Source organism: Acomys minous (assembly GCF_964271855.1).
Source record: "Acomys minous genome assembly, chromosome: 10".
Classification (NCBI taxonomy): Eukaryota; Metazoa; Chordata; class Mammalia; order Rodentia; family Muridae; genus Acomys; species Acomys minous.
In genome coordinates this window covers 49,257,839-49,325,787 of record NC_140491.1, presented here as the reverse complement: position 1 = coordinate 49,325,787, position 67,949 = coordinate 49,257,839, and the positions used below count along the sequence as shown (strand labels likewise).

Here is a 67,949-nt window from a genome sequence, read left to right as displayed (position 1 = left end):
AACAAAACAAAAAACAAAGAACCATCATCAATTGGTTTCTAATACCATCCACTCGTACCCATGTTCCTGAAATTTGACATGGAGGCATACAGGATACAGTCTTCTGTGTCCTCCCATCCCCCTTAGCTAAGTGCCTCACCCCTGCTAGGGCCGGTGTCTCAGGTTCTGTCAGGTAGACTTTCATGATATGAGTGATCCACAGTTTACTTAGCCCTTCCTGTCTCAGTCATTGTATTTAGACAGTCTTGGAGTGTAGGCTGGCCTCCAACTCTGAATTCTCTTGCCTCTGGGATTATTGGCATTTATCACTAGGCTGTGACTTAGGAGCAGGGATAGACTAGAAGGTAAGGGACTGAGGGCGTCCACAAGGAGGAGGGAATCAGAGTGTACCGGCAGGATCTGCTTAGTTACCTGGGAATGGGGACAGAGAGCGAGGCGAGCCCACAACAGGTAGTCTGCTAGGAGCTGGGGATGAGACTGGGGAGTTGGATTTGGAGGGGAGGAGGGAGAGTGAGGCTGAAGCTTAGCTACCTGCCTCGATGGCCCTACTTGCTTCTCTGACAGGCTTGGCTGGTGGCTTCCCAGGGAACTGTAGAGGAATGTTAATTCAGAACCATGGCTGTTCTGGCAAGAGATCACATCCAAAGATCTTCTAGGTCCATGTGATCTGGCTGGAATACAAACACGCCTTTAATCCAAGAGACAGAGGCAAACAGATCTGAGTTCAAGGCCAGCCTAGTCTAGAGCAAGTATCAGGTAAAGCAAAGCTTGGGTCCAGGCATGGTGATACATGCCTTTAATCCCAAACAAAGGTAAAGTTAGTTTGTAGAAGGAAGCACCCATGTTTGAAAGTGATGTCTGATTAAGTGGCAGAAACAGTGACAAGTCAGAGAAAGACTTGGCAGAATAAGATAGGCATAACTCTCAAGAAAAGAGAGGAAAGGGAAGCTACTTAAGAGGCAGTTTTACAGAGTGATGAGGCAGTTTTACTGGGACAGTAATAAAGAGATGAGGGGGGAACACTCAGATAAAGATGGAATGAGCCCCCCCAAAAAAAGAGAGAAGTAGCCAGAAAATTCTAGCAGATGCCTTAGTTTGAGGCAAAACAGAGCAATTCTGGGCTGAGAGAGAACCCAGACTGAATAAGTCAGCTGGGAGACTTGTTTAAGCCAGAACAGCTGAGTTGAACCAGCCAGCCCAGGGCTCAGAAAGGCCAAGTTAGTGTGAGCTTTTTAAGCAGTAAGTCTCGGAGACTGAACACATTCCAGGCCCAGGTTGGATTGTATGGAGGCTAGAAGCTTCCAGGACTAGGCCTAGGTTAGCAGATGCAGACAGTGAGCCTCCCAGACAACAACTGAGCCAGGAGAATAAAAGTTCCTTTTACAGGGAATGGAGTTGAGGCCTGAGACAGAGTTGAGTGGAAAGGAAGGCTGAGGGGAGATCTGTGTGGGGCACTCGAGGTGGGGGCCGAGAGGGATGGGCGGCTGCAGCAGATGGTGGGCTACAGAGCTGGAGGTCAGGCTGGTGGAGTGGATTTGGAGGAAAGGTGAAGACCTGCAGTTAGCCTACCTGCTTCCCTAGAGCTGTCTCCTTACAGAATGGCCTGTCCCTCGCTGGCTGTCCCAGGGGTATAGTGTGTGTGTGTGTGTGTGTGTGTGTGTGTGTGTGTGTGTGTGTGTGTGTTTCTCTCTCCCTTTCCCTTCCCCCAGTCTCTCTTTCTTCTCCCCCTCTCTCTTCCTCTCTCTCCCTCTTCCTTCTTCTCTTTCCCTCTTCCTTTCCGTGTGTGTGTGTCTGTCTGTCTGTCTGTCTGTCTGTCTGTCTGTCTGTCTGTGTACATGTACTCAGCATACTCCTGTTTATGTCCCATCGGCATGCCAGCATACACCTCTCTGCAAAGGAACTGGAAGGTCCTGCCTTTTCTGGAAGAAGGGGTTTCGGGAAGCAACAGCCACCACCACAAGCTTTCTTCCTACTGCAGAGTCACTATCTGCAGGAGACAGCCAGGCTGTGGCTCCTGATGAGACTGGGAGGTTGTGGGAAGCAGCTGAGTGATCTGAAGAGAAAGAGGCCAGGAGGGAAAATAGAGGCAGCTAAAGATTGAGGGCAGTTGTATGAAATGACAAGTCATTTCATAGTGAAGGGTGAAAATCAAATCTCAAGTCCAGGGTCAAGAACTCAAGAGCAGTGGGCGGTGGTGGCACACGCCTTTGATCCCAGCACTCGGGAGGCAGAGGCAGGGGGATCACTGTGAGTTCGAGGCCAGCCTGGTCTACAAAAGTGAGTCCAGGACAGCCAGGGATACACAGAGAAACTCTGTCTCAAAAAACCAACCAACCAACCAAAAAAACAAACTCAAGAACTTTATGTGGAGCACATAGGCTGGAGGACAAGGCTCAGGTAGCCTGTGCTTTCCCAGCAATTGGTGCTAAATACAAGTGCCTGTCAGGGACTTAGAGACTTAGTATCCATTCCTTAGAAGCTGTCACTTTTTTTTCTCTTTCATTTTCTTATATTTATGGTTGTGAGCCTAGCCATCGCTCCAACCCTCTCTTTCATTTTCTATTTCTACTGGGGGGAGCCATGCTAGAAGAAATCCAGTGCCTAGGCTTCAAGCTGTGACCTTTGAGTTGTTGATCTTTGGGTCATTTACCTTTGAAAGGAACAAAGAACTCTTTTCAGCCTACCTGGAGGGCTAGAAGGAAGTGAGTTTGTCCAAGAGTTTGTGGTGTTTTGCTATATAAGCCATGCTTGCTTAAAGAAAGTAGAGCCTTGATCAGGACTTGGCTCCATTCTTTGTGTCTCTGTTCCCTCAATCCCCACTCCCTCTTTCAGAGAACCTGTTCAACTTGCCCTGCTGGATGGGACATATGGCACCCGAACAGAGGGACCTGGAAACAGTAAGTGGCTCAGTCGGTAGAGCATGAGACTCTTAATCTTAGGGTCGTGAGTTCGTGCCCCACGTTGGGCGCCACTTAAATTGTTTTAAAATTCTATCTGTATTATCAGTATTATCTGTAAGCCCGGCTAGCAATCAATTAAGACACAGACACTTTTTATATTTTAAAATAGCCTTAGTTAACCTGGGGCAGGGCAGATATCAATCCTCTATAGTATGGACCCACTGCTCCATTTACCACAGCAATGGTTGATGCACTCATGGATATTAATCTCACTCCTGCTCATTGGAAAACCTTAAGTAAAGCATGCTTAAGTGGAGGAGATTATTTGTTGTGAAAAGCAGATTTTATTGATGCTATAAAAAAGGATTGCAGAACTTAATGCTCAAACAGGGAATCCTCAGTGGAATTTTAACATGTTAGCAGGAGACAGGCCATTCGAGGGTAACGGTAATCAAATTAATTATCCTCCTGGAGTGTGTGCACGAGTCTCTGTGGTTGCTTGAAGAGCATGGAACAAGCTACCTGGTGAAGTGGATCTGAGCACGACCTTATCCAGTATTAAGCAGGACCCTGATGAGCCATCTCAGGAGTTTGTGGATAGGCTGCTTAAAGCAGCAGTGAGACTTTTTTGCGATCCTCGAAATGGAATTCCTTTTGTGAAACAATTAGCCTTTAAAAATGCCAATGCTCCTTGTCATGCTGTGATTGGGCCCTAAAGAAACAAAACTGATTTGATAGGATATATTAAATTGTGTGCTGATATTGGCCCATCCTACAATCAAGGATTGGCTGTAGCTGCAGCTTTACAAGGAATGACAGCACAACCTGTGCTCACTCAGCAAGTAAAAGAAAGCCAAGGATGCTTTGGGTGTGGTCAGCAAGGCCATCAAGTAAAAAGTTGTCCATAGAAGTTTAGAGACAACAGCCTAATTTCTTCATTCCCTAGAAGAAGGTGAGTCTCTTTCTGTTCCCAGTGCAGCTATGGCTCGTGGTCCCAAGAAATATCTGAAGCATGTAGCGGCTCCAAAACATTGCATGCTGGATAAATTGACTGACGTGTTTGCTCTTCGTCCATCCACTGGTCCTCACAAGCTGAGGGAATGTCTGCCTCTGATCATTTCCCTAAGGAACAGACTTAAGTACGCCCTGACTGGAGATGAAGTAAAAAAAAGATTTGCATGCAGCGTTTCATTAAGATGGACGGCAAAGTCAGGGCCGATATCACCTACCCTGCTGGGTTTATGGATGTCATCAGCGTTGACAAGACTGGAGAGAACTTCTGGCTGATCTATGACACCAAGGGGAGCTTTGCTGTTCATCGTATTACACCTGAGGAAGCCAAGTACAAGTTGTGCAAAGTGAGCAAGATCTTTGTGGGCACAAAGGGAATCCCACATCTGGTGACCCATGATGCTCGCCATTCGCTACCCTGATCCCCTCATCAAGGTGAATGACACCATTCAGATTGATTTGGGGATGGGCAAAATAACCGCCTTCATCAAGTTTGACCCTGGGAATATGTGTATGGTGACTGGAGGTGCTAACTGGGGAAGAATTGGTTTGATCACCAACAGAGAGAGACATCCCGGTTTGTAGGCTCAATTTTCTTAACAATTTAGTGACCGAGCATATGTCACTTATAACCTGACTAACCAAAACAATAGGAAATGAGGATTAATAGACACAATAACAAAACCTTAAGGATATCAGTTCTGAGGAATGATTCTCCGGGCGTGAGCTGCAGGATTTCTTCTGCTGGAACCTGGGGTAACCAGAACCCAGAACCTCAGCAGGAGCTGGAGCCCCGAAGCCTTCTCTCTAGCGGTTCTCTCTAGGAGCGTCTTGAAGTGCAGCGATGAACAGCCAAATCTACCCTAAGTCTCCAAAGGCCCCGCCTCCAGTTCTGGGCTCATTTACATATCTCCTCCCAGAGTCTGCTCACGGGATCTTTTCAGCTGGCAACAATTAAGCTCCTGCACGAGGCGGTTGCTCTTCTAGTGAATTAACCTCACCTGTTCTCTCATGAGACCGTTTTGATCCTGCACTTGGAATCCTAAAAAACAGGTTTATCTCTCCTTCATCGGTTCTTTTGATGTGGTTCATGTGAAAGATGCCAATGGCAACAGCTTTGCCACTCTGCTTTCCAACATTTTTGTTATTGGCAAGGGCAACAAATCATGGATTTCTCTTCCCCGAGGAAAAGGAATCTGCCTCACCATTGCTGAAGAGAGAGACAAGAGGCTAGCTGCCAAACAGAGCAATGGGTGAAGTGGTCTCTAGGAGACATGCTGGGGAAATGCTTTCAAGCCTCTCATGGCAACATGCTAGATTAAACAGCATGACGGAAAAAACATATAAGTTTAGAGACAACAATAAAGGGGGTATAAAGCTACCCCTAGAATTTGCCCTTGCTGCAAGTGTGGTAAGCACTGGGTTAATAAGTGTAAATCTTGAACGGATGCTCAAGGGCAGCCTTTGCTTAAGCAGCAGGGAAAGGGAAATCGGGGCCACCCTCAGGCCCCCGAGAACCCCGAAACAAGTTTATGGGGCCATTTGGTTTGTTCCTCAGAGCCCCACAAATCCATTTAACAGCTCATCAGAGCAACCCCAGGAAACACAGGATTGAACCTCAGTCCCTCTACCTACACAGTTTTAACCCCTGAGATGGGAATGCAAGCCTTACCTGCTGGAGTTTATGGACCTTTACCTCTGGGCATGATGGGACTAATTGTGGGAAGCAGCAGAAGCGGTATGAAAGGGTTACATGGAGCACCAGGAGTTGTTGACTCTGATTATACTGGAGAAATAAAAATTATGGCTAGCTCGCCTACAGGCATTTCTGTAATTCAACCTGAACAGCGTATAGCTCAGCTAATGTTAAGTGCCACACCTCAGCTACCTACCTAACAAAGCTGCTAAGAGGCACAGAGGAAATCAGAGACTCGGGTCTTCAGATGTTTATTGGGTGCAACCAATAAGTAAAGAACGCTCACAGTTAAAGCTTTTTCTAAATGGAAAGGCATTTTGGTGCCGTATGGACACAAAAGCGGGTGCCACTATTATTTCTGGACAGCACTGGCCTGCCCATTGGCCTAAAAAAAAACCTACCATTACCAGTCTAAGAGGAATCGGTCAATCTCAAAACCCTGAGCAGAGCGCTGATCTGCTCACGTGGAGAGATTTAGAAGGGAATCAAGGCACTTGCATGCCGTACATGGTGGAAGGATTGCTAGTAAATTTATGGGGAAGGGACATCCTGGAACAAATGGAGATTACGATGTGTAGTCTAAATGAAGTAGTCAGCAACAAATGCTGTGACAGGGACATCTGCCAGGAAAGGGGTTAGGAAAGCATGAAACAGGTATCACTCACCCTGTCCAAGCTAGGGGAAATTTAGGGACTGCAGCATTAGGAAGTTTTTCCTAGGGTCTGTTGAACACACTGCACACCATGTTAATGGTATAATCTGGAAATCACATGAACCCATGTGGGTTGATCAATGGCCCCTTATTACTGAAAAGAATTCAGGTAGCACAGATGTTAGTGCAGGAACAACTGACTGCAGGGCACACATCTCTCCTTGGAATACTCCTATATTTGTAATTAAGAAAAGATCAGGGAAATGGGGGTTATTACAATATTTAAGAAAAGTTCATGAAACTGCAACTTATGGGAGCACTACAGACAGGGTTACCCTCTCCTGTAGCTATTCCCAAGAATACTTTCAAAATTTTTGTAAACCTTAAGGATTGTTTTTTCACTATCCCCTTACATTCAAAGGATTGCCCTCGCCTTTTAGTGTACCTTCTGTGAATTTTAAGGAACCAATGAAAAGATATCATTGACGGGTTCTGTCTCAAGGAATGGCTAACAGTCCTACCCTATATCAAAAAATTTTAGCTGCAGCTCTATAAAACGTTAGAGAGAAATATACTAATTTGTATACCATTCATTATATGAATGATACACTTATTGCTGGGAAAGATGGCAAACAAGTGCTTTTATGTTATGCTTTTTTGTTTTGTTTTGTTTTTCGAGACAGGGTTTCTCTGTGTAGCCCTGGCTCTCCTAGACTCACTTTGTAGACCAGGTTGGCCTCAAACTCACAGCAATCCACCTGCCTCTGTCTCCCAAGTGCTAGGATTAAAGGTGTGCGCCATTATTTTATGCTTTTATGGAGACTCAGTTATCTCAGTCTGGTCTACAGATAGCTCCTTTAAAAGTTCAAAAAGTGCACCCATATTCGTATTTGGGTTTTCAGCTCTTTCCCTCTCAAATCAAGCACCAAAAGTTAAAGATTTTAAATGATTTTCAAAAATTACTTGGTGATATAAATTGGGTAAGACCTTATTTAAAGTCAACAACTGGAGATTTGCGATCTTTATTTGAAATTTTACAAGGAGACTCCTATCCAGATTCACCCCAGGAGCTTACAGCTGAAGGTAGAAAAGCCTTGGCACTGATAGAAGAGGCTATTTCCCATCAAGTCATAACCCATATAGATTATGACAAGCCTTTGGGATATATTATTTTGGCCACTCATATAGTACCTACTGCAGTATTTTGGCAAGAAGCTCCTATTATGTGGGAATCATATTATTTGGCTATTGCAAAATTGATCCATACAGGTCGATTGCAAGGAAAAAATATTTTGGCAAGGAACCTGATTTTATTAATCAGCCATATTCTAAGGAACAGTAGGATTGGCTGCTTGTTAATACTGATGATTGGCCATTGGCCTGTGCCCACTTCTGTCGGAATATTGATAATCATTATCCCTCTAACAAGCGTCTCCATTTTTTGAAAAGACATCTTGTTATTTTTCCAAAAATAACTCAATTTCAGCCTATGACAGATGGTTTATTGATTTTTACTGGTGGATCTTCTAATGGAAAAGCTAGTTATGTAGTCAACGGACAGGCATATGTTATTCCTACTTCTGCTGAGTCTGCTCAATTGCAGAACTACAAACGGTAGATGTTGTTTTTCAGCGTTATTACCTATTGTGCTATTAATTTATATTCAGATAATGCCTATGTAACAGAGGCTGTTCCTCGATTAGAAACTGCAGGACAAATCCAACCCCAACCATGGACTAGTGGATTATTTTCAAAAATCCAAACAGTTATTCAAAAAAGAAAACATCCTTTTTTTATAGGACATTTAATAGCACATACTGATTTACCTGGGCCTTTGGCTACAGGTAATAATTCATTGGCAGATGCAGCTACTAGAAATTTGGTATGCCTTACAAATGTAGAAAAGGCTCAAAAAGCCCATGATTTACATCCTATTAATAAATAGCCAAAGTCTAAGACTTTAATATGGGATTATTAAGAAACAAGTTCAAGCCATAGTGAAGACATGCCCCACCTGTCCTCAGTTTTTATCTGTACCACATTTGGAAGTTAATCCCAAAGGGCTGGTGCCTAATCAACTTTGAGAAATGGATGTTACACATATACCTAAATTTGGAAAGTTAAAATATGTTCATGTTTCCATAGATACCTATTCAGCATATACACTTGCTTCTCTCCAGTCTGGAGAAGCTACAAAAAAATGGTATTGCCTGTTGTTTGTCTGCCTTGTCCCACATTGGTGTGCCTAAGGCTATTAAGGGCATGTTAGCAAAGCTTTTCAAAAATTTTGTGATTCTTTTTCCATAAAACATATTACATGTATTCCTTATAATCCTCAAGGACAAGGAATGGTGGAGGAAGCTCATTCTACCATAAAAAATTATTTACAAAAAGTAAAACAAAACAAAACAAAACAAAAAAACCAAAAAACCAAAAACCAAACCAAAACAAAACAAAACGAAAAAACGGGGAGCTGTATCCTCAATCACCTACAAATGCTTTGAGTTATGTTCTCTTTATTTTGAATTTTTGATTGCTTGATGCCAAGGGGAATTCTGCACCCGATTGGTTCTGGCATGCTAATACTCAGTCATCCTTCGACAGAGTGACATGGGGGATCCTTTAACCAGACAGTGGAATGGCCCCGATCCAGTGTTAACATGGGGTCAAGGCTCTGTCTGTGTTTTCTCACAGGAACATGATGCTGCACGACTGGCTACCCGAGAGGCTTGTGCGTCAAGTGGATGTTGGCATGGATGAGTTTGCTGATGACCAGGAAGTCGGAGGTGAATGCTTACTGGACACATAGCTCTGATCCTCCTTTTCTTCAGCCTGCTTCCTGGGATAACGTAGAGGTCTTGGGAGATGTCAGCAACACTCGACTGCTTGACTTCCCTGTATATGAAGGGGAAGGAGAATTAAAGTGTTCCAGTGCCTATGAGGCATCCTCCTTATGGACCTCTAGGATGTACTCACCTGACTGTACCTTGGAAAAGGGTGCTTTGCAGAAACTCCTCTGGAATATTTCCCTTCTGGAAGCTTCATATAGGAGTGCTGCAAGCACCAGAGACTGTTCCAGTGCAAGTCCTTTCCCACCCTCATTGTTAGGGTCAGCTTTATCTGCAGGACTATGGAGAACTGAAAAGGGACCTGTGATGGCTTCTGTTCATGCTCCTTTATGTGCAGAGTGTTAAAAAATCTCTGTTATTATTTCTTATATTGTTTCTGCTATTGCTTTAACTCAAACTGTAGGCTGCTAATTATGTTAATGACTTAACTAAAAGTGTCTCGAGTACTTTAGGAAGAGGTTAGTGGTTTGAGACAATTGAGCAGGTTACAATGTCATGCCGGATTTCCATGGATTTGTATTACTCCTTGTGAGTGTACTGCGACTAGGTTTAATTGGATCCTCATTCAACATCATCTTTGTGGAATTAGCAGTATTCTGCGATATGAATTATCCTTGGCGGGGATGGCAGGGCTTAAAGTTACAGCCTGTGTCTTCCTTCCTTGCCTGACACAGTTCATGCCTCAGTGACCGCAGCTGAATCAAGTACATGGTACAGAGCTGAAGCACTCCCTTAACCCTGTGTGACACGAAGGCAGCCAAAGACGGGTAAGAGTGACTCTAAATCCGTATGAACCTAAGACAGAGGCCCGTGAGATTTGTATCCGGGACCTTGATGATGGGTAAGAAGGGTTTTTAGTTCACCAACCTAAGACAGGCGCTTCATAAAAATTAAAGAAGGGTGAGGTGTGGGGGAGCCATGCTGGAAGAAATCCTGTGCTTAGGCTTCAAGCTGTGACCTTTGAGTTGTTGATCTTTGGGTCATTTACCTTTAAAAGGAACAAGGAAGCTTTAGCAAGGAACTACTCAGAGGAGTATACTCTTTTCAGCCTGCCTGGAGGGCTAGAATGAAATGAGTTTGTCCAAGAGCTTGTGGTGTTTTTGCTATATATAAGCCGTGCTTACGTAAATAAAGTAGAGCCTTGATCAGGACTTGTCTTGGCTCCATTCTTCGTGTCTCTGTCCCGCTTAGTCCCCACTCCCTCTTTCAGAGAACCTGTTTGTGGAGAGCTGCGAGGTGCCGCGCCTTAACATGGCGCAGGCTTCCGCCTTCTGCCATCCCGACGGCGAGCGCTCTCTAAGATAAACAAGTCCTTATATGGCAAAAGGCTGTGCAAGGGTAACTGGTGATCTGATGACGCGCAGTCCTGCTCTGACGTGGACCTATGAGGAGGTGACACCTGGCATGAGCTGATTGGCCCTTGAGTTGTACTTAAGCTTGGCGCTTCCCTTCTTCGGGGCCATTCCCACTGAGCTTAATCCTGAGTAAAGATCTCGAGAAGAAGTCTGGTTGTTGGTGTCTTATTTCCGCTGGACGGTGCGGCTCCGACACCTGTTTGACTTGCCCCCTGGGACAGGATAGTCTGCCTTCTGCCCCAACCCTGACTGATGACATGTCCTCCAAGACTGGAACCTCAAACCCTCTCTCTGTACCCCTGTTGGTAGTGTACAAACATTGGAGCCTCCCCCCCCCCTTTTTTTTTTATTCCCACAAGGACACATAGCTGCATACCTTCCCCTACAGCCATTTCTCCTTTCCCTTTTCTGATCCCAAACTAGCTTGTCTGGGTCACATATATAATGCTGAGATGTCACCAGAAATTTTTCTGGTGACTTAATGTCTAGTGGTTTGGGACAATAGCCAAAGACAGACACAAAATGGATAAGTGTGATAGATCAGTCTGCCTGGCTTTGTGTCACCAGGAGATTCCTGTGGATGGACCTGTCTTCTGCTTCCATGAATGCTCCACACGCTGGACCGTATACACGTATGAATGTATCAGGAGAGCTGATTCCTCACATAGTAATTGCTGTGTTTTCGCCAGGCACCTGGCAGTGTCCCAGTGCACACACCGATTGACCTCAGAAGAAAGACACAAAACATCACTTGACGTAACATTATAGCACGGCTGACTCTCAGGCATCACAGTGTCTCCTGGTGTCTGTGAGAGTTCCTGGGCTAGTGAGCTCTATCTGATAACCGGAATATGGCTGGAGTGTGATCATCCTCCACTTGCAGCCTAGCATATTCTGATAAGTGTGTTGCTCTGTTTCGTACCTTTCTATCAAAGCAAATAGCACCCTGTTTATCAAATTATGTATCTGGGACTGGGGTTATAGTTTCTTTGTGGAGCATTTGCCTAGTATACGTGATGTCTTAGAGCAATAGGAACATACAAACATGTTTCATAATACCATCATAATCTGATGGTACAGAGCGAGGAGTTTGCAGTGCCACCTTTGTGTAGCAAGGAATACTCATTAAGCCTTGGCTGCCTTGGACTCACTTTGTAGACCAGGCTGGCCTTGAACTCACAGCGATCTGCCTGCTTCTCCCTCCCGGGTGCTGGGATTAAAGGTGTGTGCCACCACTGCCTGCCTGGCCCCTTGTGGGTTTGTTTTTTTTTTTTTCCTCTTGTGGTTTTTTAAAGTTACTTTCATCTCTCTCCTCTCTTTTTCTTTCTCTTTCTTCATGGAGGATAGAGGTCAACTGTGGAAATTGGTTCTACCATGTGGGCCCAGGCATGGAACTCTGGTCATCAGGCAAATTACCCACTGAGCCATTCCACTGACCCCTAGCTCTTTCCCCCGGCAAAGAGAATGGCCTCTGGACACTACTTTCATGTATCATCTGTTATGGGTTGAATTGTGTCTCCCTTATTTTTTTTTAAAGACACATTCAGGGCTCAGAGGTGAGGAGCACGTCTGCTCTTCCAAAGGTTCCTGAGTTCAATTCCCAGCACCCACATGGTGGCTCACGACCATCTGTAATGAGATCCAGTGCCTTCCTGTGGTGGGCAGGCGCACATGCAGCAGAATACTATATAAATAATAAATAAATCTTTTTTTAAAAAGACACATTGGATCCTAACCCTAGTACCTCAAATATGGCTATATTAGAATCTCACAATATGACCTTATTTTGAAGTAAGACCACTACAGATATACTTTAAATGGGTCATATTGAGTAAGGGAGTCCTTAATCTAAAGCAATAGATGTCTTTATTTCAAAAAACAAAAACAAAACAAGATCAGAGGAGAGAGAGACAGAGGGGAAGAGCAACATGTAATAACAGAGACAGACTGAAATGCTACCTCTACAAGCTGAAGACACCCAAGCATGGTGGGTAGGAGCACCTGATCCTGGAAGAGGCAAGGAAGTGCACATGCACTTAGACACTTGTGCCTGGGCTGTGGCAAAACAGCACATTATGCATGGATGCTCTGTAGCGCAAAGCGGATCATTGCATGGAGCCAGAAGTCAGATGGGGAAGGAAGCTAGGCACAAGTATATCCCTCAAAGACGGTTCCGAATGATCTACCTACCTACCGCCTCAACTAGGACCCACCTCTTAAAGGCTCCCCCACCTCCCAGTAGCCCATTGAGCTATGAACTCATGCAGGGATTACATCACCTGATGACATCAGTTTTCACAATCTAGTCACCTCCCAGCGCTGTTGCTTTGAGGACTGAGTCTTCAATACATGAGCTCTTGGAGAGACATTTCGGATCACACCATCTCCCTGTGTGTTTTAGAGAGCTCTCAGCCCTATTGATACCGTGGCTTTGGATGTCTAGCCTCTGAGACCCTGAGGCCATCAACTCTTGCAGTTGTAAGCCACCCAGTTTGAGGTTCTTTGTTATGACAGCCCTTGCAAACCAGTGTCACCCAGACCACCCTTCTCATTAGGAAGAACAAGGTTGAAGTTGAGAAAATGACTAAAAAGTAGAGAATGAGCTAGCTTATGTTGTAAGAAAGGGGAGGTTAAAGTCGGGCGTGGTGGTGCACTGTCGGGAGCCGCTCCGCCATTACAAGATGACGCTGGTTTCCTGTTTCCTGGTTCTTCACGGAAGCCCTTGCGGCCAGTGCGCATGTGCAATTACGTCATCCTTACATAACCTGCTTACGCAGACGATATGCTAATTGGGTATTCTCTAGAGCACCAATGATAAGAGGACACGTCTCCATACGCCCCTGATTTCCCTATATAAGCCTCGGGTTTTTTGGGGGAAGAGGTCCTTCTCCATCCGTCTACAAAGAGCTGTACAATAAAATCGCTGTCGGAAGAATCCTGAGTTGCCGCGTCTCCTTTATCGGCGAAGGCTGCGCGCGACAAGTGGTGCCGAAACCCGGGAACTGCCGACCCCTGGGTGAAGGAACAACTTGAAGGACCCCTGACTGCTCGTCGGAAGAAGATTCAGAACTGACGGCGTGAGAAGCCTAGGCACTTTTCTGCAAGGTATGATTTCTGTTGTTTGGTACGGTCCGCTGTTGCTGGTTGCTTTCGTTATCATTTTGCTGTGTCGCCTCTGTCTCAGTTGTGGGAAACGGGACAAGACTTGCACGTCCCCTTTCTGTGCTACAGATTAATTTGCTGTCAGTCTCAGGTAGATAACTGAGCAAGCGCTCCCGCTCCTGTAGATAAAGGAAGCATGGGAAATCAACAAGTTAAGCCGATTCTGGAGGCAATGCGGGTGTTGCTTAGACAGAGAGGTTTAAAAATCCCAGCGCGAGTGCTGATTAATTTTTTAAAAAGAGGTGGATCGAGTGGCTCCTTGGTTTACTTCCACAGGATCCTTATCCAAGGGGTCATGGAGTAAGTTAGGGACAGACTTGATTACTGAAAAGGAGCAAGGAACATTGAGAGCAGGCACATGGCCAGTTTATAAGATGATTAAATCATGTATAGAAGATGAGAGATGTAGGGAGACGGTTAACGAAGGACAGAGGGTTTTGGCCGACCATCAAGATAGTCTATCAGAAGCAGAAAAGGGAAGAGGTTTAGGGAGAAAGAAGAAACCTCAAACAAAAAGATTTGAGTTTAAGGAGGGAAAAGAGAAACAAAAGGAGGGAGAAAAAGAGGAAGCCAGGAGGCTTTATCCCGTCTTAGACGGACTCAAAAATCTCAGGGTGGAATCCTCTGCCTCTGAGGAGACGTCCTCAGAGGAGGAGGACCTTAAGCATGATTCGTCTAGTTCAGAAGAAGAAGAGGGACTAGACCCTGAGGAGCAAGCAGAGTTGGAGGAGGAAGCAGCTCGTTATGAAGCAGGGAGATACGGGCCAGACCCGCCTTATGCGCCTGGCTTTGCCCCTTCTGCACCCCCGCTAGAGGAAGCAGTAAGAAAGAAAAGGAGAACCAAGTTAACAGAAAAACAGGAAATCAAGAGGCAGGGAGTTGCAACAGCTAGTTCGTTAATATCAGAAAAAGAAAGAAGATTAGAGCGGCCTTTCCAGTCTGGGAAGACGCCAATCAAGTCAGACAACACACGCCTTTGGATTTAAAAGGTTTGAAGGCACTAGGTGAAGCAGTCCAGACTTATGGGATCAATGCCTCTTATACACAAGCCTTAGTAGACAGACTCACAATTTCTGCTATGACGCCAGAAGACTGGTATAACACGGTCAGGGCATGCCTGACCATGGGTCAATATTTGGATTGGAAATCTATTTTAATTATTAGTCGGCTCCTTTGTGGGGTCAATGGCAGCTGACACCAATGGCCATGATTAATGGAGGAGCATTTGGTAATACTGCTTTCAGCTGGAATACATCTGACCTTTTTGAAACTTCTAACAGGTGATTCAGCTCGGATGCAAATGGAAATGTCAGGGTTATAAGAATTATATCAACTTATTCAAACAAGTTGCATTTCTCATTATCAACATGTGAGACAGACATGTTGGCCATTCATCACCGCGAGAAATGGTGAAATGGAAGGATGTTATTGATAACAAATGGAAAGGCCCGGATCCAATATTAATAAGATCCCGGGGAGCTGTTTGTGTTTTTCCACAGGACCAAGAAAATCCAATTTGGGTGCCGGTGTGGCTGACCAGGATAGTGAAAAAGGACAAGAAGGATGGAGACCCCGCTGCAGGTTCTTCTGAGTCTGCTGATGCTGAGTCCGGTGTTGAGGGCGCAGGAACTTCGGTGGGGAATACTGTCAGTGTACCCTGTCCTGTTTCCAGTGATGTATGATGCACAAGTTTTTCCACGCTTTTTCCTCTACAAATGCAACCATGAATACTGCATATTTGCCTCAAGGAACAACTGGACATCTTATGGCAATTGGCCCAATTAGGATGTGAATGGAAATATTCGGGCTTATGTGTTACGTCTGTACCTTATGAAAATTTTACCCGTGCAACAAATTTGTCTCGACAATTATCCAAGTACTTATTATCCATTTGGTCATCCCAATTTGACATAACCATGAGAGATTTGAGACTTGCCATAACTCATGTTAATTCTACCCGCATAGACCCCCCACTAGCTGAAAATCTTTCTTCTTGGATGAATAGAGCTGTATCTTTTGTTAAAGAATGGATGGGGATGGGTTCATTTGGCCTTATGTTAGCTGTGGGACTGGTTTTCTGTCTTTGGTTGCTCTGCAAATTTAAAAGACAACAACAGCGTGACAGAATTGTGCTTGCACAGGCTATGCTTGCTGTGGAACAAGGGGCATCTCCTCAGGTTTGGCTTAGCATGCTCAAAACATTGAGACACTATCCTGATTCTAGCATTCCTGACGGGCACAGGTTCCCATTGCACCAGGATGCTACAGGATAGACCTGTGCACCTCCCGGGGCTCGAATTGCACGGGAATTCAGGTGTACAGGGTCTCCATCCATGTAACTTCCTTGATCGCTCCCTGCTGCTGATGCGGAGAGCTGGATCGGTAATTTCATGGCTTCAGTTTGGCATTTTTAATTGAAAGTTAAGGGGGAGATGTCGGGAGCCGCTCCGCCATTACAAGATGACGCTGGTTTCCTGTTTCCTGGTTCTTCACGGAAGCCCTTGCGGCCAGTGCGCATGCGCAATTACGTCATCCTTACATAACCTGCTTACGCAGACGATATGCTAATTGGGTATTCTCTAGAGCACCAATGATAAGAGGACACGTCTCCATACGCCCCTGATTTCCCTATATAAGCCTCGGGTTTTTTGGGGAAGAGGTCCTTCTCCATCCGTCTACAAAGAGCTGTACAATAAAATCGCTGTCGGAAGAATCCTGAGTTGCCGCGTCTCCTTTATCGGCGAAGGCTGCGCGCGACAGTGCACACCTTTAATCGCAGCCCTCGGGAGGTAGAGACGGGAATTACTGTGAGTTCAAGGCCAGCCTGGTCTACAAAGTGAATCCAGGACAGCCATGTTGACACAGAGAAACCTTGTCTCAAAGAGAGAGAGGGGGGGGGGGAGAGAGAGAGAGAGAGAGGGAGATTAGGGCTGGAGAGATGGCTCAGTGGTTAAGAGCACTGTCTGCTCTTCCAGAGGTCCTGAGTTCAATTCCCAGCAACCACATGGTGGCTCACAACCATCTACAATGAGATCTAGTGCCCTCTTTTGTATATGTAATAAATAAATCTTTTGAAAAAAAAAGGGGGAAAGAAAAGAAAGGGAGGTTAGAACAGAACGAAGTAAGTATATGGTGGGTCGTAACAGCATTGAGGAAATAAAGGGAAGCGAGGATCTGGAGTGCCAAGGTGGAATGCAGTTTTAAGTGAGGCAAGCAGGAAGATGAGGAGCAAGAAACCATGGAGACAGCAAGGAAGCCTCAGGGCTGAAGAGGAGTCAGGGCAAGGGACGAGACCCAAAGCCACAATGTAAGACTTGGATAGTCCTTGTGGTGAGTGCACAGGTAAAGAACACCAGCCTGCCCAGGAATAGCTCTGAGAACTGGTTTGTTTATTTAGGGGAGGTGTTATTTGTGCCCCTAGGGAGGTGGCTAGGGTCTCAGGGGCAAGGTTTGTGTGGCTCTGTACAATCGGCCAGGGTAGGGGTGTTGGAAGGTACTTCACTGGCACACTCGGGGGTTGTAGGATTTGGGGTGCGGAACCTTATAAGGTCAAACAAGGAGCGAATCCTGATAACTATCAGGGTAGTAAATTCTTACTAGGATTGGTGGTGCTGCTGCTCACTTTATGGTGCCAAGTTGTGGGGTGGTGTCAAGAGGGGGAGAGAGCCAACTCCTGCTGTCCTCATCTGAGGAAATGGGATTGAAATTATCCTCGACCCTTCTCCATAATCCTGGGCCATTATGATACCACAACGCTATAGCCTTTAAAAGATCTTTATTTAGCCGGGTGTGGTGGCACATGCCTTTTTTAATCCCAGCACTTGGGAGGCAGAGGCAGGTGGATCCCTGTGAGTTTGAGGCCAGCCTGGTCTACAAAGCAAGTCTAGGACAGCTAAGGCTACACAGAGAAACAAAAAATAAATAAATAAATAAAATAAATTTTTTTTTTAAATTTTGGCCACAATTGGAAGACACTTGTAGATATAAATGTAGGACCAAAGTCTCAAGATATTTTATTTGCCTGTGATCTGCAGCACTCTGGAAACTGTCTGAAATAGAGTACCTGCTTAATACTTCTTATTCATTTTTGCTTTGAAATAACTTAGAAATATGCTAGACTCCAAATTAGAAGATAATTTGAGTTTGTTTACTACTCAGTAGATAAGAGCCGTTTCCCAAGGAAAGTGTAAGAGTGGTGACAGCTGTGATGAAACCAGCTCAGATCTGTGTGCTGCTGCACATAAGAATACATATTAAGCAGGGCAGTGGTGGCACATGCCTTTAATCCCAGCACTCGGGAGGCAGAGGCAGGCAGATCACTGTGAGTTCGAGGCCAGCCTGGTCTACAAAGCGAGTCTAAGACAGCCAAGACTACACAGAGAAACCCTGTCTTGAAAAAACAAAACCCAAAAAAAACCCCAAAGACAGGCCTGCCCTAGGTAGGTATGATGGTACACACCTTTAATCTAGCACTTGGGAAGCAGAAACAGGTACTGTCTGTTAGTTCAAGGCCAACCTGGTCTACATAGTCAGTTCCAGGCCAGCTGGAGCTAAATAATGAGACGATGTCTCAAAAATAAATAAAAAGCTGCTTTTTCCCCCCCTCAGCTGCTGCCAAGATGCACGGTCCTTCCGACAAAGCTAAGGCTGCACTGGGGTGAGGTCCTCACTTCATCTGGAGACTAGCTAGCCCTGTGCCGGCAGTCCACAAGGCCTTGCAACTGCATCTGCTCTTCCCTCATTCTTCACGACAACAGGTGAAGGTCACAGAGGCTAAGATCAATGCCCTCATTAAAGCAGCCGGCGTCAACGCTGAACCTTTCTGGCCTGGCCTGTATGCAAAGGCCCTGGCCAGTGTTAACATTGGGAGCCTCATCTGCAGTGTAGGGGCTGGTGGGCCAGCTCCAGCAGCCGGACCTGCACCAGCGGGAGGTCCTGTGTCAGCTGCTCCAGCTGAGGAGAAGAAAGCAGAAGCAAAGAAGGAAGAATCTGAGGAGTCTGAAGATAACATGGACTTTGGTCTTTTTGATTAAACCTCTTGTTAACATGTTCAATAAAAAGCTGAACCTGAGGCTGGGCGTAGTGGTGCACACCTTTAATCCCAGCACTCAGGAGGCAGAGGTAGGCAGATTGCTGTGAGTTCAAGGCCAGCCTGGTCTACAAAGCGAGTCCAGGACAGCCAAGGTTACACAGAGAGACCCTGTCTCGAAAAACAAACAAACAAACAAAAACAAAAAGCTGAATCTGTAAACAATAAATAAATAAATAAACAAACAAATGCCATTACAAACAAATAAGAATGTCTGCCCTAAAGGATGAGTAGAATTTGGAATCAGCATATTCAAGGTAGGTTTGTTAATGTATTGGGCTTCATAGTTAACACAAACCTCAAGAGCCATGCTCAGCTCAGCCTCTGTCTCAGATTCATTTCCTTGCACGTAATCTCAGGATATGACAGGGTCTCACCAGCAGTCTGTCTCATCTATGGCCCTGCTCTGAGTTATTCGCAGGCTCTAAGGTGTAAGTGTCATGGGAATGCTTGTGAGTAGACGTCTGCGCTTATTAAGCAGGTGTCATGAACCCCCCAGCTCCTTTGATCTTTGCAGATGTGCTTAGGCCAAAAGTTGTAGGAACCAGGCCCGACTGGGCTGCCTGCTTGTCTTGCTGTTTCATGCCCTGTTTCTAGCAGCTTCCACGTCTGTATTTATCTTGGTTAGCTAGTTGTGTTTACTGCTCTGAGAACGTGCCCCTCCCTTCCTCGAGACTTTTCCTCTTGTGTGCGATTACCACTTGAGGGATTTCACCTGGGAGGAGGATTCCTGTTTGGCTGCCTATAAGAAGGCTCTTTGGAACTCTGGAGGGGGGAAGAATAAACCACTGCCGCAGCTGGTGCTGCAGCTGCTGCTCTCTTAGCACGAAGGACCCGCTGTGTTATTGTGTGTGTGTGTGTGCGCGCGCGCGCATGTGTGTGCATGAATTAAATCCACTGCCCCTCACCCTCGACTTGGTACTGCGGTGGTGCCACAAAAAGTAGCAAACACCAACCAGATGGGTGGTTTGGGGGCAAACCCCACTTCTTCTCTGGGCCTGTTTCTGTTAACAGAGAAATGTAAAGTGTTGGGTGGGGTGTCAGTTGTTTTAGAGAACTGCAATAATGTGAATGATGAGGCAGGAGGATTGCAACATTGAGGTTAGTCTGGGCTACAGTTGTGAGGATGCCTGATTCTTGGTCCTTCCAGCTTGGGTTGTTAAGGCTCAGCGGGAGTTGCAGAAGTTTGAAAAGGAGAGAAAAAGCAAGACTAAAACGAGCTGTGGAGAAAACTGTCCAGCAGAGGGCGCAAGGAGCTTTCAGTTCTTGGCAAAGGACTCTTGAAGCTCCTTTGGGGAGGAGAATGGCAGAGAGGGAGTAGTTTATTTGGGGACCTCTGTGGAAATGTGTAGATGTGACCACACCGGATGTGGCAATCAGATGACCTCTGGCCCATGTCATAGCCTTTACTCTTCTTTTTGTTTGTTTGTTTTTGTTTTTTGAGATGGGGTCTCTCCATGTTAGCCTTGGCTGTCCTGGACTCGCTTTGTAGACCGGGCTGGCCTTGAACTCACAGAGATCCGCCTGCCTCTGTCTCCCAACTACTGGGATTAAAGGTGTGTGCCACCACCGCCCAGTGCCTTTACTCTTCTTTTCTCTCCACCCAAGCCCCGGCATGTCCATCATTTGGTTCTGGGGCTCATCACAGACACTGATGCTAGCTTTTGGGCTCTGTATTCAGCCCCTATGAAGAAGGGATTTTGAGGTCCTGGGAAACTGTAAACTGCATTTCCCTCCCCCATCCCTCCTCTTTTCTAGCAATAGAATCCGTTTACCATAAAGTAAGGGTGCCTAATGGCAGCAGGCAAAGCTGCCCATTCTGTTTAGGATCAAAGCCAAGCATTACTCAAACAACCCCCTGGCCCTGCAGGGAACACGTGACTTAAAGTCTTCCTGGGCTGTAAGGATGGATACCAGGCCTTCCCTGGGAGCAAGTTCTGAGGTGAATGTTTCCTCATCCAGCTACAGAGACCACGGATCTTAGCTGCCTTTTGTCTCAGAAGCCTGGGAGGTCTTCAGAGAATAAACACCGATGCTTAGAGTCCAAGTTATCTCCCAGTAATGTGCAGCATCCTTCATCATGGCAGTCAGTGCCTGCCCAAATCCCTCCTGGACAACAAGCTCACTTCCTTGTGAGATGCCTGCTCTTCTCTTGAGCCTCCTCTGCTCAAATACTGTGCTCATGCCTTCCCTTAGATTTGTCCAGTGTCCATCACCCTAAAGCTTCTGCACAGTGGACTGGGTCTGTGTTTTATCAAATCAATCTGACGACACCCACATGATAGGTTTTTCTATTTGAAAACAGGCACATTGTCAGTAAAGCCAGCTATCTGAGGGACTGAGGCAGGAGGGTGGCAAGTTCAAGACTAGTCTGGGTATTTTAACAAGGCCACATCTCAAAAGGAAAAAAAAAAAGTTCAAGGGCTGGGAGTGGGGGTGTGAGATGGCTCAGCAGGTAGAGGCGACTGCTGCGTGTGTGTGTGTGTGTGTGTGTGTGTGTGTGTGTGTGTGTGTATGTGTGTGTTTGTGTACCTACAATCCACACTCCTACTAGGAGACGGGAAGTGGGGACAGGAGAGTCCCCTGAAGCTGCCAGGCTGGCCAGCCTTCCTTCTGCAGTACTGCTGAAAACAAGAGAGACTCTGCCTCAGCAAGGAAGGAGGAGAGAGCTGACGCCACAAGTTCTCCTCTGACTCCCACGTGAATGCTGTGCTGTACAGTCCACAGCACGGGCTGTTGTAGCTGTGCTCTTGGTTTTGAATGATGCGCTTATTAGGCAAGCGAAAGTAAAAGCAAGTAGCAGGTAGAGAGACACAACAGGCAACAGGGATTGCTGAGAGAGCAAAGGAGTGGTATCATCAAATCAGGAGCTCACAAACGGGTAGCAGAAGTCCCCTGGCACCGTCCCACAGAAGCAGCCAGCTGGAGCTCTGGCTGAGAGTGTCCGAGACAGCAGAGAGTGAGGCCGTGTGAAATCACACATAGCAGTGGAACAGAAACATCACAGCAGGCACTTACAAACACCCGGCAGAAATGACTGGGACACTGAAGAGTAGATGTGCTCAAGTTTCTGATCCAGATTTCCAGGCAGTGCAGAATATTTTATCCTTGGGTGAACTTCTGCCTCCATGTTCTTGGTATATGCTTTTTAATATTATGGGATTAAACAATAGTAATTTCTCTTGGGAACAGTTTACCTTCTGCTCTCAAGGTGTGGTGATTTTCACTCTTTTTTTTTAAAAAAGATTTGTTTATTTATTTATTATTATGTATACAGTGCTCTGCCTGCATGTACATTTGCAGGCGAGAAGAAGGCATCAGACCACATTATGGATGGTTGTTAGCCACCATGTGGTTCCTGGGAGTTGAACTCAAGACCTCTGGAAGAACAGTCAGTGCCCTTAACCTCTGAGCCATCTCTCCAGCCCCAGTAATTTTCACTCTTGGGCTTCCCTTCCCTCATTATAAAGCAAGGGGCATCCTGTCCCCAGACAAGGGTCTTGGAAGACATTTGACATGAATATGCTGGACTGTGGGACAGGAGAGCCCTCCTCAATCTCAGAATCCACCTTTACCAAATTTAAGATGTACATGTCAATTTGACAACATATCACAGCACTTCCAAGCATGCACTCTTGCATGCGTGCATACACATGTAAGATTCCAGGTGGCCTGAACTCAGCAGTGGCATTATTAGCTAATGAAATGCAAGATTCCAGGTGGCTTGGACTTAGCCATCCTAACAATAGCATTAGCGGAGCAAAGCAAGTTAAGAATTGCAGGCCAATAACAAGAGCAAACAAAGTAACAGCGAACTCGGAAGAACAAGCTAAAAATTCTCCACTAGCTTCCATCTCAGCCCTGCCCCCCGGAATTTACTGCCCCTATCTCACCCTCCTCAGAATTTACTACCTTAGACCCCCTATTGTTAGCCTAGAACTCTCTAACTAGCCATTGTCACTAAGTTCTGCTTCTGTATATGGTATATTAATCCCCAACTCCTGCAGAACAGGGTCTTCCATCTCCTCGGAGCTTGGCGGACCCCCTGCATGTCGGCTCAATAAAATTCCTTTGCTTTTGCATCGACTCTGGACTCTGACTCTCAATTGGGCTTCCAGGATTAGACTCTGATGATCTGAGTCTAACACACACACACACACACACACACACACACTGTAGCTTCCTTCCCTACATCTGCTTCTTTCTAAACTGGGGCCATAGCACCTTCCTGTAGATGTCTTTGCGGTTTTCAGCATTATTTGGATCTATTTGACAAAGCCTGTGCACATTCGAGGTGTCCAACAGGAGGATGATTTGTATTCATGTACACCGCAAAAAGCTTCTCATTGTAAAAACGTTTGACACGCTTAGGACCATGTCTTCGAAACACGACAGCCACCACCTTGTGTATCAGGAGCAGCTCTCCTGAGATGGAGCCTGCTGCTATTCTCATAGCAGGAAGGGGTGAGGGTGGCTGCTATCCTCCGCTTCTGTCAACTCATCAATTCCAGGTTCTGCTGGGGGATCCAGGGATTGTTGTAAATTTCTCAGCCCGGGGCCTGACACCTGCTTCAAGCTCAGCCAGTGTCAGCTCTTCACAACTACCACAGTTCAGGGAAGCGTATGAACAATGAACAGACAGTGTCCACCCTGGTTCTATTGTCTGCAGCTGAACCGAGAAAGAGAGTGCCCGTGGCACACGTGGCACAAGACTTAGAGCAGTAGATGGTAAGTGTAAGCAGTAGTGATTGGGAAATAGTGGGCGGTGAGAATGGAACGGCTTGGCTCGCAATTACCTGCACCTCCTCTCTTCAAGAGGCTCTGCTGGCCAGAATTCTTGGAGTGGGCATGCTAGGTTCCTGCTGACGAGTCCCGGAGGACATCCTATACCTGGCTTTGACACTGGTTGGTGTCTCCCATGAGGAACTTTGAATGCACTACCCAAGCTGACACTAACCCTGGCTCAGCAGTTAAGAACACTGGCTTTTCTTCCAGAGGTTCTGAGTTCAATTCCCAGCAACCACATGGTGGCTCACAACCATCTATAATGAAATCTGATGCCCTCTTCTGCTGTGCATGAAGACTGTGTACTCATATACCAAAAAAAAAAAAATCTTGCTTGTTTTGACCACATCTCTAGGCAGAGGGAACAGTACATGGGAAGATCAGAGATGCCCAAGGAAAGGGACCTGGCAGGGATGTGTGAGAGATGAGTCCTACATGGCCCTGATGTCTTGTACTCAGGGCTTTAATTTCAGCTATGCATCACCACTCCTAGCTTGTTTTGTTTTGTTATGTGACGCTGGCTAGCCTGGTACTTGCCAAGTTGCTAAGATTATAGATATACTACCACACCTTGTCCTGTATAGATTTTTAGAGTTTATTTTACTCTTTGTTATGTGTATGTATGTCTATATTTCTGCCACTTGTCTGATATACAGGTTAGGGTTAGAAGTATCATTGTGAACTCATGTGTAGCTTCTATAGTTATACATACTTTTTTTTTTGAGACAGGGTTTCTCTGTGTAGCCCTGGCTGTCCTAGACTCACTCTGAAGACCAGGCTGGCCTCGAACTCGCAGTGATCTGCCTGCCTCTGCCTCCCTGAGGCTGGGATTACAGGCGTGCACCACCACGCCCCAGCCTATATTGTCAATTCAATATAATTAAAAGGTCCTGCCACCTGCCAACTTGACACAAGCCTGAGTCATTTGGGAAGAGAGAACCTCAATTCATAAAACGCCCTTACCAGATTGACTTGTGGGAAAATCTGTCCAGCATTTTTTATTATTTTTTGATTGATGATTGCTGTGGGAGGACTTAGCCCACTGTGGGTGTTACTGTCCCTAGGCCGATGCTCCTAGGTAGTATTAGAAAACAGGCTGAGCAGTCCATGGGGGAACAGCACTCCTCCATGGTTCCTGCCTCGAGGTTCCTGCCATGGCTTCCCTCAGTAATAAAGTGTGGCCTGACAGTTGTTAGATGAGCTAAACTGTTTCCTCTCCCAAGTTATTTTGCTCTGTTTATGTTTTACAACAGAAACCTAACTAAGACGCCTCTGAAAGGTGAGGGGTGCCAGATCCCTGAGCTAGAGTTGTAAGTTGTGGTCTTAAGCCACCCAATATGGGTTTCAGAAACTGCATTCTGGCTGCAAGTGCTCACGCTGTTGAGCCATCTCTCCGGGCCCTGGCTTGGTTTTTTGAGACAGATTCTTGCACAGCTCAGGCTCACCTCCGAACTTGCTATGTATCTCCTTAGGATGACTCTGGATTTCTGAGCCTTCTTCCTTCATCTTCCTTATGCTGGGATCACAGGTGTGTGCTACCTGGCCCCAAAGGGTTAATGTGGATAGGTATATACATTGGAATCAGGCAACTAAGTAAGTATGGCAAAGAAGGGCATCCTGGTTTCTCACTGTTAGACTTTTATAAATAAACACGGGGAGGAGACTAATTTGCCTAAGTAACAGGTTATGGTTAGAGGTGTCATTGAGAACTCATGTGAAACTATTATAGAGCGCGGTACACATCACTTTTTAAAAAAGGATTTATTTATTATGTATATAGTGCTTTGCCTGCATGCATGCCTGCACACCAGAAGAGGGCATTAGATCACATTATAGATGGTTATGAGCCACCTTGTGGTTGCTGAGAATTGATCTCTGGTCATCTGGAAGAGCAGATGGTGCTCTTAACCGCTGAGCCATCTCTCCAGCCCGGTACACATCACTTTTTAAAAAAAAAAGATTTATTTAATTTATTGCATATGAGTGCTTTATCTGCAGAAGAAGGTATCATATTACATTATAGGTGGTTGTGAGCCACCATGTGGTTGCTGGGAATTGAACTCAGGACCTCTGGAAGAGCAGGTGGCACTCTTAACCACTGAGCCATCTCTCCAGCCCCACATCACTTTAAAATACTGTGGTGATTAGTTTTAATTCCCAGTTTGATACAATCTAGAATCGTGAGGGAAGGGCATCTCAATGAAGGATTGTCTAGGCTTGGTTAGCACATCTATGGAGCTTATCTTGGTTACACTGAGTCAGAAGACCTACAGAAAAGAGACGAAGACATGTGTGTGTGTAACAGAACAAAAGGCCTGCCTGTACTTCCTCATTTTGTCAGCTGAGAGGGCCCAAAAGGAAGAACTTGTATGTATTGACAAGAACCCCTGATACTCGGGTCTTGATTTATAATTTCAGCCCTCAATAAAAAACCAGGAGCGGCAGTGTGTGGTGGCGCCCACCTTTAATCCCAGCACTCGGGAGGCAGAGGCAGGTGCACCGTTGTGAGTTCCAGAACAACCATGGCCACACAGAGAAGCCCTGTCTCGGAAAAAAAAAAAAAACCAAAGAAAGAAACCAGGAGATCTTGTGGCCAGTGGTTAAGAGCTCTGGGTGTGTTTCAAGAGGACCCGAGTTCAATTCCCATCACCCACATTGACAGTTCACAACTGTCTACTACTCCAGTCTCAGGGGACCCAATGATCTCTTCTGGCCTCTGAGGCCACTAGACATGCAAGTGGTGCATAGACATAAAATTCGAACTTAAATTTTAAAAAGAGAGAGGGCCTGGCATGGTGGCACACGTCTTTAATCCCAGCACTTGGGAGGCAGAGGCAGGCAGATCTCTATGAGTTCGAGGCCAGCCTGGTTTACAGAGTGAGTTCCAAGATAGCCAGGGCTGTTAGACAGAGAGACCCTGTCTCAACAAAACAAAATAAAACAAAACAATAATAGTAATAATTAATAATAACAAATACAAAAGAGGGAGAAATAAGGAGTTGGGTATAGTTGCTCATGCCTGTCGTCTCAGCACTTGGGGGGCTGAGGCAGGAGGTTCTCCAATTCTAGGCTAGCCAGGGCTACCTAACAGAAACCCTGGGCATGGAAAGGGATGGGACCATTGCTTCCTACAGAAATGGCTGATGCTAGGAAGACAGCTGTGAGAAACAGCTGGAGAGATGGCTCAGAGGTTAAGAGCACTTGACTGTTCTTCCAGAGGTCCTGAGTTCAATTTCCAACAACCACATATGGTGGCTTACGACCATCTATTGCCCTCTTCTGGTGTGCAGGTGTACATGCCAACAGAGCACTGTATACATAATAAATAAATCTATTTTTCCCCCGAGACATGGTCTCTCTGTTAGCCTTGGTTGTCCTGAACTCACTTTGTAGACCAGGCTGGCCTCGAACTCACAGCAATCTGCCTGCCTCTGCCTCCCGAGTGCTAGGATTAAAGGCGTGCGCCACCACCACCACCCGGCTCTATTTATTTTTATTTATTTTATTTTATTTATTATTTCATTTTATTATTTAGACAAGGTCTTGCTATGTAGCCCTGGCTGTCTTGGAACTCACAATGTAGACCCAAGTGACCTCAAACTCCTATAGAGATTCACCTCAACTCATTTCCAAATTTAAGCGGTTGTTCAGATCTCTCTACCCCTGTGAGGTAAAAGGCAGGCCTTAGCTCTATTTTATCCTAACACTAGCAAACGAACTAGGAGCAGCCGAATCTAAGGCCAACATGGAAAAGCCTGGTCCAGCTAGGTTTTACAATGCCTAGCAACCGTTGCCACGACAATCCGACTTAGCCTAAGATGAAAGAAAGTTGCTGTCACCCTCCCCTCCACCCCCCCCCCATCCCAGAAGGCACCGGGCAGTCTCCAGCCTTCATCCGTGCTCTATCCCGAAATGCAATGGGGCTTAACGTTGTCAAACAACAGTCTTTAGGGTGGTTATAAAACTGCCTAAATGTCCACGCTGGTTTAAAGCTTATCTACAAAACATTGGCGAACAATAAAAGTATTGAAAGAATGACCACAATGACTTGGCTTTAGAGAGTTTGGTCGTAAATAACGAGGTCGTCAAAAGGCCAACTTTCTCTGCATTTGCACAGGCATATTTTCGGACAGCCCTAAGCTGGCAGGTGGGGTCCTTCAGGGTCCTAGGCAGGGCACGTGCGAGAGGAAGTGGCTCTGCCTTTCCGCGCAGTTTTCAGGGGTTTCTCAACGAGGAGTGATGGGAGGCCTGGAAAAGAAGAAGGTGAGTGGGTTACTGAAGTGGTGGGACTTCGCGCTTGTCACTTTCCCTGGCCTTTGGGTTCTAGAGGTCTGGAGACGGCCGCCGGAGCGGGACTACGGCAGGGAGCCCCTGGAAGCCGGGGGAGAACTGTGACGTGCTTTCTGTGGAAGGAATTGTGAAGACGGGCAGAGCCCCCAAACAACAATTAGAGAGTGTTCAGCGGGACGCGGAGTTCATCACGAAGACCATGAAGTGTTGGTGGGTGGGGGTGGACCTCGAGCTCCCCCAGCCAGAACTCTCGGCACTCAGATAACGGAGAGACTTAAATCTGCGTGCAGCTTTAGCCTCCATCCGTAGCTTAAAGGAGCCCGGGCTCCTACAGAAGTAGCTCGTGGTTTATGTAGGGTTAGACATTGTCACAATCTTACGAGTATCTTAGGATGCTTTTCCTCCTTGTAGCTTTGACAGAAGCTGCAATTTGGAGGTTCCTGGTTAAGACGGTTTTATCTTTATCAGATAGAACTTGCTGTGCGACTGGGTGTTGGTGGTGGTCACCTCTCGAGGGAGAAGAGCAGACGTACCTCTTTCAGAAAAGGGGAAAGAGGGAGCAGGTTGGCAAAAGCAGAAGTCAGCACCTTTTTGGCTCTCTTGTCTCAGACCAGAGACTGAGTTTCTTATTCCCGTGCGATCTTCCGTTTCCTCCGCTTAGTCATAATTAATGTGGAAGCTTGCTGTTTTCCTTTTCTCCTTCAGAAGGAAAACTGCAGTGGAAACTAAATGCCAAAGCCAGTAGGTAGGGAAGGCTGGCAGTGTGCGGGGCTTTGGAAAGGCATCAACATGGCTGTGATAAGTAAATAAGGCAGGCGCCGTCCAGGTGTGGTTGGGGGCCCCCTGTCATGTAAGGCTTGTGATGTATTCTGCGTGAAGACAGCTAAAGAAAGTGACTTTGATCTGAGTTATTCTTGCTTCTGTAAGGAGAAAGTGTAGGCTTGAAGGGGCTTTGGGATGGGGCTGGGGAAGATAAGATGGGCTCAGGTCTTTGGCTTGCAAGTTTCTGATACCAGTCAGTCTGTTTTGTTGTTAATTACTTTTTGAGGCTATAATTAATTATTTCTCCCTTTACTTTCCTGCCAAGCCTTCCTGTATATTCCCATTTGCTCTCTTTCAAATTCATGGCCTCTTTTTAAAAATTATTTGTTGTTACTACCTATAAGTATATGGTTGTACATACATGTTCCTAAATATGTAAACATAACCAGAGCCAGGTGTGGTGGTGCACGCCTTTAATCCCAGTGCTCAGGGAGGCAGAAGCAGATGGATTGCTGTGAGTTTGAGGATAGCCAAGGCTACACAGAAAAAACCCTGTCTCGAACCCCCCCCCCCAAAAAAAAAACCTGCTCAGTCTGTATAACATTATATATATGTTTCTATACATATATATGTTTTCAGGGCTGACCATGTGGTATAGCCACCTGGTATAGTCTTCCTGGGGAGTACTAGCTCTTCTCCTCACAGCGTTCTTTAGTTGCCTGTAGCTCTTTGTGTGGGGTTCCCATCCCTTGGGCTTCCTCCCATCCACATTAGCAAGTCTGTTGTTGTCCCTGTTCAGTGTTAGGGCAGTTGTGTTGGTGAGACTTGATGGATGTAGCTTCTGACATTCCTAGGAGACACAATCTCAACAAACTCCTTGATCCTCTACTCTTAACTTTTTCCCATTCCTTCTTCCACTGTGATCCCTGCGCTGTAGGTGTGGGAGTGTTCTAAATGTGTCCATTGGGATTGGGCCCCACAACTCCGCATTTTGATTCGTTGTGGTTTTCTGTAATGGTCTCTGTCTGTTGCAAAGAAGTTTCTTTAACGAGAGGTGAGGATTACACTTATCTGTGGGTATAAGGACAACTATTTAGGATTGTACTTAGGGGTTGGTTATACTGTTTAGTAAGGTGGTGGTTGTAGGTTCTCTTTAAGGATTGGTGACTTTACTAGCCCTGGGTAGTTGGCTAGGTTTCTAGTACCAGACATGATTTTCCTATGTTGCAAACATCTTAAGTCCAGGTGGAAAACTGTTGGTTCCTGCTGAGGTATCCACACCACTACTGTACCCTTCGGGTTATTGTGTTAAGCTGCCTGTTGTTGTGGCTCATCGGCTGCTGTTGTGGGTAGGACTGTTGGTTGCTTGGTTGCTTCCCTCCTTTGGAAGTTTGCATGGCTCCTTCTAGTACCATGAAAGCTGGTCCTCAGGGAGGAGGATTTCGGGTCAGAGTTAGATCAATGGCTTCTGATCCCTGCATCTAATGTAGATGGTGTTTTCCGCAATAGGGACTTCCATCTCTGGGAGTAACCAAGGGCAACAGCAATAACCTGTGATGTTTGGAAGTCTCTTTCAACAACTCAAAAAAAGGCTTCTCTGGCCTGGTGTTAAGAGTTTTTGTTAGATGGTCTTTGACTCTTGGGGGAATTGTCAGCTCAGATGATAGAATTTCATGATCTCTGTATGTTTATGTACAGGCTTAATCTGCATTATAAATTTTGTTTTGTTTGTAGACAGATAGTTAATAGTATAGTCCCTTTGGGCTTTTCCAGACATCCTTACTGTTATTTTACCCTCCTCGCTCCTGTATTTATCTCCATTTTCCCTGTTTTTCTCAACCTGATCATTTGTTCCCTGTTATTCCCCTCTCTGTCCCTTGCGCACCCCCACTACCCCCACCATTCAATGGTCCCTTTTATTTTCCTGGCTTCTGCAGAATATATACTCTGGGATATATTCTCACATCTGAAGGTGTAGGGCCAGGAGCCTCCAAAGAGGCTCCTGCTGTCTCACTGCAGAGGAAGACCTCGTCTGGATTGGGCGTAGGTGGTTACAGTCTCAGGCTGTTTGGGATAGGATGCTGTCTCTCTAGCAGTGATGTGATGAGAAGCAGCATCCTAACACCATAGCCATCCAGGTGGCCAATAAGACAGCTTGCTTCTTGGCGGCAGGTTAGAACCAAGCCTGCCGTCTTCCTCACCCTCAGAGCAGCTAGCTTACTGCTTTAAACATAGTTGCTGTCTAGTGAATGAAGGGGCTGGGAGGGTAGGACAAGAATTTTCTTTCCTTTTAAAAAAAGATTTATTTATTATTATGTATACCGTGCTCTGCCTGCATGTACACCTGCAGGCCAGAAGAGGGCATCATATCACATTATAGATGGTTGTGAGCCACCATGTGGTTGCTGGGAATTGAACTCAGTATCTCTGGAAGAGCAGCCAGTGTTCCCAACTGCTGAGCCATCTCTCCAGCCCCTAGCCCAGGTTTTAAGCTGTGTGACTTGAATGGACTGTTGTACTGTGCTCATTTCTTTTCTGTGAAGTGGGCATTCTGAAGGCACTTATCCCACAGGCTTGTGTGGATTAAGTGCAATAAATTGTGGAATCACTATCTACACCAGACAGGCTGTAGAGCTGGTGCTAAGTACTTCAGACCCCAGCGCCTGTGGATGCATGTCTCCTCTATGCCAGCAGCTACAGGACAGTGCAGAGCTCCTGTGGGCAGGTTATCTGACTCCCTACAGCAATCTCCGTCCTGGAAATCTCTCTGCCACCCACCCAGACTCTTGGCTGTCTCTGGAACTCACTTTTCCCAGAGTTGTATGCCACTCACTGCAGTCATCACTAACAGAGAATTGTTTGCTTTTTCCTCCCTAAGTATGAACGAGGCTCTGCCACCAATTACATCACCCGAAACAAAGCCCGGAAGAAGCTGCAGCTGAGCTTGCCTGATTTCAGGTGAGGTTGGAGAAGAGCAGGGTGGGGAGGGGTCGCGTGGGGGCGAAGGGAGTGACACAAAGGGGCAGTGGAAGCACCAAGCCCCGCCACCCCCAGCCTTACTTGAGCTGCCCTATGCCCTGTAATATTCTTCTTCTTCGCTTCTTTGCTAGTGAGCTGTGCTTGCTAGGTGTGGTCTGAGGAGAAACCAGAGCTCTGGCTCTTCACACTGGGCTGTCTGCGTGTTTGCTCTTTACTTCCTGCCTTCTGACGGAAGACTTCCAGGTGTCTGCAAGTCTGTGGGTCCTTCCATCAGGCTAATCTTGACTTGCAACCACCCCCACTTCCACTGTGTGTGTGTGTGTGTGTGTGTGTGTGTGTGTGTGTGTGTGTGTGTGTGTTACAGGCTTTTGTTTTGAAGAGAATTTTTTGTTTTTTCCATAGGTTTTTCTTTATATGTCTTTTGCAGGGTGAGCATTGAACCAAAGGCCTCACACATGCTACTCAAGTGCTCGCCACTGAGCTTTTTTCCCAAGCCTGTTTTTGCTGTCTCCGTCTATCTGTTTGTGACAAACTCCCATAGCGCTGACTGGCCTGAAACTGTTGCTCCCCTGCCTCAGCCTCCTGAGTGCCTGGAGAACAAGTGTGCATCACTCTGCTTGGCTCTCCCTCTACCTTTGTATGTCTGAAATGTTGACTTCTCAGTGTGTTAGTTCCTGACCTGGGTGCCTGTCAGCCTTTCAGTGTCCTGTCTGCTTGCACTATGTGCTTAGGAACTTTGACCATCAGACAGACCCGCCTGAGAGATCTCAGCACAGAACGCCATGCTTCTTGGTGACTCTTGGTTTCCAGGCCCAGCTGTGGCTTTGCTCCTCGGTTGATTTAACAGACGGCTTATCTTCCAGGCGGCTGTGCATCCTGAAGGGCATCTACCCCCATGAGCCCAAGCATAAGAAGAAAGTGAACAAGGGTTCCACAGCAGCCAGAACATTTTATCTCATCAAAGATATTAAATTCCTCCTCCATGAACCCATCGTCAACAAGTTCCGAGAGTACAAGGTGAGGCCTGGATTCTAGTGGGTCTTTTGTTGTTGTTATTGTTGTTGTTTTTGTTTTTTGAGACAAGGTTTCTCTGTGTAGCCTTGGCTGTTCTGGACTCTGTAGACCAGGCCGGCCTCAAATTCACAGAGATCCACCTGCCTCTGCCTCCTTGAGTGCTGGGGCTAAATGCATATGCCACCACGCCCGACGTATTTGCAGCTTTGTGACTCACTGACTTGGACAGGTTGCTGATCTGTACTCAGGGTCAGCCCTGTACAGAGGATGTTATTCTACCCCAAAAGATGTCTCCAGGGTTCAGTGAGATTGCCTGTCTAAAACTCTTTTGCACAGGACCTGCATATAATTGTTAACCAATTCTGCCCCCTTCAAAAAAGATTATTACTATTATTTTTTGCCCCCAGGGCAAAAATAGTGCTGTTTCAGAGGCTTTCTGGTGCTTTCTGGGCTCCTCAGCCCTCCTGTTCTAGCTTTGTGAGATTCTGCCAAGGCACCCAGGCTTCAGTTCCATACGTAAGGAAACATTAGTGCTCCAGTGCCACCAGGACAGCAGGAACCTACTTCCCAGTGGCAGAGGGTGGAAAGTAGACTAATTTAAACTCCTGCCTCTGGCTCCTCTGACAGGAAATGGGTTCTACAAGGAGTGGGCGCCACCTGGTGGTCAGCAAGAGTCTGGGCAGCAGCTGTGGCTGAGTTTTGCAGCTACATCAAACAGTGCTAGAAGTGGGCAAGCAATGGGAAATGTGTCCAAGACCTCCTGTTAATAATCCCAAGTACTGTTCAGGCTTCTGAGGAGCCCTGGGGCTGGTTTGAACAGTTCTTGGGAGGAAAAGCATTTGTTGGTTTGGGAGATGTGGCCTCAATAGTTTATGTCAGTAGGGTTTGCTTTTTGTTTGTTTGTTTTCTGAGTAGCTTGTTGTCTGTAGAGGTGAAGAGCTAGACTGGGTGGTGCCGATAGGAGTTTGCAGTAAAAGCCGGCCCTTCTAGCCGCGGATCTGCTTCAGTGCGGAACTGGGCTGCTATGCTTCTCTTCCTAGGTAGACAGTGTGGCATCGGCACTGCCACCTCTGGCCATTATCATGGGTCTGGGCCCCCAAGGAATTGGCTGTTAGGCAAATCTTGGGCTGAGGGGCCTGATGGCACGGGCAGAGAGCCATGCCAGCTTCAGAAGGCACTGAGAAGACCCGTGCGTGCATCCTCACAGCCTCGGCCCCTTCTTCCAGGTGTTTGTCCGGAAGCTCCGCAGAGCCTATGGGAAGAGCGAGTGGAATGCCGTGGAGCGCCTGAAGGATAATAAGCCCAGCTACAAATTGGACCACATTGTCAAGGAGCGGTGAGTCCTGCTCCTCAGAGTGCTGCAACTGCTGCTGAGTGTTGTCCTAGAGCTGGGGACACAAAGGGGACAAGACCACACTTGACTGACAGAGTGCATGTCCTTTTAGAGCGTTAGGCCAAAACTCAAGCTCACAAACCAGTGTCGTGATTATATGTTGCAGCATGCAGGAACTGGGGTGTACGGTAAGGCTGCATTGATTACATACCTGGAGAGAGCTCCGGAAAATGACCTGTTTGAGGCAGCCAGGAGTGAATGTTATAGGCAGAGACTGTAGCAAGTTCAAAGGTCCCGTGGTGTGAGAGCCAGGGCCCTGGGTTCTCACACTACAGACTTAGCATGGTGAGGTAGTTCTGGTTGTAACTAGTCCTCACTCAGCCTTCTCAGAAGTCCCTCCCTGTCACTAGCTAGCCAGCGATCCGTGCCTCTTCAGGGGGATTTGGCAAATGCCTGAAGACCCTTGTAGCTCCCACAATTTGGATAGTATGTGTTTGGTATCTACTGGCTAGAAGCCAGTGTTGCCGCTAAATCTTCAGTGTCACAATAGTTCCCACAACACAACTCTTTGGCCTGGAGCTGAGCTCCGAGGCTAGTACCTCTAGTCTGTGGGATGGTGGTCTAGGCAGCACACGTGGTCCCAGGGATATGCAAGAGTCCTGACCTGGGAGATAACAGTGGTATCATGAACTGGATGGCCAGAGGACAAGGACTACTCTGAGCGAGGACACGTCACTAACAGACATTTTGGTAGCTCTTGTCCTGCCTGTGACACGGCTATTGTGTTGAAGCGATGAGGGTAGGGGAGCAAACACCTGGGCTCACCCACAAAGCAAAAAGCATCTGGTCTCCTCAGCCAGAAGCGAAGTGTAGGGGAAACCAGGTAGTCCAGAAGAAGTGTGTGCTTGTCCTACAGAGAGTCTGGGGTGTTACTTTGTCTACAAAGTAGAAACCTAGGAAATGGAGGCACCAAGGAAGTCGAGGGAGGTTCCTACCTCTGTCTCAGAAACCTAGACAGCTCTCCCTCACCCGCCAGCTCCCTGCTTGGCCTTCCCTTCACTTTAGCCTGGCTTTAAAGACCTGGCAGACCACTCAACTCAGTTGCAGTAAGCAGAGCTACTTGGGGCCTGGGGCCTGATCCATGTGCCCCTCAGAGCCCTTTTATGACGTGGCAGACCAACATCATCATCATCGTTTTTTAAAATTTTTTTTATTTTTTATTTTGAGACAGTTTTTTTATTCTTTTATTTTTTTAGCCCTGGCTATCCTGGAACTTGCTCTGTAAACCAGGCTGGCCTCATACTAACCTGCCTGTCCCTGCCTCCCAAGGGCTGGGATTGAAGGCATACACCATCTCCACCTGGCCCTTCTTTTTTGAGACAGGGTCTCATTATTAGCTCTGGCCTGGAATTCACTATGTAAACCAAGCTGGCCTCCAACTCCCAGAGATCCGTCTGCCTTTGCCTCCTAAATGCTGGGATTAAAGGTGTGCAGTACCACACCTGGCAGACCCTTTTCTTCAACCTAAGCTTCCTAGAGTGTGCTTGAGTTGCCAGCGGCTCTAGGGCTTCCTGGCTTGAGGTGGGAAACTAAGGTCCTGTATGGTCAGCTATACTCAGAGTTTAGAGCCACAAGAGCTGGGTGGATGGGTGGCTTGGTTTAGTTGATTTTGATTTGATTCTGAAATAAGGTCTTACTCTGTAGCCTAAGCTAGCCTGGAACTCAATGACACTCCTGCCTCAGTCTGCCAAGTTTCCAGGACTACAGATGTGTGCACCAAATCTGGTTAAAGACACCCTATTTTAAGTCAGCAATTTTGTCCAGCAGTGTGATTTTCTAGATAAAACCTGAACTGGATGAGACCTAGGGACCCAGGTAGGTCACAGCTCAGAACAGGACAAGGTCCAGACATCACCACTTGGGATTCAGTGTCCTTCTCTATGTCCCACACTTCTGTTTCTCTGTCTAGAAGCAATCAAAGCAGTGGTGACTCTTGCCCAAGTGACACTTTGTCTGCTTCTTCATTTACCATGGCATTCCTGGAAATAGGCTCTAACTGGACATGGTCCCAGTGCTAGTACCTTACATTGGTTCTGTCACTTACGTGGTCTGCATGGTGAGAAATAGGAATACAAGACCCACTCAGGTGACCTGTAGCCAACTTGGTAGCCTCTCACTCACAAAAGGTGACCAGTGGCCAGGGTTCTTGTGCTGTCTTGAGGTTATCACAGTTCATTGGTGGCTACAGGATTGTTTGCAGGTGCATGGCCAGCTGTGAGGAAATTGTTGCCCCAGCATGTCAGGAAGTAGCAGTGGCAGTGCCTGGCTCGGGTGTCAGGGCCTTTGGGTTGAGGTAAAGTGGCTAGAGACTCTTGGAGTCCAACAGAACGGGCTCAGGAGCACTGCCCTCACTGCCCTCAGCTACCCCACCTTTGTCGATGCTCTGCGCGATCTCGACGATGCCCTGTCAATGTGCTTCCTCTTCTCCACGTTCCCACGCACTGGCAAGTGCCATGTGCAGACCATTCAGCTGTGTCGCCGGCTCACTGTGGAGTTCCTGCACTATGTCATTGCTGCCCGAGCCCTGCGCAAGGTGAGCCGAAGTTCTCTTGGGGAGCCCTGGACCTCCCTGCTACCCCTTGGTTTTCATGCTGTCATCCCCTACCCCTCCCAGGTCTTCCTGTCCATCAAAGGCATTTACTATCAGGCTGAGGTGCAGGGCCAGCCCATCGTGTGGATTGCACCCTACGCTTTCTCCCATGATGTAAGTGTGCCTATTGGGACATCCTTGTGCTGGATCCTGGAAAGGTGTGGGTGGGGTGCTGTCTTTGGGGTTGAGCCCTTGCTGGGCCCCTGATTGTTGGCTGCTGTTGAGGGACGGCATGGCACAGGGTAGGGAAGTGTCTCTGTAGCCCAGTCAGTCAATAACACCGATCATGGCAGAATTCTCAGTGTAGTCTGTACACTCAGACCCATAGGCTAACCCTACCTAAGCTTGTCCCACTCCAGCACCTTCCTAATGTGTGGCCCTTTTAACAGCTCCTCATATGCTGACCTCCAGCCAGAGCATCACTTCATTGCTGCTGCTTAAGTAATGTCTCTACTGTTATAAACTATGTAACTGTCTGGTATGAGGGGGTCTTAGGTGTCCCCCGGGTTGAGAACCACTGTGCTAGATGACCTTGGCTATGTCCCTGCACCTTTCTGCCCCCTCAGCCTTCCTGTGAGGACTTCAAAGGAAGTCTTTGGTTGGTTGGTTGGTTTTTTGAGACAGAGTTTCTCTGTATAGCCTTGCCTGTCCTGGACTCTTTGTAGACCAGGCTGGCTTCAAACTCACAAAGATCCACCTGCTTCTGCCTCTTGAGTGCTGGGCTTAACGGCTGGAGAAAAAGAAGTCTTGAAAGGACCCGTGGAAAAGGAATTTTGCTCTGACTCAGTTGTTGTCAGTGAGGCTCACTGCCTTCTCTAACCTAGGCCTAGTCCTGGAAGCTTCCGGCCTCCCTACAATCTAACCTAGGCCTAGAATGTTTTAGCCTCTGAGACTTAATCACCCTTTCTTGTTCTGAGCCCTGGGCTGGCTGGCTCAACTCAGCTGTTCTGGCTCAAACTTTTCTCCCAGCTGACTTACTCAATCTGGCTTTTCTCTTGGCCTGGAATTGCTCTGCTTGGCCTCAAACTAACTCAGCAGTCTGTTCTAATCTTCTGGTTTCTCCCATCTTCACCTAAGTTCTCTCTCTGTAACCTATCTCTCTATTTTTATCCTGGTAAAACTACCTCTTAAGTAGCTACCCCTTCCACTCTCTTTTCCTGAGAGTCGGGCATATCTTGTTCTGTCAAATCTTCTCTGATTCGTCACGCTTTCAGACATGAGTGTTTCCTTCTACAAACTAACTTTACCTTTGTTTGGGATTAAAGGCATGTATCACCAGCCCTGGACCTATGCTTTTCTTTACCTGATACTTGCTCCATACTAGGCTGCCCATGAACTCAGGTCTGCTTGCCTCTGTCTCCTGGATTAAAGGCGTGTTTGTATTCCAGCCGGATCACACAGACATAGAAGGTCTTTAAATGTGATCTCTTGCCGGAACAGCTATGTTCTGAATTAGCATTCTTCTACAGAACCGGTAGTGAGTGGGTAGCAGCCTTTGTGGTTGAGGGGGCAGTGAGGACAGCTCTAGAGGCCGTGTGTGCCCAGTATTTTGTACACTACCACCTGGACCAAGAAGCCCAGCCCTTCTCAGACCCACTGGGCCCTTAATTCCCGCTCTGCCGTTGACATACCATAACAAAATTGTGTCACTCCTGTCTCCAGGGACAGGAGCACAAGAGGGGCACTTAGCACATGGCACTGCCTCTTATTAGCTTCTCTTTACGTCCTTGGGATTGTTCCTAGGGCCCTGCTAAGAGGATTCTGGTTTTGCTTTCCATGGAAACCTTATTAGCCCCCATCCATCCTCTGACCCCTCAGGATCAGTCCCAGCCGGGCTTGCCCCCTGGTGTCTGTCTGGGCTGTTCATGGCCTCCTTTCTTGCTAATTCATTATTGTATGGAGAACAGTCCTGTGCTCCCCGGGCCGCAGAGGGTATCTGAAGCTGGAACCTGCCCTGTCTGCTGTACACTGGTGGTGGGACCTGTGGGGACAAGAGGTGGCCTTGGAGCTCAGCAGCCCCTTTTCCAGTTCCTTGAAGTGGCCTTGGGGAACCTTGGTACACGCTCCTCTTCTTCCCCCCCGTTTCTCCCTCCTCCTCCGTCCTGCCTTACTTCTTTGGCCTCTTCTGTCTTTCCTTCTCTCTGATGTTGAACCCCCATGATGCTCAGACTGGTCTTTGTGTGTCTTTGGAGCGGTGAATAGGGCCCTGTGAGGGTCAGCCTCCACACAGCTGGCCCTGGGGGAAGGGCACAGGCTGCCCATGCCTCCTTCCTCCCAGCTTGCTGCCAACTGCTTCCTCTCAGCAAAGGGTGGTTGTAACAAGGACCCTCATGTGCCCCTCCTCTGGGCAGCCAGTGCTGGGCATACAACAGTGGGGCTTGGGGTGCGGGCAGGGTGTGCCTTGCCCTGCTCAATACTATGGAAAATGGAGTTTATGCTCAAATACCTACCAGGAAAAGCCTGGTGGCATAGGCTGCTGCCTAATAGCAAGATGGAGAGCTAGCTCAAAGTTGTGGGTGTCCCAAGCCGAGGGGTATTATGATCATTATCAGTTTGACAGTTCTTAGAAATGTTTCCTGTGTACTGTGTGCCTCCCAGTGGATAGATAGCAGGGTTTGATGGGGCTCTTGGGGAGGTCTCTCCGAGGGTGGGACCGTTCCAGAGTTGAGATACTTGGGTCCAGTTTGTAGATGTGCTCCTTATGGGCAAAGGTGAGCTGTGCGCTTCTGCCTGCCAGGTGGCTGCTTGGGAAGGTGGTCTACCTCTGCATCAGCCTAGTCCCCGCCCTTAGCCTGGGTCAGAGATGGAAATGCTAAACTCTGAGCTTCATCAGAGACTCTCCAGGCTATGGATGGACTAAGTCCTGTTCACCTGCTATAACAAGCCACACCTGGCTTTCCAAGACACCTTAGTCAGTCGATGTCTGTCTCCTCTTCTGGACCCTGGGAAGGCTGTCTTTCTAGTGTTCCCTGAAGCAGATCTTAAACACGTTCTGGGATGGGTAGGGGAGAAGGTGTGTGCTCTGTCTTTGTCCCACTGATAGCTGCGGGAGGAGTGGGAGAGCCAGGGCCAGGAGGAGGTACGGCAGACTGCAGTGGAGCACTGTAGACCAACTCCCCTTGGCTCTGTCTTGGCTTCCCTTTACCACATGGTACCCAGAGCCTTACTTGTGCTTAAGATGCCTGTGGGTTTGTGGGCGTAACACCTACCCCCCACCCACCACCACCATGTGCTAACACTGCAGATGTGTCTGTCTCCTTATACCTTCAGCATCCAACAGATGTGGACTACAGGGTCATGGCTACTTTCACCGAGTTCTATACCACTCTCCTGGGTTTTGTCAACTTCCGCCTCTACCAGTCACTCAACCTTCACTACCCACCCAAGGTAGAGCTCTGGCACCTTCTTACCTAGCTTAGACCTAGCCTTTCTGTGCCCACACTGAGGCAAGGGGCTGTAGGTATCCTCTTCCCTCTTCCCAGATTGAAGGTCAAGTCCAAGCAGAGACAAAGATCAGCGAGGACACATACGCATTGGACTCTGAGAGCTCCATGGAGGTAAGAGGGCCTTCGGGGGCATTGGCCCTTCATTCCAAAAGGGCAGCCTCATAACTTACCCTTACAGCCCAGACCCAGATGTAGCCTGCAGCTATTTTTGCTCCCCACCCCACACCCAGATGCAGTTTGCTGCCTATAGGCAGGCCACCCTGTGACTCTGCTTTCCACCTGCAGAAACTGGCTGCCCTCAGTGCCAGCCTGGCCCGAGTGGTGGTGCCTACTATAGAGGAGGTGGAGGCCGATGAGTTTCCTACCAATGGGGTGAGTAATGCGCTGCCTTCCAGGAGTGCACAGGTTGGGACAGGATGGGAGACAGGGCCAGCACCTAGGAAGCTGAGGTCTAGAAGGAAGCTCCAGTCCTGTCTTCTGGTGGAGCTGGATGGCCTGGTGCTGTGAAGCTTGGTCCCTTCTCTGCAGGAGACGACAGCGCAGGAGGAAGATCGCAGGAAAGAGCTGGAGGCACAGGAAAAGCACAAGAAACTCTTCGAAAGCCTGAAGTTCTTCCTGAACCGCGAGGTGCCCCGTGAAGCGTTGGCCTTCATCATCAGGTGGGAGGCCTTTAGGTAGCCCATAGCTCTGCCTGCACAGTGTCCAATCTCCGTCCTGGCACGGAGTCTGCTGGTAACATCGTGTGGGTGCCCCCACTTCTCACGGAGCCGTGTGCAGGGTGCTTGGCCAGACACCAGACAGACACCTTCAGGCCACTGAGCTAGGGGACAGCTGTTCTCTTGCTAGCTGAGGTCCTTACTGAACCAGGCGTGCAGGCGTTATCCCAGACAGGAGGTTCTGGGGCACTCAAGGCGCTTCCTACAGGAGTGGCTTTATAGGTCCAGGGAACCAGCTTCCAGGACCGGCAGCTCATGCCTACACGGCTTATGGGCTTCTCCTGTCCCTGTAGGAGTTTTGGTGGGGATGTATCCTGGGACAAGTCTTTGTGCATCGGAGCCACCTATGATGTCACAGACTCCTGCATCACCCACCAGATCGTTGACCGGCCTGGGCAACAAACCCCCATCATTGGCAGGTAGGCTCTTCAGGCCCTCTAGGGAAGAGGGTGCGTCCTGGGCCTTGGTGACTCAGTGGTACCTCTGCTTGTTCCCATGTGACCTTTCTGTGCTGGCCACTCTGCACCAGGTACTATGTGCAACCCCAGTGGGTGTTCGACTGTGTGAATGCCCGGCTCCTCCTGCCTGTGGCAGAGTACTTCCCTGGGGTGCAGCTGCCCCCACACCTTTCGCCGTTCGTATCTGAGAAGGAAGGAGATTACATTCCCCCTGAGAAGCTGAAGCTACTGGCTTTGCAGCGGGGAGAAGACCCAGGTGAGCTGGGCAGGGAGGGGTGGCAGTATGGACAGGCTCCTCTGGGTGGCCTTGGCACCTGTGCCCAAGCTGGCCAGTCCCCTGGGCTATAGACTCAGCAGACTCCAGAGAAGACGGCAGCGGAAGCAGAAAGCCCTTCAGCCTTTTCCGCATTTGCAGTGTTAGTCTGGGGTTGACGTTTGGAGTAGCTGAGCAGGGTGACCTAGCGTTGCCAGTATTTGCACAGGTAGCAAGGGTGGTCAAGAGAGGGCCTTCGAGTTTTCTTTGAAGGCAGCTGAGCTGGGTTGTGGGAGCTGTTGGGGCTGTTGGTGGGGAATCCTTGAGCTGCCTTTGGATTGCAGGTAGGCAGCAGGGTCAGAGGTCAGTGCTAGGGCCTTTCAGAAGTCATGTGTTGTCTATAGGAAACCTGAAGGAGGAAGAGGAGGATGAGGATGAGGAGGATGAAGACGATGACAATGAAGGTGATGGTGATGTTGCAAGGGAAAATCAGGAAGAGGAAGATGTGGAAGCTGATTCAGAGGAGGAGGAGGAGGCGCACCTGTCATCCTTGGAGCAGCGAAGGCTGGAAGGAAAGGTAGGGAAGCAGTAGACAGCCGTGTCTAGGAAGCAGCCGCATAGCCCAGATGCCAAGTCCACATGCACATGCAGCTGCGTTGTTTCCCCAGAAGCCCCAGGTCGTGGCCGGCACTGTGAAGCTGGAAGACAAGCAGCGGCTGGCCCAGGAGGAGGAGAGCGAGGCCAAGCGCCTGGCCATCATGATGATGAAAAAGCGAGAGAAGTACCTGTACCAAAAGATCATGTTTGGCAAGCGGCGCAAAATCCGAGAGGTAACTTCCTGCCCCCTGCTGAGGAGAGCGCAGCACTGTGGGTTGTTTTCTCTGACCTGCCTCGGCCCACCGGCCAGGCCTCTTCCTTCAGGGTTCTGTCGATTGAGCTTTATGCAGCTGGGACTAGAAAGCAAGGCAGGCCTCGCTCAGGCTGGGCAGTTCCCTCTACTAAGCACCATGGCTGTCCTGAGGATGGAGCTGTCCGAGTGGACTGAGGGCATCTTTCCCAAAGACCACGTGTGCTTATCCAGCATGTTGGCTGGGGGTTCGCTTGGTGGTAGAGCACTTGCCTAGCATTCACAAGTCCCTGGATTTGATCACAGAACTGTAGAAAAAAGGGAAATCCAAAAGCAGATGTGCACTGAGACCTCCAGTGGCTGGCAAGTGCTTTGGAGGGGACACCACCAGATCCCTGTTAAGTGACACTAACGTGCTGTCTTTCCATGCCCTTGTACTGTGACCTGTTCCCTGCTGGTGTCAAGTTCAGGAAACAGAGCAACTCCTTGCCAACCTCTGAATGTTCTTAGGAGCATATCTTATGGCCCAGGAAGGAGTCTCCTCCTTTGTGCCCTCTCTGCCAGCTCCCGGGAAAGGTTTGAGTGATAACTCATCTGCCCTCAGGGAAGCTGGTGGAAGAGTGGGCCTAGATTCTCCAAGCTGGAGATTTGTGGACCACAACATAATGAGCTGTATAGGCAGTATCGGGGCTCTGCTCACTTACCCTGAGATTTGAGTTGGGATCTGTCTTTGTTAATTTGTTAGCTTTTCTAGAAGTTCTGCTAGTAAAGCAGAACTTTACTGCCCCAGTAAAGGAAGAGATCCCTCCCTACTCGCCCCTCCCCCACCCCCGGCCTGAGTTTTTCCTTCTTTCTTACAGGCCAACAAGCTCGCAGAGAAAAGGAAAGCCCATGATGATGCTGTGAGGTCTGAGAAAAAGGCCAAGAGGACAAGGCCTGTGTGAGCTCCAGTCATCCCTCACTGAGATTTGGACATGCAGAAGCAAGCTAGGGAAATAAGACACCAGCCAGCACCCTCATACTTTTGGTGGTGTGTGGCTAGTCCTAGCTTCCCGTGGGGTTCATGCTGGTGTCTGGGCAAAGAGGCCTCCACTCAACCCAGCCATCACCCCAGGAGCCGTCTGACATCCTCATTTTCCATGGCTTTCCACGGCCTCCTGATAGCTTGTGCCCATGCTGTGCTCAGGACGCTGTCAGGGAGAAAAGGGTGGGGAGCTTCTGCTATTAAATGGCTGGACTTCCGCAGCCAATTGGATTCTGTGTTCAGAAGGCTCCCTGGGGTTGGAGACAGTCACCTGGACAGACCCAGAGGGGCCCAGGCACACTAGAACTCTTGGGTCCAGGGAGGCTAAGAAGGACATAGGCTTCACGCTTGCCCTGGCCTGGTTCTTGTTTCACCTCAGGCTCTACTCTGAACCTGCTTCCTCAAGTTAGGGTTTGAAGTTCTGGAATCTTCCCACAATGCCAATTTTAAAAATCTTTTAGGCTTCTCATTCTTTGAAGCTGGGCCCTCCCAAATCAATCGCTAATTGAGACAGTGCCTTATAGCTGGATCTCATGGAGGCATTTCCTCAACTGAGGCTCCTTTGATGACTAGCTTGTGTCAAGTTGACACAAAACCCAGCCAGTGCAACTGGACACACACACACTGGTCAACCTTACACTCAAACATCATATTAAGCCACAACCCTTTCTTACTCATCCCCAAGATCTCACATTTAAAAAACAAATTACTATAAAGGCACTGTAGTTTTTTACAAATTCAGACACATTAAGATTTCAGTCTCATTAAAACAGCCAAACTTAAAACTTCAGTCAACTGTAGGCTCCAGTAAAATACTTTGTTCAAGAGGGGAAATCAAGGCATAGTCAGTCACAAAGCAAACCCAAATTCCAACCATCCAGTGTCTGGGATCCACTCACCATCTTCTGGGCTCCTCCAAAGGGCGTCCGGCATTTCTCCACTCTGCCCTCTGCAGCACACACAGCTTGTAGGCGCCAGCCAGCTTCACTGCGCTGCTGCGCTGCCGTTCTTGGTGGGATCCCATTGTGCTGGCTTTTCCAAAACTGCTGGGGTTCCTTGCGGCAAGTAGGCTGCACTTTGGCCAGTAGCCTGCCAGGCTCTACTGGTCCCAAGCCTCAGTGTTGCATGACCCCTTCAGTCCTGGGCCTTCAACTGCCACAGAGGCTGTACCTTCACCAAAGGCCCCTCCTGGCCTCTCAGTGTTGTGCCTCAGCTCTTCTCCATGTCTTCGTCTTCAAAGCTACCCAAGACTTGCACATCACCAAGTCCATGGCCTCTGGAACATAGCTTCTTTGTGCTCTCAGGAAACAACTTCCCACAAGATTTCACTTCAGTGATGCTTGTTTTGTTTTTGAAACAGGGTCTCTGTGTAGCCGTAGATGCCCTAGAACTCTCTGTAGACCAGGCTGGCCTCAAACTCACAGAGATCCGCCTGCCTCTGCCTCCTGGTGCTGGGATTAAAGGCGTGCACAATCACCACCAGGCTCTGGTCTCTCTAACCGCCACTAATTTCTTAGCTCAGTTAACCAGCATCAACCGTCCTACTAACACAGAGGTTTCTCTTCAATGGTTCTGGTCTCTTGTTAGTCATGGCTGACTCTTCAGCCCTAGCTGACCAGAACAGCAGAATCTCAAGTCAAAATAGCAAATAACCCTGATAACAGAGTCTTTACATTTTTCTCTAAAACTTCACAAACCGGGCCTCCATCTTCTGACTGCTCTCAACATTATCTTTTAAGCTCTTCAGGAACTAACCACCAAGGTCTCTTTTCTAGTCCAAAGTTCCAGAGTCCTTCCACAATCCTCCCCAAAACATGAGGAGGCAATACCCCAGTCCTAGCGCCAACTTGGTCTTAGCTTTTCTGTTGCTGCGATCAAATGCATGAAACACCATGACCAAAAAGCAAGCTGAGAAAAGGATTTAATTGCCTTGCACTTCCATATTGTTGTTCAGTATTGAAGAAAGCCAGGGCAGGATCCTGGGGCCAGAGCTGAAACAGACCTTGGAAGGCTGCTGCTTACTGCTTTGCTTCTTCCCCTGGCTTACTCAGCCTGCTTTCTTATAGAACCCAGGCCACGAGCCCAGGGATGGCACCACCCACTGTGGCCTGGGCTGTCCCCCACTGATCATTAATTGAGCAAATGCCTTAAAGCTGGGTCTCACCTGAAGGTCCATCCTCTCTGATGACTAACACAAGTAAGGGCTGAGGCCTAGGGGCAGGTATAGCCTAGCTTTCCACCCAGATATGGCCACTGCTGCTCTCTCAGCTTGTGAGCTCTGTGGACCTGACTTACAGGGTTCCACCTTCCTGCTTTGTTCAAACTGCCTCTACTGATAGCCCTTTCCTGCAACTGTCCATGCATCGTGACAGGGCCGTCAGGCCTTTTCAGGACACTTCCCAAAGCCACTCCCCAGAGGCTGTGATGCGCTAAACAGGGTGTGCTGGGCTCTGCCTTCCCTGAATCTAAGGGCCTGATAGCCTGGTCTGCCTGTTTTGTACTGGCTTTCCATGTGCCACAGTGGCTGCACCTCACCTGAAGGGAGGGGGGCAAGAGTTTGGGCAGACTGTGGCTTGTGGACCCAATACCCAGGATCCCCCAAACTGGTGGTCTCACTGTATATGTGGGATAAAGGGGCTCTTATCTGATGCCATGCGCTGGTGTGGCAGCTGGGAGAGGCACGAACAAACTTTGGAAGTTGCAGCCTATATACAGATGAGGACTCAGGTCTGCGTGGGTAAATGTGTATTTAGGGCACACAGAGAAAAGAAAGCCCATAAGATATGGAAGAAGACCTGGCAGCCAGGCTGATGTGGAATTTTCCTCATTCCAGTGTTGCCTAGAAATGTCGGGGGCAGAGGGACTCTGACGTGGTCCATGCCCCTCTGGATGGCCAGCTGGTTTTGTATTGCCCACAGCTGGGGCTAACTCCAAGCGAGTTCCCATCCTTGGTTCTGCTTTGGGATGAAGGACATCCTGAACCTAGACAGTCACCAACTTTCCTACTTGCTCACCCTCTTGATGCCCATCCTTAAAAGAACCGTTTTAAGTGACAGGACTCTTTGGAGCCAAGCCCCTACCCTGAGTCGGCCCAGGGATCCTGGCCTTTCTGCACCTGTTTTCCCTGGGTACCAAAAATGTCTTCCTGGCCTTCACAGAGGCAACAAGAAAGACCTATGTTCCACTGGACCCTGAGGAGCTCCAGTGCTCTCCATAAAAGGCTGGCCTCTAGTCCTACAATCTTTCTCCTCAGCCCAGGCTCCCCTCCCCAACACTACCACCAAGCCCCAGGCACCCTCTATTCCCTTCTAAGCCTGGCTGAGGACAATGGACCCCTTGGCCCTTCGGGGACAAATGGGCCTTGTTGGGCTGGCGGCGGGGGCGTGATATTGCTCCCTAGGGAGCTGAATACGGCTTCTGTGCCTCTCAGGCAGGCGCGCAGTGGACAAGATAGGGGGAGGGAGCCGTGGTGGCCATTGGCTGTGGCGCCAGGGGCCGGGCCAGGCTGCCAGCCTCACCTAGCCAAGAGTGTTGAGAGCCCGTGAGGCAGCCGCTGCGGCGGCGGGGCGGAGGCTTGGTCCAGGCCTGCCAGAGCGCGGGGCCCCGGCAAGTGCGCCCCGCCGCCCAGTGTGCGCCCCAGCGGCGGCGGCGGCAGGGGGCGCCGGGGCCGACCCCTGTCACCCCGAGCCCAAGGAGAACCAAGGGCCAAGGTATGTCGGGAGGTCTAGCGCTCAATCCGGCTGTGCCCTGCCTCAGCCTACTGCCTGAGCCCTCTGCCTACACTACCCCAATAGATTGGGACAGCGAGCTCTCCCAGCGAGGGGTGTAGGAAGGCTGCGTTGTGTCCTGCAGGCTCAAGGCTGGTTGCTTGCCCTGCTCTGGGTACTCCTCCACCTGGACCCCGGAGTCCCTGAAAGTGGAGAGGGTGGGGCTTGAAAAGCCTGGCTGCTGCACTCTCCTGAAACTGTGAGTCCATTAATGATTAATCCTCTTGGACACCATGGCCTGGGCCTAGTGAAGGGGGAGGGGCAGGGATCGTCCCTCTCCTTTCCCAGAAGGGTCCATCACAGCAGAAACTGGGGGTCGTGGGCAGTGACAGACTCTGGTACTTGGGGAAGACCCCTCGGATCCATGTCTTCCTTTCCCCCTCCCCCCAGGAGGTGAGGACGGGAAAGATGCCTTATGCAATTGCACAGTTCCGGATGGAGTCCTGGACCAGTGCTCCATAAAGGGTTCCCCAGGTTGGTCTGTTCCCTTAGTGAAAGTCCCTTCTTTTCCCAGGGGAGCCCCTGCTCCTTCCCCCTGAGCTGCCTGTAGTCACACATCTGGCTGCAGGAACCGACACTGGGAAGGGCAGTTGGCCTGACATCTGACACCTGTGGTTACTGGGGTGACGGTGAAGATGCCATGGAAATCTAGAAGAGGGAGGTGTGGAGGGAGCCCCAATCAGAAAAACTCAACCTCTTCCTCTTTGGAGCGGGTGACCTGAGGGCCAGAGGGTCCTGCAGGCAGCACTGGCACCCCTCAGCTCATCTGCACTGTGCCCTACAAGGCACCGTAGCTACTTACCTAGAGGGAGATTGCTGAGTCTTGGGGACTCAGTGAATTGCTGAAGAAGCCTGGCTGTGGTTGGGCACGTCTTTGGTCCCAATACTTGGGAGGCGGAGGCAGAGGCAGGCGGATCGCCGTGAGTTCGATGCTAGCCTGGTCTACAAGGGCAAGTCCAGGATAGTCAGGGCTACACGGAGAAACCCTGTGTCGAAGAAAAAACAAAACAAAAAAACAAAAATTGCTGAAGGGCACCCAGCTCAGAAGTGGTTCAGTTTACTCCAGATCAGAGATTTTTCAGTATCCCAGCCTCACCCAGGACTCCTCCGCCCAGCTCCTAGCTCTTTCATCTTCTCTGCTCTCTGAGCCCTCCCATGCAGATATGAGTGCTCTATCTGCATGACAGAACAGGGCATCACATGCAAGTACAGATGGTTGTGCGCCACCATGTGGTTGCTGGGAATTGAACTCAGGACCTCTGGAAGAGCAGCCAGCGCTCTTAACCACCGAGCCATCTCTCCAGCCCCCAGATGTTGCTTCTTGCTTAGGAATGGCTCTGCCTAGGGGAGAGTGCCTGCCTCCTTGGCACTTCTTTCCCTTACTGGGTTCTCTGCTGACTTGTCATACAGAGATTAATCCGCCTCCTGCAGTGCCCCCCACTGGGCTCCAAGGCACAGAGTCAGTTACCCTTTGCAGGAGAGCAGTGCCTCACTTGAGAGAATGGCTCACAACTGCTGGGCCCATAGCCCCACCTGTGACTTGTGACCAGCTTCTTTAAAAAAAAAAAAAAAAAAGACATTATTTATACAATATTCTTCCCAAATGCCGGAAGAGGACACTAGCTCTCATTATAGATGGTTGTGAGCCATCATGTGGTTGCTGGGAATTGAACTCAGGACCTCTGGAAGAACACAGTGCTCCTAACCTCTGAGCCATCTCTCCAGGCCCATGACAAGCTTCTTGCTTTGCCTTAACACCGTGAGAAATATGAATGGGTCCAGAGAGGACAACGCAGGATGGAGCAGAAACGCTCCCAAGGGTCTCCGGACTGGAGACCTCTGGGGTCGTCAGGTGGGAGCTAATAGCCTTTTCCAGGAGTTGCTTGCCTTCCACAGCTACCTTCAGGGCAGAGAGGTTAGGCCCTGACTCTCTGGGACACTCCCTGCCTGCCTCAGTTTTGCTGGGTGTGGAATGTGAGTGTCGAGGCAAGTTGATATAAAGGGTGGGATACATTTGTCACTGAAAGGGTAGGGTGGCAAGTACATTGATGTAGATCACAGCCAGCCCCACTGCTGTGTGCCAGGGACGGAGCCAAGGGCATTGCATGCCTCACGTTTCTGGTTCTTCTCATCAAGGCTGAGAGAGCATAGCTGCACCATTAAGTTTTAGGAAAGAGAAAGGGCTTTGCCAGCGACCACCCTGCAGGAGTGGAACAGTGGGTGTTTTTAACCAGGCCACCCCATGCTATGTGTTTATGCAGTCAAGCACATCTTCAGACTGTGACTGGTATTGCAGGATATTATAAAGCACGGCTACTTTTTGCTGAATCCTCCATGCTCAGTCCAGGGGAATCTATATGTTAAAAGGGTTGATGGAGTGGCTTGACTTCTTCCTGACATCTGTGATTTGCCACTTCCCACTTGAGCTGCTTTGTGTACTTGGATCTGCTACCAGGAAGGCTAGTGGTTTTGCATGGGCAGGGTAGTAGTATCTTAGAGAAAGAGAGAGAGAGAGAGAGAAAGGAGAGGAGAGAGAGAGAGGGAGAAAGGGAGAGAGAGGAGGAGAGAGGTAGAGAGAGAGGGCTGTGAATGTGTTTCAAGTTCTGGCTTTGCCACAATTACTAGGCCTTTCTCTATCTGTTATGTAGGGCTGGCATATATACTGTGTGTATATGTGTGTGTGTGTATGTATGTATGTATGTATGTATGTATATATGTATGTATATTGTGGTTGTGTGCTTGCCCTTTGGAACAATAGGTTGCTAGACATGGTGGCACATGCCTATATTTCTATCATTTAGGAAATTGAGGCAGGAGCATAGCCAGTTTGAAATCAGTCAGGAACATAGTGAGCTGCTCTACACAGCGAGACCAGTCACACACACAGACACACACACAGACACACACACACACACACACACACACACAGACACACACACACAGACACACACACACACACACACACACACACACACACACACACGAAGAAAGGAAAAGAAAAAAGAAGGTGACCTGAGGGAAGGAACCCTCTGGCAGTGTATAGTGCAGGCCTGGAAAAAAAAAGGGGAAGCGTGGGGGGGGGGGGGGTCTAAAAAAAAAAGGGTTGCTGTTTGATTAAAAAGAGGAATGGTCCTGAAGTCCTGACGTGTGTCAGTTCTTCAGGCTGGAGTTATCACAGGAGTCTTTGTGGGCACTGCAGAAGGCAGGGGCAGGTGTTAGGAGGTTCAGTCCTGTTCTAGCATCCCTGAAGTGGGCAGTCACCTGTGCTGAAGTTAGAACCACCTGGAGCAAAGGGCTGCGAGTCATATCTCCCCTGCATCAGGTAGAGGAGGAGTGAAACGTCATGTTGGTTATGTATCTGACAGCAATGGCTTGTCTGTGAAAACTAAACAGTTAGTCTGACCTAGTCTGACCTGTGAGGTGGATCCAAGAGTTAGTATTACCATTGGCCGCGATCCATAAACACTTTTTAGGTTAAAAGCGTTGTTCTTGTTGGGGGTGGGGTCTCTCTTTTCTTTAGCTCTTAATCTTTCAGGCTGGTAGCCTTGTTATTTGGGGCTGCTGATCCTGGCAAGAAAAGGTTCATGGGGGCCACTGCTCATGGCAAAAAAAAAAACCCTTGCAGGTAGCCTGGCTATTTGGGGCCACTGAGCATGGTGAGAAACTCTATCAGGCTGGCAGCCTGGCTACTTGGAGTTGATGGTTGTGGAAGGAAAAAAAAAAAACCTCTAGAGGAAAAGAGAAGTAGCAGAGATTTGAACTCTGGACTTTCAGATCCAAGGTCTGAGGCTTTATCAATTGAGCTATCTAGTCCTTCTGAGGGAAGGAAAGGGTGGGTTTAAGAGGATGTATTGAGCCCTTTCTACCTCCTCTGCCGACATGGTGCCCCTGAAAAACCTTGTGGTGAAGTGGGGCATGGGGAAGAAGCAGGTTTTGAAGTTCACCCTTGACGGCATTATCCTGTGGAAGGTGGGCTCATGGATGCTGGCAGTTTTGAGCAGTTCCTGTAACCAATTTTGGCTTAAAGGCATAAACTGTTAGGGAAAACAAGTATTTAAACAAGTTTTTGAGAAACTTATGGCTTCACCCCCAACCACCCTCAGGAATGTGTAGGGGAAGACTGGAGAGGGGGTCAGGATTCCCACTCCTGACGTCCTGTGCCCTGTGAGTGGGCAACCCAAGGGACGAGCCAGTTTGGGTGGATGCTGTTGCCACTGCCACCAGCACAGTGACCTAGGGAAGGTCCAGTGGTGTCCCAATGGCACCTGCTTTGCCCACAATGCATAGCAGGATTGGCGTCCATGCACGTAGCAGCCAGGACCTGGAGCAAGGCGGCACGGTGCAGACAGAGCTGGGCTGTCGTTCTGCGGCTGTTGTTTGGGAAGTGGAAGTGCGGAAGTGCGTTTTTCTCTGGCAGAAAAGAGTTAAGTAAGTGAGTGTGAACCAGGCCGGGAAGAAGACGGCCTGGCCTGACGTGGGTGGGTCAGTGCTTGCTTTGTGAGCAAAAGGTAGTGGAGGCCCTCTGAAACAGAGAAGCCGAGGTGGGAGCCCCGTTTTGTCCTCGCGGACATGATGGCTGCTTCAAGAAGGGCCAGCTGCTTGCTCCTGCAGATGGACCACTTGTGATGAGCCGAGCAGCGCAAGAAAAATGGTGGCCATCCCACTTGGCCTGCTGGTGAACTACGAGTTCTGGTGAACTGGGCTCTTGTGATCCAGAGGAAAGAGTTGTTCTACTCCAAGCTTGAATTACACAGAGATGAATCTGGTTAAAACGACCTGTTGGTTAGCCTGGCGTGGTGGCACACGCTTTTAATACCAGTACTCAAGGGCGGGGGGGCAGGGCAGGGGCAGGTGGATCGCTGTGAGTTCGAGGCCAGCCTGGTCTACAAAGCGAGTCCAGGACAGCCAAGGCTACACAGAGAAACCCTGTCTCGAAAAACAAAAGGAAAAACAACAACAAAGTGACCTGTTGGTGTGTCTGCTGGGCTCTTGTGGAAGAGGCTCCCTGGTTAAAAAGTATATCAAATACCCACAGGGTGTCATCTCAGTCCTGATTTCTCGTGGGGTTAATATTAACTGGGAATGCTTGGGGTTCCTGAAATTCTGGCTCCAGATCGGAGTCATGAGTAAGAGAGGCAGAGCACGCCGCGGTTTTGATTTGAGGGTTTTGTTGTTTTTTTTTAACAGAATCACGGAGGTTGAGAAGCTGTCGCCTCTTAGAGAGTAGGGAGTGAGAGGCCATGGAGTTTCGGCTTCTCTATTTTTTTGGTGAGCTTCTGAGAGGTTGGGCTGTCAGGGTCCAGAAAGAGGGTGAGGGAACCTTAGGCCAGCATTAGAGAGTGCCCCAACAAGCGGTTTCAGTTGTTCTGCAAACCACACCCAGTCCCTCACAAAGGCACAGATAGGACTTACCTCCCCCAGAGTGTGGAGATTTAGGCTTTTTAGGCTAGGGGACACCTACCCTCCCCCCCACTCTATCTGGAGGTTCTGTTGCCCTATGTTATTGGTGTCAGTTGGCGGGGGGGGGGGGGGGGGGCCTGGGTTCCACGTTGGAGGAAGTAGGGGGTGGTTTAGGTGCTGCGTGGTTGGACCTTCAGATCAAAGGGCCCTGTTCTCACTCAGGGTCAGCTTAGAGCGGGCTCTCGGGAGGAGGCCTACGCACTAGGCCAGGGTGTAAAAAGAGTTTCCCACGGAATGTTACAGTTTAGGTCTTTTAGAATGAAACTGCCAGTATTAGACAGGAGTAGAAACTCGGGTGTTCCAAAGGCCTGGGATGGTACCACGGTGCTAAAGCTCTTTGGTTAAGCTGCTGTGCTAATCTTGGCAGGGGGTGCGGATGAATACCCAGCAAGGCTAGTTTGGTGAGACTCAGGCCCAGCGGGTGCGTCACCAGCCGGCAGTGGAGAGGGCTTCAGCGGAAGTCAGGCCCCAGTTCTTCTGGAAGCTCAGCGAATTTGGCGTTCAGTTCTTCACAAGCCCTTCCTTCCCCAGAATAAATGGACTGAGAGAGCCAGCATCTTGATTCATGAACCGGGATTTATAAACTTTGGGCGGAGGGGAGGGATTTCTGGATGTATGTGTCAGATTCGATGGGGCTATGGGTGCCAGGGTACTTGATTTACATGAAGCAATATAGTCCCTCATTTGCATGCAGCAGCACGAGGGTCCTATCACAAGAAGAACATAGTACTTAATTATCCTATGGGTGGCGGAAGATCTCCTTAGCATAAGGTGGGATATTTCCAGGAATCCCCAGGTGCTTGCTGCCTGGGTTCTCTCAGGAAAGAAAAGATTATGCCTATAATCTTCCCTGAGGCTATGTGACTTTCCTTAGGGGACCTGGGGGTTCCCAGATCAGGCGAAGAGAGAACCCCTCTACGAAAGGGAGTTGATTGTCATCGACAGAGCTCCATTGGCTATCTGGAAACGCCAGACTTCAACCTTAAAAAGGAGGGTTACACATAGATTAAACCGCTGAGTTCGTCACACCTCCGAGCTCTGTTCCGTCAGTAGCTCTGCCTTCCCGTGTAGGACACTAAGGTTTGGAAGGAGCGGCCTGCCTGCCTTAGGAACATGAGGGGTGGCCTGTGTGTGCAGGTCAGAGGACAACTTCCAGGAATTGGCTCTCCCTCCACTGTGTGAGTTATAGGGTTCAAACGCAGGTTATCAGACTTGGTGCAAACACCTTCACTTGCTGAGCCATCTTGCTGACCCGTTATTTATAAATTCTTGCTTTTTTTTTCCCCCAAAGCAATACAGATCCTGATAAAATCTGAACTCATATATTCACATTATATTTACAGAATCAAATTGTGTCATTGATGGTAAATGGCCCCATTCCCTGGGGAAGTATACTTTATATCTGATATCATTTCAGACCCTCTAACCTAAGTACAAGTGTACAGTTTCACTCTTACGCATACATTAATTCTCTACAGTGTGTAACAAGGCAGCTCTTTTAACATCTGCCCTCAGTTGTTTACTTGTCAGTGACATGAACATAAAAGGTCTATGCTAGGCAGTTTGCTTTCTGCCTAGGGATGGTACTACCCACAGTGGGATGAGCACTCTTACATGATAAAAAAAAAATCCCACAGGTATTTGGCTGACAGCTTGGGATGTAGCACTGGCCTCCCTGGACCACAGCACCTTCTGTGTGCTGACCCTGAGGAAATACTTCTCAGAAGATTTTGTCTCAGTGATGCTGGTCTTAATCACCCCTGATGTCTCAGCCCTGGCTACAAGCACCACTGTCCCTTTTATAATTAAGATGAGATATGATATTAGATGAGTTTATTAAATGGGCATGGGGAGAGAAGGAGGGGGAGGGGAGAGAGAGAGAGAGAGAGAGAGAGAGAGAGAGAGAGAGAGAGAGAGAGAAGGTAGGTAGGTAAGGGAGTAAGAGAGAGAGCCACAAGGAGGATTTGGCCTTTTATAATCTTGGGCATGGCCACGCCCCCATGTCCGTTAGGCAATGACATCATAGGTAGACAGACAGAAGCAGAATCCTAACAGTCACAGTAAAGCAAAGGTTTTGCTTCCACAAATTCATAATCTAAAATATCACATAAACAGCCCTAGTGAAACTTCATGAGCCAGGTCTCCGATATCTACATTTCTCTTAGCATTATCTTATCTTCCAATTTCCCACAGATCAGCCAGCCCGTCAGTTTTTGAGCACTCTGTGGCTCTTCCCACCCAAAGTTCCAAATACACAACTTTCCAAAAAAGAAAAAAAGAAAAAAGAAAAAGGAAGGAAGGAAGGAAAGAAGGAAAGAAGGAGCTGGAGAGATGTCTAAGCAGTTAAGAGCACTGGCTGTTCTTTCAAAGGACCTGGGTTCAGTTCCCAGCACTCACGTGGCAGCTTCACAACTGCCTGTAGCTCCAATTCCAGGGGAATCTGGCGCCTTCACAGACACACGTGCAGACAAAAGACCAATGCACATAAAATAAAAATAAATAAATCTTTTATTTTTATTTATTTATTTTGGTTTTTCTTTCTTTTTTTCTAAAGATTTATTGATTTATTTATTATTTCTACAGTGTTCTGCCTGCATGTGTGCCTGCACCCCAGAAGAGGGCACCAGATCTCATTGTAGATGGTTGTGAGCCACCATATGGTTGCTGGGTATTGAACTCAGGACCGTTGGAAGAACAGACAGTGCTCTTAATCTCTGAGCCATCTCTCCAGCCCCCTATTTTGGTTTTTCAAGACAGGGTTTCTCTGTGTAGCCTTGGATGTCCTGGAACTCGCTCTGTAGACTAGGCTGGCCTCGAACTCGGAGATCTACCTGCCTCTGCCTCCTTAGTGCTGAGATTAAAGGCGTGTGCCACCACCCGCCCTGCTAGATACATCTTTAAAAAGAAAGAAAGGTCAAGAAGAGACTTGATACTCTATGAGCATATACAGGGGGAGGAAGTTCCCCTCAGTCACAGTCATAGGGGAGGGGAGTAAGGGGAAAATGGGAGGGAGGGAGGAATGGGAGGATACAAGGGATGGGATAACAATTGAGATGTAATATGAATAAATTAATAAAATATATTTTTAAAAAGCAAAGCAAAAAATAAATAAAATTTGGAAGTTAAAAAAAGAAAGGAAGGGGCTGGAGAGATGGCTCAGCGGTTAAGAGCACAGTCTGCTCTTCCAAAGGTCCTGAGTTCAATTCCTGGCAACCACATGATGGCTCACAACCATCTGTGATGTGATCTGATGCCCTCTTCCAGCCTGCAGGTGTATATGCAGCCAGAGCACTGTATAAATAATAAAAAATAAATCTAAAAAAAGAAAAAGAAAGGAAGGAAGGAAGGAAGAAAGAAAGAAAGAGTGACATGGTCTGGTCTGTCACAGCCACACCTTTGTTTTCTGGCACCAATTTCTGTTCTAGTTATGTTTCTCTGGCTGTGATAAACACCATGACCAAAAGCAACATGTGGAAGAGAGGATTTATTTTAGCCTCCCAGTTACATCTACTATTGGGGATGCTGAGACAGGCGCTCAAGGCAGGAGGCTGAAGCAGAGAATACTGTGTAGTGCCCAATCCCAAGCTCACATTAGGCAGCCTTCCCAGGCCCACGTCCCTAGAGATTTTCCCTATGTATTTCCCACTTTGGGCTGGGCCCTCCTGTATCAATTAGCAATCAAGAAAATACACACATGACCACAAACCAATCAGGCGATGCACACATCCCATTCCTGATGTCTGACTCACACTGGCTGCCTTCAGACGAGGTTCGGCCCGGAAGGCACAAAAGCTGATGCGTGTTAGAAAAATAAATAAATAAAACCAACTCACGTCCTAGCTCTGTGGGGCACCTCAAAGGTGGTCCATGAAGAGAGCTCACACATCTGGGCCCTTTAAGGACTCAAGACTGGGCCTTGAAGTGGAAGACAATGGGAAAGGGAACAGAATAATACATCAGAAACAGCAAAGCAAAGCCTTAAAGGGAGAGGGGACTTCTCTTAGAAAACCCAGAGAGGAACTTAAGATAGCTGGCTCAGAGTGAGAATAAAAGGGGCTCCCCTGCTCCCCACCCCTCTGTGTGAGTTTCTCTCTCCCCCTCCCCCACTGCTCCCAATAAACCTGCATTTATTTATTTATGTTCAGTGGTGTTTGCCTGAATGTGTGTCTGTGTGAGGGTGTCAGGTTTTAGAGTTACAGACAATTGTGAGCTGCCCTGTGGGTGCTGGGAATTGAACCCAGGTTCTTTAGAAGAGCAGTCAGTGCTCTTAACTGCTGCTGAGCCATTTCTGCAGCCCCTAAACCTGCACTTATTAAAAACAAAACAAAACAAAACAATAAAAGGGTAGACTCCGCAGACAGATGGAGGAGGATGACCTTGACTGTCCCAGAGTTTACACTATTATTAACTGTGATTTCCTGTGTCTTTTTTCTTTCTCTCCCCTCTCTCTCTCTCTCTCTCTCTCTCTCTCTCTCTCTCTCTTTCTTTCTTACTTTCAGACAGGGTTTTTCTGTGTAGCCTTGGCTGTCCTGGACTGGCTTACGTAGACCAAGCTGGCCTTGAACTCACAGAGATCCACCTGCCTCTGCCTCCCTGAGTGCTGGGATTACAGGTGTGTGCCACCGCACCCTGTGATCGCCTGTGTCTTTAGAGCCTTCTACTCGAGCCATTTACGAGAGTGTGGACATCAAGGAAGGAGTGCACTCAATGACGTCCCTCTGATGTGGGACAGAGTTAAGAGGAAACTGAGCTGAACCCAAGCTTGCTGCGGTGGCTAAACAGGAATGTTAGGCTAGGAGACTAGACACGGTCTTCCTCTAAGGCCCTGGGGCCGCACTCCAGCCAATCCCATATGTGTAAAATGGGTCCAAGCTACGTGCCTGACCCTATTACTTGCTTAGGCAGGCTGCCCAGAGTGGCACACACTCTTTGATGAAGGGCTTCGGGCTCAGAAATGCCATGCTTCCACTGGCCTTCTCACTCTGTTAGCTATTACCCTGGGGCTCCTGTAGTGAGCAATAAACTTCCATGGCTGCTGTGTCTTAGCATCTTCAGGTCCGAGTTTCTGGCAGGTGTTCATTTGGCCTGTGACTTTGTGGCCTCTCTACTCTGCCTCGGTAAGCCTTAGTTTCTTTCTTTCTTTCTTTTTTCCTTTCCTTTTCTTTTTCTCTTTCTTTCTTTTTTCTTTTTTCTTTTTTCTTGTCACTGGCCTGAGGGGAGTCCTTGGTCCCCCAGAGCAGCAGGAAAGCTTGAATGAGCTGCCCCCATAGGTGGATCCAGTTTTCCCCCACAGCCTTCAACTTTGCAGTGGCTGTGCCCTTGGCCCAAGGGCACTTAAAACCTGGCTGAGCTCTTGGGTAAATGAGCTACCTAGCTATTAGGGTCTAGAGAGGGGCAGAGAACACCCAGGGCTGTCTAGCCAGAGGACAGAAGACCAGGGCGCCACCTGGGCATTCCATTCACTATAGGGGGGTGTGGGGAATAGGAGATCATAAATATTCATAAGCACTGGGGGTTGGGGGGGGTGGACAATGGAGTCAGCCAGCCGCCTGCTGGGTGTCATTGGAGCATTCTTGTTCTGACTGCAGAGGCAGCCTGGGTGTTAGAAGAGGAAAGGGGCAGCCAGCCACAGCTCAAGGTGAGTGTGTCTCCTCTGCCTCAGCACGGAGAGCAGAGGGTCCGTGTTCGGTGCTCACACTCTCAGCCGGCTTTACCATCCTGGGCAAGTGCAGGCTGTAGTGGGTAAGTCCTGCTTCTCCTTTGGTCCTGCAGGGTCCTCGCTGAGCAGGAGGAGGTTTTGGGGTCTGGCTCGCTAACAATTATTGGAAGGATGTGGCAGGGACAGCCAATGAGAATAAGGACCTATGAGGGAAATGACAAGGGAGCCATCTGTCCAAGAACCCGGGTCTGTCACCACCATGGGCAGGAGGAGGTAGAAAACCCAGATTCTAGCCGTGCCTTCCACTCCCCCGTGCTGGGTGCCCTTGAAGATATTCTTGGCTTTTCTGAGGTTTGGCTTCCCTGGCTTTTTTGGAAACCAAGGTCTCGGGGCCATTGGTTGTCAGTTCAGCAAATGTCTGTCCTGTGGCAGCCTTGTGCCTGCGTGTGTTCCGTTTGAACATTCAGCATCCCATGATGACATTGCACTGGTATTATTTTGGAGAAGAAATTAAGAAGGAAACAGGCTTGCTTAGGGCATACAGCAAGCTAGAGTGTGTGTGTGTGTGTCTTAACACTTAAATTTTATATTTAGTTACTATAGGGAAGAGGTGAGAGTGTGGAGACCAGCGGATAATTTCTGGGACCTAGGGAGCAAACTTAGGTTGACAGATTTCGTAGCAAGTACCTTTACCAGTTGAGCCATCTCGCCCTCCTCATATTTAGTTTCTATGGGCCTCTGGATAGCTCAGTCAAGCCTCAAACCCGGCATCCTCCACCAAACTGTTGGGATTGCAGGTGTGCACCACCATACCTGGCTTCAGAGCTGGGCTTTGGGACCAGAACCCAGCCGGGGGGGGGGGGGGGGGACGGGGGGCAAGGTGGCTCTCTTTCTGGTTCTCTTGTGTGGCTCTCACACGCATGTTCCTGTGCATGCATGATCCTCACGTATGACTTCCATGTTCAGTTCGCTCATGGTAGGGCATGAGAAGTTTATTCACTTGTCCCTTTGAGACAAGGCCTTGATCTGCAGCCCACTTTCTCTGGCCGCTAAGCCTACATCCTCAGTCTTCTGAGTGCTCAGACCCTAGGCGTGGCCCACCCGCCACACCCAGAAAAGAATAGCACGTATATTATAATTATTATCATCCCTACCATTATCATCAGCATTGCCATTCTCAGTGCTGGGGGGGGGGGCGGCGGGGAGAGGCAGAACCCAGGGGCTTGTCTGTGCTAAACACTTTACCACAAAAACTACATAGCTAAAGCTTCGTGGGGCCTTTGACATACGTGCCATGTATGACCCTCATGGTATGTGAGGGCACCCGTAGGCTACTTCCCTGTGTAGCTGTCACTGATGTGGTAGGTGCCCGAGCAAGGATCTTAATTTATACTCTTCACCCAGATACCCAGAGCGTGGGGCGTCATTTATCAAACATTTATCAAACATATCACCAAGTGCCAGGCTCAAGGAGATGACTCACCTGCAGCCGGTCGTTAAATGTGTGTGTGTGAATGTGTGCATGTGTGTGTGTGTGGTGGTGGGGGGGGAGGGGTGCCTCTCCTGTGGTGAGATAGGAGTGGGTCCTGATCAGCAATGACGACAATGATTGTCACTGCTATTAATAATTCATACTCTGATCACCTGTCATTGGAACCCCATAGCTTCGGGGTTGCTCTCCTTCAAGCCAGGCTCTTGGGTACTGGCCAGCTCTAGTCTAGCCTTAGTTTGCCCAGGGGCTCTCCCATTGCTCAGGGAAGGGCCTGCCTTCCCTTCGTGGCTACTGTGTATCCACCCTTTGCTGGAGGAGACTGAGACTCAAGCGAGCCCGAGTTTTATTGCCAAATTCAGAGGCCAGGCAGCAAGATGGGTGAGGAGCCTTGGGATCCCTCAAGAAGCTGGTCCAGGAGAGCCAGCCAACCACTGTCCCTTTCTTCTTCTCATCCCTTCATATTATTGGCTGTCAGCTCTGCCCACCAAGGGCAGAAAATTCTCTGCTCCTAGGAGCCTCGTTCTCCCATATACAAAATGGGGTGATGGTACGCCACAGCGGCATCCACTGAGTAGAGTCAGTTAGTGGCTATGGAAAAGCTCCTGCCCCAGGCCTGGCTTCTAGCAGAAATTCAAGCGGCCTCCATCAGGCCTCAGTACTCTCAGGGACTTGGTGAGGTTTGGAAAAACCCAAGCAGGAGAATGAGTGAATCGGTGAATCAGTGATGTTTCCCCGGGTGAGGGAACACACCGCCCCCCCCCCCCCGGGGTGGGATCAGGAAGCACCCCCCCACACACACACACCATTGGCAGTTTAGGATGCTGGTCTGCCCCCTACTGCCAGTCCTCCACCATAGCCCTCTACCACGGCAGCTTCTCGGAGTTCCGGAAAGTACCCCGGTGAGTGGGGCTGAACAGGGTGGGCCCCCCGGCTTAGCAGCGAACCAGCTATGAGAAGGTGACACCTCTAACACTAGAGAAACGAAAGACCTAGTGCTCACTGTCTGTTCCGGGCTGAACCTTGGGCTGTGAGCCAGCTTTCCGGTACCCCCAGCAGAAGGCTGGAGGCTGATTGGAACTCACCGCGCAGGTCTTCCCAGTCCGGTACCACCGTTCCTTGCCCAGAATTTAGGAAGGCTGTAGCCAACACTGAGTGATACTGGTGTACTGACCGCTCAGGAGCCTCCCCAGGGGTCCAGCCAGACTCCTCTCCTCAACTTCTTTTCAGTTTATAGATGAGAAACAGACTCCAAAGGGATCCCTGGCTTTGTCTGAAGTCCTTGTCAAAGCGCAGCCCTGAAGGGGTCCAGCTGGGCGTGGTGGCGCACGCCTTTAGTCACAGCACCTCAGAGGCAGAGGCAGGCGTATCTCTGTGTGCTGAGGCCAGCCTGGGCTACAAAGTAAGCTCCAGGACAGCCAGAGCTACGGAGTGAGGCCCTGTCTCCAAACAAACCAACCAAATGCTGGGGTCCACACCTTCCCTTCCTGTTTTTTGTTTGTTTAGTTTGGTTTTCGTGGCACTGTCTTATAATGTAGCCCAGGCTGGCCTGAACTCTTGACCCTCAGCTTCCCCTGGGATTACAGTCATGAGTCACCACATCTGGTTGCACTCTGTAAACTTTAAAATGTGTCTGGGTGCCCAGCTCAGTGGTAGAATTATTTATTTTATTTTTTTAAATAATTTATTTAATTTTATTTTATGTGCATTGGTGTGAGGGCAAGGGTGTCCTATCCTTTGGAACTGGAATTACAGACAGTTGTGAGCTGCCATGTGGGAGCTGGGAGTTGAACCCCAGGTCCTTTGGAAGAGCAGTGTTCTTAACCACTGAGCCATCTCTCCAGCCCCCAGTGGTAGAATTCTTGCCTGGAATACCGGAGGCCCTAGGCTTATCCCAGCATTGCTTAGGGGAAAAGGGGGTTGCGGGCAAAAATCTCAAACCTGACCTAAAGACAACGTATTATCCCTTTCCTTGTTAAACAGTATATGTGATTCCTTTTTAAAATGCAACTGTTGTGAAATGAGTAATTTAGATGAATATTTCTTTCTATACTTCTCCCCAGGTAAGAGGTATCTCCCCAGAATAGACTCCAGAAATGGGGAACACAGGTTGAGATCCTTAACCAAAAATCTAAAATTGAAGATGATCTAGAATCTGCAACTTTTTGAATTGTGAAAACTCCACATCTGACCTCATGTGATAAGTCATAGTCAAAACATAGGTACATTACAGATATTGTATAAAATTATTTCTGGCTATGCATTTTAGGTACATAACTAATGCATTTCATGTTTAGATTTTGGCTGTTACCAAAACATTTTGTATGTGTGTATCCATGTATAGGTATGTGCATGTGTATTTGTATGCACACCCATGCGCAGTGGAGTTCAGAGGTCACCATGAGCAGTCTTCTTTAATTGCTGTCTACCTTACTTTTTGTTTGTTTGGTCTTTCGAGACAGGGTTTCTCTGTGTAGCCTTGGCTGTCCTGGACTCGCTTTGTAGACCAGGCTGGCCTCGAACTCACAGCAATCCGCCTGCGTCTGCCTCCCGAGTGCTGGGATTAAAGGCGTGCGCCACCGCCACCCTGCTTCCTCCCCCTGGCTTTCTGAGGAAGTGGCTCTCAGTGAGCCTGAAACTCAGTGACTGGCTAAGCTGGCCACTGGCCTCCAGTCATCCACCTATCTCTGCTTCCCAAGAGCTAACGCTAGAAGGTGGACACTGCTCCTGGCTCTTGTTTTTTAATGTGGTGCCAGGGAGATGGGGCTCATCTTTATGCCCCAGTAGTTAGAATTTCCCCAGCTGTACCATCTCCCCAGCCCCTTTAAGATATCTCTTTTTGCTTATGAAAAATAACCCCCGAAATAAAAAAGTGCAACGTCGACGGGGCGTGGTGGCACACGCCTTTAATCCTAGCACTCGGGAGGGATGCCAAGGCCAGCCTGGTCTACAGAGTTCCAGGACAGCCAGGCTTACACAGAGAAATCCAGGCTTGAAAATCAAAGTAAGTAAACAGATACATAGACCAGACTGGTGTCAAAATCTCAGAAATGTGCCTGGGATGAAAGGTATGCACTATTTTGCCTGATTAAGATTTATTCTAAAGTAAATGTGTGTGTGTGTGTGTGTGTGTGTGTGTGTGTGTGTGTGTGTGTGTGTGTGTTTCAAGTTGGCTGGCTTTTCTTCCTTCCTTCCTTTTTTTTTAAATCTGTAAATGACTTCTGGGAATGGACTTGGTGCGTATGGTGTACCTTTGCCCCTTGCTGATGATGCGCACTGAGGTTGTTATTTCTCTCCTTCTTTCTGTTTCTAATCGAGTGGCCATGAACACCTGCGGCACACATGACTAATGCACTTGTCTGGCCAAGTGTCTCCATAGACCAGTAACAAGTCAGTGAGCCTCACAGACAGCACTGCCTTCTGCAGACGCTCTCTCCCTGGCCTTCACCCAGCCGCACAGAACGAGCAATGCTGTCACAGGAGAGGGGAAATTTCCTTCTGTGTGGTTTTCTCGTTCTGTCCTTTTCTGTGAGTCGAACGTCCTCATCGAGAGGCCAAGGGCTCTTATGGGCGTGGGCCTGGGAGGGGGCGGGCTTCTCTCAGCAAGCAGTTGTGGGTGCCTTAGCTAACTTTCCCAGGGTGGTGCGGCCTCCAGATGCACTTGGTAGCGTGCCACGCATGTGGTCACAGGGCAGGGTGTATGACCTGCAGCCTCAGGGGCTTGGGAGCATTACCTCCCAAGTGGAAAGTTTCAGACCTTGGCTTTACACCTATGGGGAGGTACACCTCTACTACCCCTCCCCCCTGCCCCCCCCCCCCGCCGCCTTAACTCTCTTCTGGACTCTGATTCTGTAGCTTGGACCTCAACCATTACCACTCACATCCCCGTCTTCTGTGGCTACGGCCACTGTAGCCAGATCAAACTGCACCCCCTGCCCCCAAACAAATAACACAACAAAAATGCACCAAGATATCCTGCTAAAGTGCTATTAGTTTTTGTTGTTGTTGTTGTTTGTTTTGGTTTTGTTTTGTTTTTGGTTTTGTTTTGTTTTTTAGTTTTGTTTGTTTTTAAGACAAGGTTTCTCTACGTAGCTCTGGCTGTCCTGGAAGTCACAGGACCAGGCTGGTCACAGACTCAGAGATCTGCTGCCTCTGGCTCCCTCGGACTGGGATTAAAGGTGTGCATCACCACTGCTTAACCAAGCTAGCAGCTTTCAAGATAAGCACCTTTCTTTCATGCAATATTTAGAACATAACTATACAACTAAATATCTCTTTTTTCTTTTCTTTTCTTTCTTTGTTTTGGTTTTTTGAGACAGGGTTTCTCTGTGTAGCCCTGGCTGTCCTGGACTCACATTGTGGACCAGGCTGGCCTTGAACTCACAGCGAGTTCCTCTTTCTGCTTCCCAAGTGCCTCTTTTCTTTTTTTTTTTTTCTTTTAATTGCAGCCAGGAAGATGGTGTAGGGGATAGAGAAGGCTGGCCCTACCTTCTGAGATAGAAAAGATGGTAGCCTTCCCTAGGAACAGGACCTGGGGCACAGGACTGAGAGGGGTTCCTCTCCTTCTGTACCCCCAGGATGCATTCATTGTAAAGCCCAAAAGGTCCTACAAAAAAGGCAGTTATCCCCCATGTCCGTACTAGCCAGCCGAAAGTTAGAACCATGCTCTGCAGAACCTTCTCCCTGCCGGTCCTGCCTCTCTCCTTGAGCTGTTGTCCGCTGTCATCTGCTGTCATCTGTCCTGCTAACCTTCTGGCCCCGTCAGCATCCTGTTCTGAGCTGTGGCAGCTGTAGAGACCCCTGGACGACCTCCTGACCCTTCTCCTCTGTCTGTGCTGTCCCTCGCAGTTTCCTGAGATGACTCTGCTGTCGAAGAAGCCCTGGGAGTTCAAGGCCAAGGGGCTGGTGCTGGGAGCACTCTTTACAAGTGTCCTGTTGCTGTTCTACTCCTATGTGGTCCCTCCACTCCATCCCAACATGCCCGTCACGTGAGTGGCATCCAACAGTGGGAGGTGGGTAGGGCATCTTCCTGGTCCACAATGGAAGCTTCCGTTTAGACAGCTACCCTGTACCACCTTGCACCGTGCCGTGCGGGCGAGACATTCCGGCAGAACTCTTGGTGCAACCAAGGCCTTGGTATTGCCTCAGTGGTGAGAAGGGCAGAGTCTGGCCCACAGAGCAGGAAAGCCACCTAACACTGTGTCCGGTGCTTAAATTATAACCTGAGGCTCCAGCACAGGCCACAGCAGGGGCTGGGATAGAGCCGGAGTATAATTTGTCCCAGGACACTCATCTGCCACAGAGGCTGGATTCAAACTTCTCAAGCTTGGCCCTATGTGACTGTGCCCACTTCCTAAGCAACCAGGCTATTCCATCTCCTCAGGAGGCTGCTCAGCGTATACCTAGTGCACCCTCTGCCTCAGTTAGCTGCATTAAGGGACTCCGGAAAAAAAAATATTGCCAATAACTGATTTAAAACAAAACAAAACAAAGGGCTGGGGAGATACCTCAGCAGGTTTTGTTGTTGTTATTGTTGGGGTTTTTTGTTTTTGTTTTTGTTTTTGTTTTTGTTTTTTGAGACAGGGTTTCTGTGTAGCCTTGGTTGTTTAGGGGTCACTTTGTAGACCAGGCTAGCCTTCGAACTCACAGCAATCCACCTGCCTCTGCCTCCCAAATGCTGGGATTAAAGGCATGTGCCACCAGGCCAGGTGATACCTCAGCAGTTAAAGCGTGCTGGCTGTTCTTCCAACGGACCCTGGTTCAATTCCCAGCAGCCACCTGGCACCTCACGACTGTCTAGAATGCCAGTTGCAGGGGAATCTGGCACTGTCACACAGAAAGTGCAGGCAGAATACCAGTGTACATAAAATAAAAATAAATTATTTCAAAACGAAACAAAAGCCTAGAAATTTCGGCCCAGTTGCAGTTTAGCTGGTAAAGTGCTTGGTCCAGCTCCTAGCTCCAAGCTCCCTGATGGTGCTGTCACCCACCATGCCTGACCTCTCTCCATCCCTGTCTCCCACAGGACCTCAGAGGCTGCCGCGCCCTGCTCCCCTGCCCCCAGTGAGCCAGTGGCGGCCACTCCAGCCAATGGCTCTACTGGAAGGTGTCAACCTCGGCTAGATATCGTGTTTGTGAAGACGCACAAGACCGCCAGCAGCACGCTGCTCAACATCCTCTTCCGCTTCGGCCAGAAGCACGGGCTCAAGTTCGCCTTCCCCAATGGCCGCAACGACTTCCGTTACCCGTCCTTTTTCGCGCGCAGCCAAGTGCAGGACTATCGGCCCGGGGCGTGTTTCAACATCATCTGCAACCACATGCGCTTTCACTACGACGAGGTGCGCGGGCTGATGCGGCCTGGCGCCGCCTTCATCACCGTCCTCCGGGACCCCGCGCGTCTCTTCGAGTCCTCCTTCCACTACTTTGGGTCGGTGGTGCCGCTGACCTGGAAGCTGTCCAGCCGCGACAAGCTGGCTGAGTTCCTGCAGGACCCGGATCGCTACTACGACCCGACAGGCTACAATGCGCATTATCTCCGCAACTTGCTCTTCTTTGACCTGGGTTATGACAGCAGCATGGACCCGAGCAGCCCGCGCGTGCAGGAGCACATCCTGGAGGTGGAGCACCGCTTCCACCTGGTGCTGCTACAGGAGTACTTCGACGAATCCCTGGTGCTGCTCCGGGAGCTGCTGTGCTGGGACCTGGAGGACGTGTTGTACTTCAAGCTCAACGCGCGGCGTGACCCGTTGGTGCCTCGGCTCTCGGGCGAGCTGTACCGCCGTGCTACTGCCTGGAACCTGCTGGATGCACGCCTCTACCGCCACTTCAACGCCAGCTTCTGGCAAAAGGTGGAGGCCTTCGGGCGAGAGCGCATGGCGCGCGAGGTGGCCAAGCTGCGCCAAGCTAACGAGCACATGCGTCACATATGCATAGATGGTGGCCAAGCAGTGGATGCCGAGGCCATCCAGGACTCGGCCATGCAGCCCTGGCAGCCCCTGGGCATCAAATCCATCCTGGGTTACAACCTCAAGAAAAGCATTGAGCCGCAACACGAGCAACTCTGCCGGCGCATGCTCACTCCTGAGATCCAGTACCTGTCTGACCTCGGCGCCAATCTCTGGATCACCAAGCTCTGGAAGTTCCTTAGGGACTTTCTAAGGTGGTGACGACGTATCTTGGCCCTTCCTGCTGCAGAAGGGTCAGGCCAGGGAGCTTCTGTCACCTACCCTTTCTCCAACCACACCTGGTGCCACCCTGGGGTCCCCCTAGGGTCATAGCTGACCGGGACTGGTCTCTCTGTACAAGAGAGGGCCTAACCGAGAAGTATTTAACTAATTATGCCATTTTTTAAAAAATTAAATCTCCTTTATTTCCAGCCTCCTCTTACATGAGGAGACTCAGAAGTAAAGGAATTTGACGTGTTTTTGTTAATCGGCCTCACTGTGGTGACTGGAGGGGTTCTGGGATGGGACCTTTGGGAGGGTTTCTGTGGGATGGAGCGCAGCAGAGGGCCAGTGACCTAGGGTGCTTGTTACTTGCTGGAGTCCTGTGTGGTTCAGGGATTGCCACAAGCTGCTGAGACGTGGAAAGTCATGCGTGTGGCTGAGCACTGGTTTCATCCCCGCTCCCAGCAGGTGAGTGCTGTGTGGGCATCGTTTTAACACAAACATTATGGTTATCTCATGGGACTAGCCAGGAAGGAGGCAAGGTTTCTGCTAAGGTTGGTTAGCAAGTACGTACTGACCTGTGTGCGGCAGAAGGGATGGCCAGATTAGAGCAGAGATTAAAAACCAAGGTGTGCATGAAGTGTGTGTGTGTGTTTGCAGGTTTGCTCACGTGTGACAGGGAGGCTGGGAGCATTTCACTGCGGCACAGGGCAGTGGCCCCTGAATCACACCAATTCCCACAGTAACTCTTTGAGGCAGACACGATTACTGTCCCTTTCCAGATGTGGGAACTGACCTTCTAAGGGGGAAGGGGGGGGAGGGTCACATCAGACTCAGGGCTGCATGCTAAGCCCTCCTCCTGTACTTTCCATTTTCCGTAACCATTCCCACTACACCCAATGGCTCCTTTCTGGCCTACAACTAGCAGCCTCTGTCCCTCACTGCCATCCCAGACTGCTTCACACCTCTGCTCTTTAATCTCAAAAATGCCTCAGTGTCCACCCAATACCCCACATTTGTCTGAATCCTCTTGTGGATTGTGCCCAGAGATAAAGATGGCTGCCAAGTCATTTGAGCATGGCAAGATGTCACCAGGGTTAGCTGTAACTCCCTGCACAAAGTGGCCACCCCGACCCC

The 67,949-nt window shown here is 48.9% G+C and overlaps 2 protein-coding genes and 1 pseudogene across 10 annotated transcripts; all 3 read left to right on the top strand.

Annotated features, from left to right (window-relative positions):
- The first annotated feature begins 3,845 nt into the window (after positions 1–3,845).
- Positions 3,846–5,258, top strand: LOC311607399 (small ribosomal subunit protein eS4-like; annotated as a pseudogene). The gene is made up of 2 exons: positions 3,846–4,492; positions 4,988–5,258. The product of its transcript is annotated as a small ribosomal subunit protein eS4-like (transcript).
- A 22,373-nt stretch (positions 5,259–27,631) lies between these two features.
- On the top strand, positions 27,632–43,502 carry PES1 (pescadillo ribosomal biogenesis factor 1). 2 transcript variants are annotated; one of them, XM_084798073.1, is made up of 15 exons: positions 27,632–27,762; positions 31,430–31,509; positions 32,394–32,547; positions 33,771–33,880; positions 36,299–36,470; positions 36,552–36,641; positions 39,798–39,914; positions 40,010–40,084; positions 40,259–40,345; positions 40,502–40,632; positions 40,983–41,108; positions 41,219–41,403; positions 41,805–41,977; positions 42,069–42,230; positions 43,108–43,502. In XM_084798073.1, the coding sequence occupies exons 1-15, from the start codon at positions 27,739–27,741 to the stop codon at positions 43,189–43,191; spliced, it is 1,770 nt and encodes a 589-aa protein (XP_084654199.1). In that variant the 5' UTR covers positions 27,632–27,738; the 3' UTR covers positions 43,192–43,502. The 2 variants fall into 2 exon arrangements, with proteins under 2 accessions (XP_084654199.1, XP_084654200.1); XM_084798074.1 differs by lacking the exon at positions 27,632–27,762 and adding an exon at positions 27,977–27,999.
- Positions 43,503–46,785: 3,283 nt separating this feature from the next.
- On the top strand, positions 46,786–67,077 carry GAL3ST1 (galactose-3-O-sulfotransferase 1). 7 transcript variants are annotated; one of them, XM_084798075.1, is made up of 4 exons: positions 46,786–46,981; positions 58,087–58,136; positions 64,495–64,634; positions 65,672–67,077. In XM_084798075.1, the coding sequence occupies exons 3-4, from the start codon at positions 64,504–64,506 to the stop codon at positions 66,810–66,812; spliced, it is 1,272 nt and encodes a 423-aa protein (XP_084654201.1). In that variant the 5' UTR covers positions 46,786–46,981; positions 58,087–58,136; positions 64,495–64,503; the 3' UTR covers positions 66,813–67,077. The 7 variants fall into 7 exon arrangements, with proteins under 7 accessions (XP_084654201.1, XP_084654202.1, XP_084654205.1 ...); XM_084798079.1 differs by lacking the exons at positions 46,786–46,981; positions 58,087–58,136 and adding exons at positions 47,015–47,237; positions 47,429–47,512; XM_084798076.1 differs by lacking the exon at positions 58,087–58,136.
- Positions 67,078–67,949: the final 872 nt, after the last annotated feature.

Coding starts and splice junctions, on each gene's coding strand:
- PES1 (XM_084798073.1), top strand. CDS start 27,739: ATGGGAGGCCTGGAAAAGAAGAAG. Junction 40,633..40,982: donor GCGTTGGCCTTCATCATCAG/GTGGGAGGCCTT, acceptor CTGTCCCTGTAG/GAGTTTTGGTGGGGATGTAT. Junction 41,404..41,804: donor GCAGCGGGGAGAAGACCCAG/GTGAGCTGGGCA, acceptor TGTTGTCTATAG/GAAACCTGAAGGAGGAAGAG.
- GAL3ST1 (XM_084798076.1), top strand. CDS start 64,504: ATGACTCTGCTGTCGAAGAAGCCCTGGGAGTTCAAGGCCAAGGGGCTG. Junction 64,635..65,671: donor CATCCCAACATGCCCGTCAC/GTGAGTGGCATC, acceptor TGTCTCCCACAG/GACCTCAGAGGCTGCCGCGC.